Below are 72,089 nucleotides of genomic sequence, written 5' to 3'. Positions count from 1 at the left end.
TATGAATAAATGTGTACGACCCAAAAGAAAAAGCTAGAATTCAATATCATCAAGACACCCTCATTTTTTTTTTTATCCTCAAAAATATCAGCCCACTAATATCAGATGAATAAGTCTCTACTCTCCATGAGGGTAAGTTAGCATTCAAAACATCAAATCATTATTTATCCACATAGTTCAATATCAGATGAAACAAATATCAATTTTATCATCCTGTTAACTAACCACAATTAACCAGATTTATTAAAATCAAAAATCTCATAGGCACATAAACTCTCTAGCTTCCAATTTATAATCTGATCACCAACTATAAACATCAACCTGTGAACACTATACATGATACTCACTATATCACCATCAATGACAACCCAAATAAAAGATCATCAAAATAGTTATCCACTAAAAGATCATCAACAACCACATAACATTTACTCTCTTAAATCATTAGAAATCAACACATCAAAATATCTGATCTCACAATATCCCTCAACCTCAAACCATTCTCAACAATGATCAAACATGGTAACTCCCCTAATGAACAATTTTTCATCATATCGGGTATCCTAATATCCAAAAGATATGAGTATAAAACCTCCACTGGCTAAAACAACATAAATATGTAGGTATCATCCACTACCCAGCTAACAATAGCAGAGGCTGGTATGTGCCTCCATCTCCTACTAATAGTAACAGAAGCTAAAATCTACTGATGGTATGATGTGAAAAATCACCAGAGACTATAATCCTTGATCTCTATTAAGGTCAACCATGTAATATGTGCTACAGCAACCAGACAGGTACTAAATAAAGAATGCTAATACCTGTCATAAACTATAAAATTAAACATCATACCTATATGCCGTCTGGAGATGTTCCGTCGCTGTCCAGTCCCCAAATTGACCTCAAAATTTCCGATCGAGAACAACAACGGAAATCCATATAAATCCGAAACGGAAATCCAAACCCAATCGTAATGGAAAAATTCATGTCACTCAAACAACTACCCAGTTTGACTCGCAAACTTGGGCTAAATCCAAAAATCCAGAATACCCAAAAACAGGTATCCGATAAATCACCAGAACACCGAAAGCAGGTATCATAACCCGCTCTGATACCAAATAAATTGGTATCAGATAAATCTCAAAAATCCAACACACGAAAATCCAACAAGTATCGCCAAACTTTGGCGCTCTGATACCATATCAATTGGTATCGGGTTATACCAACTATGCAAAATACGAAAACAAAGATCGTAAAAATCCAAAACACACAGCAAGTATCGTATACCTGCTCTGATACCACTAAATTGTCACGCCCCAGAGGAGTCTCTGTCCGAAGAAATTTCGGCAGCATCTCCCCTGTACGGCGGACAATATGAAACTTTCTACATATCACATATACATCAGCCACAAGCGGCTGGAATGATAACAAAAATAAAGACAAACACCACGCAGTTAATAAAGATATCCACCTCGCTGTCACAACCACGCAGTTAATAATAGTAAACAACAACAATAGGACTCTGACTCGAAATCCACCCTACTCCACTACACTCGTAAAGCTCAAATCCAACGAACTCACCTCTTCTGCCGTCCAGGCAGGCATATAGTAGAATAAAATCCAAAATCACATCAAACGGTAACAATCCATACAATATCCATAGATAAAATCCAAAACAAAACTAAAACATAGTCTGATGGAAGAAAAACCAAAATAAAGCAAATAACAACCTAGTAGAGAACTAGCTCGCGATGGCGACTGTTGGGCACCTTTTCAACCAAAATATATCAACAATGGGCGGGGTGAGTCCACTCGGTACAAGCGATATGCATAATAAAACAAATAACGGACAACACTAATCATGCGTACAGTCTCCCGAATATGAGGAGGATAAATGCATGAAATGAAATCGAAGATAGCGTCTTGGGATCAAAGTATAAAGGTAACAGTGCGTCGGTGAGTCATAATCCATGCATGTCAATCAATGCATCCAAACAAATGCAGATATAAGTGCAGAATCACAAGCAAATAAAATGCAATAAATGCATATGTCAACCCATACTCAAATCAATGCTCCGAGCAATGACAGAGTAAGGATGTTGGAGTACTCCCGTGTGACCCCAAATCATAAATGGGGAGCTCAATGCTCTTCTCCTTCCGTATGATGGAGGGAGGTTTGGCTATCTACTATGAGTCCGACCAACGGAGCCAACAAAGTCCACCATCTGCTTGCTACCCTAAATGCCAGCCAAGCGGAGCCAATGGATATCCGGAGGTGGATATCTTTATTAACTGCGTGGTGTTTGTCTTTATTTTTTTTTTTTTGTTATCATTCCAGCCGCCTGTGGCTGATGTATATGTGATATGTAGAAAGTTTCATATTGTCCGCCGTACAGGGGAGATGCTGCCGAAATTTCTTCGGACAGAGACTCCTCTGGGCGTGACAATTTAGTGTATCGAGGCGTTACGATGCTTTCGTGTTTTGGTTTTTGATCTTTGTTTTCGTATTTTGCATAGTTGGTATAACCTGATACCAATTGATATGGTATCAGAGCGCCAAAGTTTGGCGATACTTGTTGGATTTTCGTGTGTTGGATTTTTGAGATTTATCTGATACCAATTTATTTGGTATCAGAGCGGGTTATGATACCTGCTTTCGGTGTTCTGGTGATTTATCGGATACCTGTTTTTGGGTATTATGGATTTTTGGATTTAGCCCAAGTTTGCGAGTCAAACTGGGTAGTTGTTTGAGTGACATGAATTTTTCCATTACGATTGGGTTTGGATTTCCGTTTCGGATTTATATGGATTTCCGTTGTTGTTCTCGATCGGAAATTTTGAGGACTGGACAGCGACGGAACATCTCCAGACGGCATATAGGTATGATGTTTAATTTTATAGTTTATGACAGGTATTAGCATTCTTTATTTAGTACCTGTCTGGTTGCTGTAGCACATATTTTTTGTGATGAGTTAGCCATTAAGCATGGTTGACCTTAATAGAGATCAAGGATTATAGTCTCTGGTGATTTTTCACATCATACCATCAGTAGATTTTAGCTTCTGTTACTATTAGTAGGAGATGGAGGCACATACCAGCCTCTGCTATTGTTAGCTGGGTAGTGGATGATACCTACATATTTATGTTGTTTTAGCCAGTGGAGGTTTTATACTCATATCTTTTGGATATTAGGATACCGATATGATGAAAAATTGTTCATTAGGGGAGTTACCATGTTTGATCATTGTTGAGAATGGTTTGAGGTTGAGGGATATTGTGAGATAAGATATTTTGATGTGTTGATTTCTAATGATTTAAGAGAGTAAATGTTATGTGGTTGTTGATGATCTTTTAGTGGATAACTATTTTGATGATCTTTTATTTGGGTTGTCATTGATGGTGATATAGTGAGTATCATGTATAGTGTTCACAGGTTGATGTTTATAGTTGGTGATCAGATTATAAATTGGAAGCTAGAGAGTTTATGTGCCTATGAGATTTTTGATTTTAATAAATCTGGTTAATTGTGGTTAGTTAACAGGATGATAAAATTGATATTTGTTTCATCTGATATTGAACTATGTGGATAAATAATGATTTGATGTTTTGAATGCTAACTTACCCTCATGGAGAGTAGAGACTTATTCATCTGATATTAGTGGGCTGATATTTTTGAGGATAAAAAAAAAAAAAATGAGGGTGTCTTGATGATATTGAATTCTAGCTTTTTCTTTTGGGTCGTACACATTTATTCATATAATATTATGTGGATTGACATTCTCTAGTTTGAGATGATGTATTAGTGTTGAATTGACCCATGAACTGATTTAGTTATTTGATAATGTAGTATACCATTTGATCGTAGTTTGATATACCTTAGTTGCTTGTGGAGGATTAAGGTATTCTTGATTAGTTAGTAGATGAATGATTTAGTTTTGTTGGTTGATCAGTAGAGGATTGTCATACTCTATTCTTAGAGGTTTGAACCTTTAGGTTGTTTGTGCTTAATTATGTATCTAGAGCACATTTGAGTACATGCTTTGTACTGACGTGGAAAGGACGGATTCAGCCGTATATCATTGTCGGCTTGGATAGGTTATAGAGGATCGATGTATCCTATTCCATGAAAACTTTGACCATGGACTGTATATATCTGGTGGGATAACTTAGAGGGTGCATTGGGATATATGACCCCGCTGATGTAAGGAAGTGTAGAGCTAATTGCTTAACACTTATGGGATACAATTGTTACTAGTGTATACTGGAAGAGTACATTTGGATTTATGATGATAAAATTTTTCCCATTTGATATAGTCTTGGGTAGTGTATAACATTGACTGGCAATGTTATACCATGGTGTGTATATCTTTCTTGTCCAATACTAGTTCCTTTGAACCTATAGCAAGGTTGTTACTGGATGATTAGACTACTCTATTTTGGGTTGCTTTTGATTGATGTATTCATGCTTGATCATATGCATGAATTTTGTTTAGATATACCGTTAACCCATGAGTGTTGGTAGCATAAGGTTGGTCTCTTTGATTGAGCTGGTATGCTGATTTTGCATGTCTATGTTGCATGTATATCATGATTGTTTTGGGTTGTAGGAGTCCTGTGGTAGACTGTCCATTTGCAAGTAGTATATGTATCCATGTTCTGATATGGTTTGAAGGCTCCTTGTGGATTATAGATATGTAGTTCGGAGTATGTATCCGGAGGTATTATTGAAGATAGCTTGTTGATTAAATCCGAGATGTAGTATAAGTACATCGGTGGTGTTTTGTTGGAGGCATTTTGTCGATTTAATCTGAGTTGTGATATGTACATATGTGTTTGGTGTGGTATCTGAGGTATCTTTTGATTATGTTTGATTTTATGAGTGCACCTGGGTTTAGTAGGTTTTATTGGAAGTATATGTTGGTTATACTATATGTTATGTGAGTGTTGTTTGAGGTGTATTGTTGATTTTACCTACATTGATTTTGCACACGTGTTCGGTATGTATTGTTGGAGGTATCATACTGAATATACCTGAGTTGTGAATATGATTGGTGTATAATAATTGGAGGATTTTGTTGATCATACATATGTTGTGTGAGCATGAGTGCTAGGTGTATACATTGGTAGCAGTATGATGATTCTACTTATACTGAATGCAGAATGTGGAGTGACTGCATTATGTCATTTGTTGAATTAACCCATCAACTAATTTTCCTATCAGTGGATGACTCACTAGGATGCTGATAGAGTTGATGATGAATTTGATTAGTTACTAGGTTGTTATATCCTAGGATAACCACAGCGAATTGTGGTAGAGAGATCTTGTACAGTCTCTAGCTGGATAGTTAGGTGCCTTGGGGTACTTATGTATTATTTTGTGGTGAGCGTTGCTCCCACATATCACGGATTGCTGGTAGTGGAGCATTGCTCCTATATTTATTACAGATACATATTTCAGATTATTTGTGGTGGAATGTTGCTCCCACATATTGAGGATTTCTTGTGGTAGAGCGTTGCTCCCACATATGTGGTGTTTCCTGTGATGGAGCGTTGCTCTCACCCTGGAGGATTTATTCTTTGGTGATTTATGTTATTGATGATCAGATTTTTCGATTTATTATTGGAGATCTTATGGATAGGAATGTCTGTGATACGGACATTATGTGTATTGGTTTTTGCCATATAGGCTTACAGTGCCTTAGATGTTTTCAGGGACTCGATGATCCTGGTATGTCGAGGATGTTTGGATAGGTTTCCATTATCTTTGTGGACGATGTTGTGATCTATTACGGATCCGAGGTGAGTCACGTGCACTACCTTTGCATAGATCTAGAGTTGATTCGACGAGAACATCTATATGTGATTATCAGTAGTGCTGGTTTGGATTGTCTTATGTGAGATGTTTGAGCCACACGGTCACCAATAGAGGTATACCGTGGTTCCACATGAGATCGAGATTGTTACCGTCGGGAGTAGACGGAGTCAATAGAAGAGGCTTGCAACCTCCTTTGTTTGGCCGATATTTCCGGAGATACGTTGAGGGTTTCTCACGGATTGCTATGTCACTTACACGCCTGACCATGAAAGGCGGGAAGTTTATTTAGACTGAGGATTTCAAGATCAGCTTCTAGGAGCTGAAGCGGAGACTAGTGTCGGCTTCGATTTTTGGTTTTTACTTTCTGGAGAGGACGGATTTGTCCTCTACACCGACGCGTTTCTACAGGGTATGAGTGCTGTTCTGATGCAGCACGGTTGAGTATTCTTATATGCTTCTCGATAGTTGAGGGAGCCTGAGAAGAAAACACTCAGTTCTTGATCTGGAGTTGGCTGTTATTATTTTTACCCTGAAGATTTGGCGGCAGTACCTGTATGATATTACATTGAGATTCTCACTGACCATCGGAGTCTCAAATATCTGTTCACTCAGAAGGAACTTAATCTTCGACCGAGGAGATAGATGGAGTTCCTGAAGGATTATGATTGTACCATTAGCTATCACTTGGGAAAAACTAATGTGGTTACCGATGCACTTAGCTAGAGGTCCAGAGGGACTTTAGCTTGCCACCGAGTTGTGGTCACGGACTTGATTCAGGGTTTCTCCGAGTTAGACCTTGAGGAGCAGGGATAGACCGAGCAGGGTATTCTTGTTACCATAGATGCTCAGTCGTCGATCGGGACGAGAATCGGTGAGGTCGATTGTTGGGACCTCATAGAGCTCAGCATGAGGCGGAGTTGATCCGTATTATCAGACGGAGGATGTTAGAGGCATAAGACTGCCAGTAGAGTTATGCTGACCGGAGTCGGAGACTCTTAGAGTTCTTTGTTGGCGACCATGTATTTTTGCGAGTTTCACCCAGGAAAGGGGTGAAGAGATTTGACCTCAGATGTAAGCTAGCTCCGCGATACATTGACCCTTTCGAGATCTTGGAGAGGATCGGAGCAGTAGCTTACCGACTGACACTACCACCGTCTCTGTCAAGCGTGCACGATGTATTCCACGTATCTATGTTGCGGAGATACATTCCTGACCGACACATGTGTTGGCTGATATTCCAGTTCCAGTTCAGCCGGACATTTCTTATGAGGAGGTTCCGGTACAGATTCTCGACCGGAAGGAGCGTCAGTTGCGGAACAAGACTATCCGGCTGGTTAAAGTCGGATGGCAGCATCATTCAGACGAGGAGGCTACTTGGGAGCTCGAAGATACGATCCGAGCTCGATATCCCCACCTTTTCACATGAGGTATGTGATTTATTTACCGTTCAGCATTTATACTATATATCTGTTGTTAGTACTTGCTGATGGTAGATAACGAAATTTGGGGACCAAATTTTTATTAGTGGAGGAGAATGTAAAATACCGAAAATGATAAGGGATTTTTCCGGAATTTTTGGACATTTTTCAGGAATTTTTCGGAGCTCGTACGGACGAGTTGATGGGGATAGAAATGGGGTCCGGAAAAGCCTGTTTGGGTTACCCTGTTTTAATGAGGAAAAGATTTATTTTTCTTTTCCTTTTCCTTTTCTTTTTCTTATTATTTTCTTTATTTTCGCCGTTTTTTTTCTTCTTTGCCGAGCCGTGCCCGCGCACCCTCTTTTCTCCCCGACGCCGCCGATCTCGTCCGAGCCCTAACCGCCGGGCCGGCGGTTTTCCTCCTCTCCTCCTACTTCATCCTCAAGAAGGGTTACCAAAATTCTCGTCGAGCGACGACGTTAAACCCATGACTCCACCGACTGTCGAGCGGCGACCTTAAACCCCGGTCTTCACCAAATCATCGAGCGGCGACATTAAATCCATGTTTCCACTGACGATCGAGCGGCGACCTTAAACCCTGGTCTTCACCAAATCGTTGAGCGGCGATGTTAAACCCATGTCTCCACCGACGGTCGAGCGGCGACCTTAAACCCCGGTCTTCACCAAATCGTCGAGCGGTGACGTTAAACTCATGTCTCCACCGACGGTCGAGCAACGATCTTAAACCCCGGTCTTCACTAAATCGTCGAGTGGCGATGTTAAACCCATGTCTCCACCGACGATCGAGCGACGACCTTAAACCCCAGTCTTCACCAAATCATCTAGCGGAGACGTTAAAAGTTAGAGTCGAGCGGCGACTATAAACTCCGGAGGTATGATCCCAATGAATCTTTCAATAATGAAAGTGTGGTCGTAACAACCGATCGGAACTATACAACCAAATACTAGCAAAAAGATAGCATATGAGGAAAGAGCACCAAAATATTTCATTGATAGGTTAAACACTGTCGAACGGCAGGAGTACATTCAAAGCTTACAAAAAATATGCTCTCTACAAGCCCCTCGCTCACTCAATATAATCAAATGCTTCGTCGGGAATGGACTCGAGGAGTTGGACGCGATCGACATCCTTGTCGGACAGAGCTTCAGAAATATGCCCGTTCGTCTTAAGCTGGAGGAGCGTAGCGTCGATTGCCAGCTCAAACGAGTGGACAATTCGGTTGGTCGCCTTCTCCAAGAATTGGTCCGAGCGGAGGTATTGTTGCTTCAAGACCGCGAAGCGACCCGGTTCGGCCTCTTGATAGGCAGTCAGAGCAGCATGGGAGGCCGCTAGCTCCTCTTCGAGGTGCTTCACTTGGTCTTTAAGTTCAGCCTCTTTAGCCGAGCGGCTCTCTCGCTCGGCAGTCAGCAGGCCCTCCGTGTTCTTCAGCTTCTCGGCCAACTGCCGAGCATCCTGATTTTTCTGCTCTAGATCAGCGATGGCTCGTTGTTTCCTTTTGGAAGCCAACTCGAGTTTATGATCGTAGGTCTTCAATTGCGCCTCGATCTGGCCCATCCTATTGGCCTGTTCGGCCGACTTCTGCTGCTCCTCTGCAAGAAGTTGTTGGCCTTTTTTAGGTCGGTCTGCAGGTTGGCGGCCGGTGGCCCCTAAGAGGAGGAAGCTTCTCTGGAAAGCTTGAGCTTCTTCAGCTCATGCTCCACCTGAGCTAATCGCTGGCACATGGCGATATTCTCCACCCAGAACTGCAAGCAAGCATTAGTGTTGATCAGAGGTAAATCAGGAGTTGACAGTTGAAAATACTAACCCCGGTGGACATCTCCAGGTGACTATCGGCCAGCGCGCCAGGGGGCTTCACCGCTGCTCGTGCCCTTGCTTCCTCCCAGACTCGGGCGAGCTGACCATGGATGTAGACTTGATGCTGAGGAGAGCTGGGTTGATCACCCGGCGCCAGAAGGTCCTCCGTCGGAAGGCGGAGCGTGGCAATAATGGATCGTCTCTCGCTCGGCGCCGATTGAGCGGAGGCCGACGAGCCAGAGGCTTGAGCAGGAAGGACCGGCAGGATAGCGGACCGTGTCACCTTCCGCCTAGTTGGCAGCAAAGATGTGATCGGCTGAATGGTGAGCGGCTCCGATAGCTCAGCCAAGGATGGAGTCCGCTTGGAGGAAGTGGCCTCTACCGTTACGGGAGCAGCTGGAGACTGGGTGCCTCCCCCTGCAGAGGCTTGGACGGCTGAGGTGGCAGAACGGGAAGACGCGTCCGTTCGGCGTCTCTTGCGGGAGAGCGATACTTCATTGCCCGAGGACCTCGAACCTTCAGCAGGGATGATGAGTGGCGATTCTCGGACCGATCCTAGGTCGGTCACCCCTCCTGCGCTGGGCGTCCGCTCGGCGGCCCCGTCACCTGCAGTTGCTGTTTCCCCTGTTGGTTAATCCTAGGAAAATGTATCGATCCCACTGTACAAAAATTTTTTGTACAAGTGTCGAACCTTTCCTTAAATAACCTATTGTATTCTTTAGAAGTTAAATTAGGAATCGCAGACGGAACTTAACATCATTGATTCCAAATTTAACTTATCTGTTCTTAATGGTTTAGATTTGAATCGCAAGCGGAACTTAACACTATTGATTCAAATCTACCTAAGTTATTAATTACATTAAATATTAATTTCCAAAATTGGCTTACAGGACTGCATGGCGAGGCACATGACCTTCTTGGATATGGGAGCAACCACCACCGTCTAGACAAAGCCTTTTAAGGAAAGCTAATATTTAATTTCCTTAAATAACTCTAGGTTAACCAAAAAGAACAATCGAATCACAAATTCGAAAAAGAAGAAAACACAAACTCGAAAAATAAATTCGAAAAACTAGATCTAATTGCCTCTTGTATTTAGAATTCTTACAAAGAAAATAACTAATATGATGCAGAAGAAAACTACTAGTTATACCTTCTCTTTGTAAGCTAATGACCTCGAGATCTTCTGCCGTATTCCTCGCCTCACCTTGGACGTCGTGTGAGCGATGATCCTCCAAGATGAACACCACCCAAAAGCTTCCTCCTCTTCTTCTAAAATCTGGCCACCAACACCACCAAGGAGAAGAGAGCAAAAGGGAAAAGAGAGAAGAGAGGGAGGGTCGGCCACTTGATGATCTCCAAGCAAGAGAATAAGAATTGTATCTCATGAAGCCCCCCTCACCGTATTACTTCCCCAAGGCAAATAAGGAAATTTTTTTTACAAAAAATAAAATCATCCAAGAGTTTTTCCTTTTCCCTTTTAATTTTTCCTTTTCTTTCCTCTTGATTAAATCAATCACCAATTTTGATTGATGATGATTTTAATTTATTTTATTATGGTCGGCCCCTTGCTTGGCCACCAAGCAAGGTGGTCGGCCACCTCATCAAGGGAATAAAGGAAATATAATTTTTAAAAATTTTACAAGAAGAAATTCTCTTATAAAATTTACAAGCTCTCTTTCCTAAAGTAAGAGTTAAAAAAGGAAAGTTTTAAAAATTAAAACTATGTTTTAAAATTTAAAACTTCTCTAACAAAATTTCCTTTTTTAACATGATGATAGAAAATTTTAATTTTAAAACTTATCTCCCTTTTTTTTCTTAAACCATGAGGATGGTTAAAAAAAGAAAGTTTTAAAACTTTTAAAACTCTCTATTAAAACATGTGACCTAATTCAAATAAGGAAAGTTTTAAAAATTAAAATATCTCTTTTAAAACTTATAATTTTCTACAAAGAGAAGATTTTAAAAATTCAAAACACCCCTCCTATTTGAAATAATTGTGGCCAGCCCCTACATGCTTGGTCACCAAGCAATAAGGCCGACCCTATTAAAAGGAGATGTGGCCGGCCATTGCTTGGTCACCAAGCAATGGGTCGGCCCCCTTCTTGGACATCAAGACGGGCCTTTCTTTGAATGGACTTGAGGCTTTAATGAGGCTACGACAGGGACCTAAAGGAGAAATTAGTTTTGGCCTTCCGATGAGCTTGAGTATCCCGTGTTCGCCCCGAACATACAACTCAAGTTCATCGATAATAACTCATTCCACTAGAGAGTTATTACTGCACTACCGCACCAATCCCAAATTACATTATGGGCTCCTTCTTATCATGAGTGTGTTAGTCTCCCTGTGTTTAAGATTACGAATGTCCACTAATTAAGTAAGTTACTGACAACTCACTTAATTAATATCTAGCTCCAAGAGTAGTACCACTCAACTTCATTGTCATGTCGGACTAGGTCCACCTGTAGAGTTTAACATGACAATCCTTATAAGCTTCTCTTGGGGACATTCTCAACCTAGATAACTAGGACACAGATTCCTTCTACAATCAACAACACACACTATAAGTAATATCATTTCCCAACTTATCGGGCATATTGATTTATCGAGCTAAACCTCACCCTTTGATAAGTCAAAGAAATAAATATTAAATATATGTGCTTGTTATTATATTAGAATTAAGAGCACACACTTCCATAATAACTAAGGTCTAGTTCTTTTACTAAGTCAGTACAAAAAGAACTTACCTAAATGGTCCTACTCAATACACTTAAAGTGTATCAGTGTAATTTATTAGTCAAGATAAACTAATACTTGATTACACTACGACTATTCTAATGATTTGTTCCTTTCCATTTTAGTCGTGAGCAACTTGTTTATAATTTATAGAGAATCGACAACATGATCTTCTGAGTGTGACACCACACTCCATGTTATCTACTATATAAATTAATTGAACAATTACATTTAACAAATAAATGCAGATATTGACCAATGTGATTCTTTTATTTCAAATAAATATTTACAAAAGCTAGGCTTTTAGTATACACTCTAACATCCCCAGCTATGCCCTCCTGTGAGTCGACCGGGATCAGACCGAGCCGCTCCATCTCCTTGGTCGCAGCTGCTTCAATCTCGACCTACTTGGCCTTCATTATCCCAGCTGCCCGAGCGCGCATCATGATGTCGGCTGTAAAAGAAGAAGGAATCAGTTAGACTTAAGGGAAGAGGATTGAGAAATTTCATACCTAGGCTGCTCGGAAGCTTCGTTCGGATCGGACTTAGCCTGAACGCATACATCACACCATCTGGCAACAGCTTGTGAATGTCGAACTTCAGGTCGGCGAGCATATTAGCAGCGTGGAGGTAATCCGGTCAGGTCTTGTATTTCTTCAGATCAGGTTGAGTAGGGAGCCCGACCTACCACTTGGTCCGGAAGCAGGGCCACTCGGGAAGTCTCAAGTAGAAGAAGTACTCCTTCCAGTGCTTGTTGGAGGTGGGCATTTTGTCGAAGAAGACTAGGCTGATCCGAGATTGGAAAAGGTACATACCCAACTCAGACTGTTTGGGATAGTAGAAGTAGTGGAAGACCTGAGGGGTCAGTGGGATGTTGTGCACTTGGAACAACACTACCACGCCACACAGTAGGCGGAAAGAGTTAGGGACGAACTGGACGAGTGGGACGCGGAAGTAGTTACAGACCTCGGTTATGAAGGGGTGAATGGGAAACTGAAGACCGACCACGAATTGGTCTCGGAAGAAGCAAACTGTGTTGTTCAGCGGGTCGTTGGGTCGGTCGGACGGGGAGGCTAAAACTATTTCATGGTCGGGCGAGAGGTCGAAAGCATTTATCAGATGAGCAGCGTCGCTCGCATCGAACCGAGTCTCCATGGTGGTATACCAGAGACCGGAAATGGGGTCGGACGGCTACGATGAGCTCGCCATTACCGAGAAACGAAAGACAGGAAAGTGAGAAGGGAAAGATGGTCGGAAAACACAAAAAGCTGGAAAACACGGTGGCAGAAAAGAAGCAGCGGGAAAGCAACAATGGAGAGGGAAAGCTTACGAGAGGGAAAGAACCACTGTAGAGAGCAAGGAATCACCGCAGCAGAAAGCCGAGGATCGCCAAAGCACTGGACACAGAAGAGCCACCGGAGCAGAATCGTTGGAAAGCACGGAGAAAGCGCAGAAGAAGAAATGGCGACGCTGAGGATTTATAAAGATGGGCGCGGTCGCTCGGAGCCATCCGATCTAGGGCACGGGAATCAGAACACATATCTAGTCGTTGAATTCGAACAGCCAAACGTCACATCAGCAGCTGTCACCTCAGATGTGCGGCGGCTGTGCCAGCGACACATGATGTCCTCCCACAGGGCAACATTTAATGGGTGTGGTTGTGTGCTCGACCTTAATGGGGATGATTTGCACGTGTTCCGAGGAGATTTGGGCGGCGTCAACATTGATCGCCCAACTCGCACCCCTCCAAGAATGATAGGGAAAAAAAATCCAAGTACAAAGGCTCAAAGCACCGATCAGCAGAGAAAGATCAGTCCCACATGGGCTGATCGAAATCCAACCAACCCATTGGTTGATCGGCCAATTGGTCACCAGACTACTTGTCCAGTCAGTCGGACTTGCAACCTCCTTCAACTAGACTTGAGGGGAAGACACGTGATCCGGTGGTAAGATAGGGCCCAACCAGCAGGAGGTCAGAGTGGTCAACGCTAGGTGGGCGTTCGATCGGGCGAATTACCTCCGTGGTCAGCAGGAAGAATAGCCGGTCAGACACTTTGACAGCTCGATCAGACACTGAGCTTCCGACGCTCATGAAGCTCAAGCAGGGAAAGACGGAGGCCGAGCAACCGCCCCACTCGGATGAACAGTGGACACCGCCCCAACCTGGCAGGCAGGGCTCCCTCACCCGATAGGGCGGAGCCGGATTGTAGATCACTGGCCGAGCGGACGCTCGGCTCGACCATTGCATCACCCTGGCGGCAGACTGGTCGAGCGACTCTCCTGCTCGGCCTAATAGCAGACAAAGGGAGCGGTTAGCAATATATTCCTAGGGATCAGTGTCATCGACAGGCGGCATGATCAGCGGCATGGCCAGGTAGAGGATCGTACGGTGAAAGCTTTCATTGTCACGTCAGAGATATGCTCGGTCAGTTAAGGTATGACGTCAGGCACGCTTTTCTGACACGATCCTTCCAGATATACTTTGCGAAGCGTGCATGCCTCGAGAAGTGTGCACGTGCCTCCTAGGAGCTCTATATAAGAAGCCCCAATGCTTCATCGGAGGTATGCTTTGACTTTTCATATATGTTAACATGTAAAAATAAAAAATCAGTAAAAAACTCCACGTTGAGCCTGATATGAACTCATATCAGGCCCAACGTGGGCCTGATATGGAATCATATCAGGCCCAACATGAACCTGATATGATTCCATATCAAGTCCTATTTTCATCAACACCACGATAATTTTGTTAATATTACTTCCAAAATGATATGATTCCAAAATCATTTAGAGAATCAAAGTGTCGCAGCGTCATGCCCTTAAACAAGGATCTGATCGTTTTGTTAATATTGCTGGCTAAGTCATTGACCACCGAAAATGGATCACTGCAGTTCTAGATAGTAATTTCATCTTTGTGTTGCTTCCTCTGTAAATAAGGGCATAATTTTTCTCATGTCTTAATTGCCAAAAAGGTCGGGTTGAATTTTTGTACTCTGAATGATATCAGGCCCAACGTGGGTGTTTTTGCAGATTCTTTGATTTTGCATGTTAACATCTATGAAATGTTGAAATAAATAATGAACACCATATTGAACTCCATGCAACATCAGAAATCCATAGGAACTGAAATGAGTTCAATCGGAGCTCTCTAGGTCCATCAGTGGATTTTGACCGAAACCCATTGATCGACCTAGAGAGCTCTGATTACACTCATTTTAGTTCCAGTGGATTTCTGAAATTGCAAGGAGTTTAAATATGCTATTCATTGTTTATTTTTTGCTTCTTCGAATGCATTAAAATGTTGTTAAAAAATTGACTAATGTTATTCATATGTTCTGCCCATAAAAAAAAAAGAGAGAGAGAAATATAGTGAAGAAAAGAAAACGATAGAAAAAGTCAAATTGTCAGAAAGGTAAAATAGGAAATGCATTTAAAAAAGTACATTTTTTTGTAAATACCAAAATAACGTACGCCTTTTAGTAAATTTAAATCTTTACGTGCGCCCTTTGGTAAATTGCCGAATAAAATTTGATTAATATAATTTTTAAGTTAAATCGTAATATGACATGATATGATTTACAGACAGTAACACCCCCCACTCCTTCTCCTCCACCACCCCCTATCTCTAGGATAACTGATCGAACTAATCCTTCCATGTGTTGGTGCAATATTCCCTAAGTCAAGGTTGACCTGGTTGACTGAGCTTGAATTGGTTCAAGCTCGAGTCTTGATGTTTGGGTTTCGATGTTTGACAATTCATGTAGACAACACATGGAGATTGCAGGTGCGATTGTTCATGTGGGGAGATTGTGAAGGAAAGTCAAGTAGGTCAAGGTTGACTGGATACTTGACTGGAAAGTCCTAGTGAGTTAAGCCAGACAGTTATGAAAAGTCCTAGTGAGTGAAACTAGGCAGAAGGAAAGTCCCGTGAGTGAAGCCAGGCAGTTATGGAAAGTCCCGATGAGTGAAGTCGGGCAGCTGGAAAGTCCTGGTTAGTGAAGTCAGGTAGATGGGAAATCCTAGTGAGTGAAGCTAGGTGAAAGTCCTGGTGAGTGAAGCCGGGCAGCTGGAAAATCCTAGTGAGTGAAGCTAGGTGAAAGTCCTGGTGAGTAAAGCCAGGCACAGGAAATTCAGATGGATCAAGTTTAATTAGACATCTGGCGTTACGAATCCCAAGTAGGTCAAAGGGATTGACCAGATACTTGGCACGGGAAATCCAGGTGGATCAAGGTTGATCGGACACCTGGTGGAGATAAGTCCAAGTGGGTCAAGAATGATCGAACACTTGGCACGAGGAGAAAAGTCCAAGTGGGTCAAAAGGATTGACCGGACACTTGGTGAGGGAGTCATAGCAGGTCAAGGGTGATCGGATGCTAGGCATGATGTACCAACAGGTCATGGTTGACTGGATGTTGGTATCGAGGACTTTGGACTTGTTTTTGGGCAAAAACAGGAGCTGAATCGATCAGCCGATCGATTGGTTCATGCCCAATTGATCGGTTGATCGATTGGGTAAGTCCCCGCGACAAGCCTCCTCCCAATCAATCAGTGGATTGATTGGGAGAAGTGTTGTGCGAACAGAAAGCCTCCCAATCGATCGGTCGATCGATTGGGAGCCTCCAATCGATCGAGCGATCCCTCCAATCGATCGGGCGATCGATTGGGAGTTGCGACTTCACGCGATAAGCCCTGGATCAATCGACCGATCGATCCAGGCTATTCCCAGGAGCACAGAGGCGCTCTGGATCGATCGGTCGATCGATCCAAAAGCCTCCCCAATCGATTGGGAACAATCTGATCGATTGGTATTCGACCGTTGGCGTCGTATTTAGCTGTTGGCGAGCATTTCTCTCGCCAGAACTCCCACGGCTTCAATTCTTCTCTTTAGCGATCTTCACAGCGACTCCACAAAGTTCTCAACGCCAGATCTTGAAGGTTCTTGGAGGTTTGTGCTGGTGCACGTCCAAGTCAAGAGGTGAGGAAGAAGCTAGGGTTAGGGTTTCTTGTGCATATCTTGTAAGCTTTTGCTTGTATTGTATTTTCCTTCCCTTTCTTCTTGTATTGAGAGCTTGTAGGGCTTCTCCGCCTTCAGTAGTTACTAAAAAGGAGTGTTTTCATAGTGGAGGGTGCGTGAGTGTGTGGATCCTTGGATTAGTCACCTCTTCTTGAGGTGGATACCAAGTAAATCCCTAGTGTTAGCGTTGTGTATTTGTTTCTTTGTATTTTTCGCTGCACATCATCACAAGAAGCAAGCAATGACGAGCACGAGATTGCACCGAGCTATTCACCCCCGCCTCTAGCTACATTTCGGTCCCAACAAACGGTATCAGAGCGAGGCCGCTCTTCACCGGAATCATCGCCGGAAGGGGTAACAAGGCTAGAGGGTGTAGAAGTTGGAGCAAATTTTATCAAGTCAAAGACTTCATCATCAAGCTCAACTTCAAATGGAATTCCAAGACGGACTTGGATTCGATACAAGGGTGCCTCCACCATTCACAATGATGACTTTCCTATTTATAGATTAAAAGAAGATTTTAATTTTTAGAGATAACTTTCCTTTTTGGAAATCATCCACATGTTTAAAAGAAATATTTTAATTTATAAAATTTCCTTTTTACAAATCACCATGAAGGAAAAAATTATTGGAGAAATTTTTTATAAATTTTCGAAAACAAATTAGGAAGTTTTAATTCTTGTGTGAATTAAAATTTCCTTGATTGGGATTAGAATAGTGGCCGACCATATGATTTGGTGGCCAGATCAAGCAAGGAGAAGAAGGAGAGAAAGGAAGCCTAGTCTCTAGAATCCCTTGGAGCATTGGTGGTGGCCGTACTTCTCCATCAAGAAGGACTCTTGGTGGCCAAAACCTAGAAGGAAGAAGAAGGTGTTTGGTGGTTCTCATCTCGGAAGATCGTTGCCTACACAACGTCCGAGGTTAGAAGAGGAATATGGTAGAAGGTCAAGAGGTCATTAAAGTTCACAAAGAAAGGTATTACTAGTATTTATTTTCCGCATCATGCTAGTTTATTTCTTTGTAAGAATTCTAAACACAAGAGGCAATTAGATCTAGTTTTCGAATTTGTTTTCAAGTTTATGTTTTTTTTTACTTTGTCGAATTTGTGATTCGATTGTTCTTTTCGGTCAACCTAGAGTTATTTAAGGAAATTAAATATTAGCTTTCCTTAAAAGGCTTTGTCTAGGCGGTGGTAGTTGCTTCCATATCCAAGAAGGTCATGTGTCTCACCATGCAGTCCTGGAAGCTAATTTTAGAAATTAATATTTAATGAAATTAATAACATAGGTGGATTTGAATCAATAGTGTTAAGTTCCGCTTGCGATTCAAATCTAAATCATTAAGAACAGATAAGTTAAATTTGGAATCAATGATGTTAAGTTCCGTCTGTGATTCATAATTTAACTTCTAAAGAACACAATAGGTTATTTAAGGAAAGGTTCAACACTTGTACAGAATTTTGTATAGTGGAGCCGGTATGGTTTTCCTAGAACTAACCAACAGTGAGATGTCAATGAAAGTTTTGATACTCTCACTGTGAGTTAGGGTCTGCTTCATGGTCTCCCAAGAATCTAGAAGTGAACGAATAACTGCTTGAACCTGTTGTTCATCAGTCAACTCATGATCAACAGTTTTAAGCTCCCGAATCATGTTCGACATCTCCCTGAGGTGTTGAACCATTAATATATTCAGACATATTTTGTAATTGTCAAACTTGATTGTCAGCTGTCGAAGCTTGATCAAACTTACTTCACTGTATTTTTCTTTAAGGACTGCCCAGACTACATGAGTCGTAAGATATGACTCATACTCAAAAGCTAGGTCATCTACCATTGAACTAATCAATATGTCCTTTGCAGTGGAGTCCTTTTTCTTCCATGCCTTATAGGCATCAAGATCTCGTCTGTGTTGTGCAGTAGGACCATCTACAGGTTCTTCCATAACCTGATTTATAATTTCTAGAATTTCTTGTTCCTCAAGTATATATTGTATCCTGAGGTGCCAGATCTTATAGTTATCACCATTAAGTTTTTCACCTTTGTTGAGTTCAACTATTATATTTTTGGTTGTCATAATCTATCATAAATAAACAAATTATTTAGTATTTAGGGTAAATCATATGCATACAATTTATGATTGACTCAATATTACTTTGAGTTGGTTTACAAAATCAAGTGACAACTCTATTTTCACTCATCATTCGTATGACCAATCAAATTGATATTAATCAATTCTATTACATATATACATCCCAACAAATGATCTGATCATTTTTAATATCATGAATTCTTTAATTAAATGAACTAATCATTTAATATATCATGATTTCTTTAATTAAATGAACTAATCATTTAATACATCATGAACTAATCATGCATCATGTCAAGTAAACAGCATAAATAAATGATCATATCATTAACATAAAATTATGCTGCATAATGTTAACATATAACTAACTGACATGAATGAAAATGGACTAAATATTGTTCATACATAACGACAATAATAATAACAGAACTCTAGTAAACTAGATAGGCTACTACCACCCCACTAGGACAGACACTAGTGCAGTGACCAATATTATCCCTTTCAGCCTAGACTCATTTGAGATAATCTCAGGCAGGACAACTTCAAGATTCTCTATAGGATCCTCAATTAGATCCTCTTCTGGTTCCTCCTTGATCATTTTCGAGTCCTCTTCGAACTTTTCAGGATCCTCTTCAGTCATATGGTGAAGCAGTTCCTCATATAATACAGAATATGTGACGCGTCCTTGATGACGCCCCCAAATATAGTCTGATATCATCCTTGAATTTTCTGGCAATGAATGCATCAAAGACCAAATCCTATAACTGTCCAAGACTGGAAACTTTTCTTGCTCAAGTTTCCAAAACAGATCATCAAGCCGTCTAATGTGCCCGTCGACTCCATAAGTAGAGTTATACTCTATCTCCTGAATCTCCTCCTTAAGCTGATTTCGTCGCACTTCATGACGAGTCAATGTGGTAATCGTCCATGCCATCTGAAAAATTTAAATTAAAATAAGTCAGTATAAAACCGACTAACCAGTACAAAACCGACTTATTTCAATTTATACAGGCATAGTATCAACATAATAAATCAAGAAAAATAAATCTTCTCAATTTTCAGAAGTCTAAGTCGACTGACCCGTTGGATCAGTTAATTAGGAATCCAGATCCTAAGCTTGGTCCATTGTCCTTAATTAGAACTAATCAATTGAACAGGGATTTTTGTATCTATGTTCTGTTACTGTTTGATCTAAGTCCATTTCTACCAATTTCAGACTTCTTGATCAAACTCAGGTCCGTTTGATCAAGTCAAGATCCATTGGTTTAAGTCTGATCGATTAGAACAAATCTAATCATTTGATCAAATCTGATCCAATAGAATAAATTTGGTCATTTGATTATATTTGGTCCAAGTCCAATTAATCAACCTAAATTGATTCAGGTTTAGATCAAATTGATTTGATTAAACCAACTAATGATTTAATCTAAATTAAGTCTAATTGGACCAATCATTTATCATAAATGGCAAATTAATTGAACCCTGTATTCAATTAATTACCGTGTACATATTACAATGCTTACCACATGCAATTAATGCATGAATTTAAAAAAATACAGGTAAGCATGTATTTGGAAAAATTATACTGGCAAACATGAATTTGAAATTTTCAAATTTTACAGTAAGCATGCATGGGTTATCTTCAGTGCATATTCCAAATAAATTTTTTAAATGGAACTTTATCCCAAAAAAAACACGAAGCACATAAACCCACGAAGCATTGTTGCTACGTCTTCAACAATTTTCTTCGCCGTGCATGCTGCACACGTCGCGCACACTACGTGTTGCACGCCGCACGCCGCGCGGACCGAGTATCCATGGTGGTATACCAGAGACCAGAAACGGGATCGGACGGCTACGATGAGCTCGCCATTACCGAGAAACGAAAAGACAGGAAAGTGCGAAGGGAAAGATGGTCGGAAAATACAAAAAGTTGGAAAACACGGTGGCAAAAAAGAAGCAGCGGGAAAGCAGCAATGGAGAGGGAAAGCTTACGAGAGGGAAAGAACCACTGTAGAGAGCAAGGAATCACCGCAGCAGAAAGCCGAGGATCGCCAAAGCACTGGACACAGAAGAGCCACCGGAGCAGAATCGTTGGAAAGCACGGAGAAAGCGCAGAAGAAGAAATGGCGACGCTGAGGCTTTATAAAGATGGGTGCGGTCGTCCGGAGCCATCCGATCTAGGGCACGGGAATCGGAACACACATCTAGTCGTTGAATTCGAACCACCAAATGTCACATCAGCAGCTGTCACCTCAGACGTGAGGCGGCTGTGCCAGCGACACATGATGTCCTCCCATAGGGCAACATTTAATGGGTGTGGTCGTGTGCTCGACCTTAATGGGGATGATTTGCACGTGTTCTGAGGAGATTTGGGCGGCGTCAACATTGACCGCCCGACTCGCACCCCTCCAAGAATGATAGGGAAAAAAATCCAAGTACAAAGGCTCAAAGCGCCGATCGGCAGAGAAAGATCAGTCCCACATGGGCTGATCGAAATCCAACCAACCCATTGGTTGATCGGCCAATTGGTCACCAGACTACTTGTCCAGTCAGTCGGACTTGCAACTTCCTTCAACTAGACTTGAGGGGAAGATACGTGATCCGGTGGTAAGATAGGGCCCGACCAGCAGGAGGTCAGAGTGGTCAATGCTAGGTGTGCGTTCGATCGGGCGAATTACCTCCGTGGTCAGCAGGAAGAGTAGCCGGTTAGACACTTCGACAGCTCGATCAGACACTGAGCTTCCGACGCTCATGAAGCTCAAGCAGGGAAAGACGGAGGCCGAGCGACCGCCCCACTCGGATGAACAGTGGACACCGCCCCAACCTGGCAGGCAGGGCTCCCTCACCCGATAGGGCGGAGCCGGATTGTAGATCACTGGTCGAGCGGACACTCGGCCCGACCATTGCATCACCCTGGCGGCAGACTGGTCGAGCGACTCTCCTGCTCGGCCTAATAGCAGACAAAGGGAGCAGTTAGCAATATCTTCCTAGGGATCAATGTCATCGACAAGCGGTATGATCAGCGGCATGGCCAGGCAGAGGATCGTACGGTGAAAGCTTTCATTGTCACGTCAGGGATATGCTCGGTCAGTTAAGGTATGACGTCAGACACGCTTTTCTGACACGATCCTTCCAGGTATACTTTGCGAAGCGTGCACGTCTCGAGAAGTGTGCACATGCCTCCTAGGAGCTCTATATAAGAAGCCCCAATGCTTCATCGGAGGTATGTTTTGACTACTGTAGCTATAGCCACGCTGCTGCTCCTTTCTTCTTTACTTCATTCGCTTGCCGCCGGTAGCTGACTTGAGCATCGGTGGGTCATCGTCGGGGAACCCCTCCCTGGCTCGGCACTAATGACTCTGTGGTTGCAGGCTTAGCTCATCGAAGGTCCGCATCACCTTCAGTCAACATCCAGTCAACGTGAGCGCCATCTTCCCAGCGTCCGTCTACTCACACTCGGACAGGATCAATAGTCATGGACCCTAAGAAACAGTGACCTGAAGTTAATCACTACAGGTGGTCTCTCCTCCCCTAAAAGATATATATAAATAGTATTTAGGGTGATTTGGGAGTAGGGCTCATCAAATGGCAAGTCCCTACTAGGGTAGCACAAAAAGGAACATGTAGATGACCTAAGTCCTAGACTAGTGTATAAAAGGGTGGGAGAAAACTGAATGTCCCTTCCATCAACTCTGGTGGAGTATGTCAAATCATCGACTTTATCTAGATTATTATAAAATTGTGCACATAGGTCATCATTAACTGCATTTTTGCAGTAAACCAGCATATCTAGCTAGTAGTGCTCAAACATCTAGATGATAGACGGACGATATTTGGTAAAAAAAGATCTGCTAAAATAATGACATTTTAAAGCAGTAAATTTATGCCTAAGGAACTCTATCCTATACCGCTCAGAGGGAAACCTAGGATCCTTGGATGGTGTGCTACTAGAAGCAGCGTCTACATTCCTTCTCTTCCTATTTTTAATACAAGCAAACATATAAAAAATACAAAGGAAATACATATTACTGTAACAAGTGAAGTAGGGTATACCTAAGAGGTATTTTTGGGTTGAAAGGGAGAAGATCAGGTTGAGGAGGGTGCCTTGGTGTGAGTTGTGTCGTGGTTGGGGCGTGAAAAATACGAACAAAAATGTTTCTGTTCACTGGAAAAAACAACGTTGAGGGTGCCCTCAACAGGTTATGGGGGGCGTCTCCAACTGGTGGGAGGCGCCCTCCAAGGGTTCGACGGGAGTTTTTCCCACCATTCACGAGGGCACCTCCTTTTGTTTTGGAGGCGCCTTCGTGAGGCGCCCTAAGTGGGTTAAACACAATTTTTTTATTTATTAATTAAGTTTTAATTTAAATTAAGTAATTAAGTTGTTTGTTAAGTTGAGATTGATTAATTGATTTTATTTAAAAATTGTTAATATTGATTAATTAATTAAGTTAGGATTATTTATTAATTAAGTTTGGATTATTTATTAATTAAGTTAGTTGATTTATTAATTAAGTTAAACTTATTTATAAATTAAGTTAAAATTATTTAATTGATTTTATTAAGTTAAAATTGAGTTAAAATTGATTAATTGATTTTATTTAAAATTTATTAATATTGATAAGGTGAAATTGATTAAACTTGATTAATTGATTTTATTTAAAATTTAATTCTAAATTATACCTAGGTCCATCTTACCCATTTCTAAATTATCAATCAGGGAGCCTTATGAATTTTGTGAGATACTTAATTTTATCTTTTGATTTAAATTTTGTCTAAGGATTAATTTACATTTGAATTAGACTCAGGTTTTTCAATTGGTCAATTAAATACACATTTCAAAGATTAGCTTCCAGGCTGTGGCGAAACACTAGGCCTTCTTGGATATAGGATCATCCACCACTTCTAAACAAAGCCTCTCAAAGAAATTGGATATTTAATTTTCCTTTTGAAATCCCTAGGTCTAATAGTCAAGTGTAAATTATGTCTAGGTCCTTATCTAGCCTAATCTAAGCAAGTATAAGAAAAGCAGTAAGAACAATCATCAAACAATTCTAAAAATGGTCTTCTTAGTGGCTCCCCCTGGATCATAGCCTCGATATAGTCTATCAAGGTAATGGATTTGATCCTAATTGGGGACCCAATATTGTCCAAGTCCAACTTGATTAATCAAGTTCGACTTGGGGACCCATGCTTGTACTAATTTGCTATTATTTCTATTAACCAGGGATAAATACGACTTGTATTTTCTTTTAGCCTTGAATCCAAGTCCGAATCGGTTGTAAACGGCTTGTTGTTTTTCAAGAATCAAATCAAGATTCTTAGAACCCAGAATAAACCGTTCCAATGTGTCCTTTATTTCCTTGACTTGATTTTTCATACTAGAATTCTCTTCCTCAAGCTTTTGGACTTGAGTTGAGATTCCAGTCTGATCAAGATCAGTCAAGAAGCTAGGGTTAGTCACTTCTTTAATGAATGTTACTTCCTTTTCAAGTGACTTGACCTAGACATTCGATTTAGCTAGCTTATGCAACAAATAATTATCTGAACTGTATAATTAACTTACAGTGGGTTTAAGCCATTCGAAAACGGATACGGATTCGTGGCTTTGCTCGAACTCAGCTTCCGATTTGCTCTCGGTCTCTGATTCGTCGATATGTTCTCGGACCGTCAGTGTAAGGAAGCTCATCTGCTCGAGCTCTTCGTCGAAATCTTTTGAAGAGGACTCGCCCCATGTAGCTTGTAGTGTTTTCTTCTTCCTCTGCTTCTTTGCTTCTTTTTTGTCCGGACAATTGGCCTTGACGTGCCCCTTTTGATTGGACCCATAGCAAGTTACTTCGAATTTTACCTTTGGACTTGTCTGTACCTTTTTGGACTGAACCACCTTCTTGCATCTTTTGTCTTGCTTGTACCTGCAAACTAGGGGTGTCAATTCGGATGAGTCGGGTCGGGTTGGGTCGGGTTGAATTTTTTTTTTAACCCAACCCGAACCTGACCCGAACCCGAGTTCAACCCAAAACACCTAAACCCGAACCCGACCAACCCGATCAACCCGAACCTAATCCATATAACCCGAAAATTCGATTCAAAACGACTTTTTTGGGCTATTTTCTCTATAATTCTTCACTTTTATCTCAATACTCTATCATTATCATACAAACATGATATTAATATACATAAAAATATCTAAATTTTTAAAATAAAATTTAATTTAATCTCAAAAAACCCACAAAACCATATATTTAAGTCAACCCGGGTTAACCCGAACCCGACCCGACCCAACCCGAAAATTTTTAACTCTCCAACCCTCCAACCCGAACCCGACCCGAACCCGAACCCGAAAATACCCAACCCGAACCTGATTTTTTTCGGGTCAACTCGGGTTGGGTCGTCGGGTCGGGTTCATTTTTGACACCCCTACTGCAAACAATGCAACACCTTTCGATCGGTCGAGCATTAATCTATTCATATAATTCGAATTCAGAAAATAACTCATCTAATTTAATTAAAGACAAATCCTTAGAAACTTTGTAGGCATCAACCATGGGCGCCCACAAAGTATTCCTCGGAAAGACATTAAGCGCGTACCTTATAACGTCGCGGTTCTCCACTTTCTGTCCGATCGCGTGAAGTCCGTTCAGTAGATCTTGAATTCGCGCATGAAGTTGGCTAGTTGTCTTCCTGCATTTTTATGTTATACAATTTATTAAAAAGTAAGTTACGCTTACTTACCTTTGTGTCAGACATGCCTTCGTGCAGCTCGATCAGTTTCTCCCATAGCTCTTTCGCGCTTGAGAATAGGCCGACTCGGTTCAGCTCCTCCTTTGTTAGTCCACATTGGAGGGTGCAGGTTGCCTTGGCGTTGGCCTCGACTTTCTTGATTATGCTTGCATCCCAAATCTCGCATGCTACCGGTTTTCCCTAGCCGTCGAATGGAAGTGTGATCCCAGTCTTGATGATCATCCACATCTCGAACTGAGTTTGGACGTATGACTCTGTTCGACCCTTCTAGTAGCCGAAGTCCTTACCGGTGAAGAGTGGAGGGTGGGTTGTACTGTAGTCTTCTTGATGGGCCATTATAGCAAAGGGAGATCTCGCACACAAGGAAAAATAAAAACTCGTTCCAAGACTTAGTCTTGGATTAGTAGCTAGTGCGGGATAAAGAAAAATAAAATACAAACTCGAGTGGTGTTGCACTAGCTTCGAGCAAAATTTGAAGCAACCCCGCTCTAATACCAGTTGTTGGATCGAAAAGTGCTAGAGGAAGGGAGGGGGGGGGGGTGAACAGCGCTCATGGATTTCATTTGCGTTTCAGAAAACTAAGAGTAAAATGCAGCGGAAATAAGAACAAACAACGCAAACACCAAAATTTACTTGGTTTGGAGCCTTGGGCGACTCCTACTCCAAGGTCCGCGATCATTGATCGCTTTCAGTGGGCAATCACTATTAATTTGTAAATCTTTATAACTTTGAAGTACAATTAAATGCAGTAAAATATACCAACGACAAAAGAAAACAGTGAACTTGAAGTTTCTAGTCGTCGGAGTCAAGTTGCGACTTTGTTGGAACGTTCTTTAAGCAGCATACGGAAGATGAATCGTGTTTCTAATGATGTTACTTGTCGTTGCTCGAAACCTACTTATTTAGCTCGTGGAGGGCACCTCCAACACCATGGAGGGCGCCCTCATCCACGCCAAATCCACGGCGTGGATGAGCTCCGACTCGGTCACAGTCTATCCGCTTGAGGGCACCCTCAACCTCCATGAGGGCGCCCTCGCGCCAGTGTCTAGGGTGCCCTTAAGCTCCATGAGGGCACCCTCTGCTCAGCATCTAGGGCGCCCTCAAGCTCCATGAGGGTGCCCTCGTGCCTTACTGCGAAAGGGTCTATTCCTGTAAAATAATTTAGTCCAACAAACCAACATACCTTGCAAAACAAAGTTAACATATAGATATGCAATATTAAAGTATTTGACAGTCTCCGGACTATCCGATTCTGGCTTCGAATTCTTGATCGGAAACCCTAGGTCGAACCGACGCCTACTGTTTCCTCACCGGGGAACGCGTCATCACCTACTCCACTTATAAGAGTTTACCTATTGTCAATTGATCCTCCAGACCAACTGGACTTTTGCTCAGCGCCCAAGGCTCCAGGACTTTCCTCTGGACGCCCGCTCCACGACCCGCCCAGTCTTTCACCTGGTTCGCGACACTAAGACTTTCCACCTAGAGTCCTCGACTCTAGGACTTTTGCCCCAAGCTCTCGATCATCCAAGACTTCCCACCTAAGGTTACCACCCCCTAGGACCTAGGGTTACCTCCCCCTAGGGTTTTCCACCTGCCTAGTCGTAGCTAAGACTTTTGCCTAAGTACACTTAGGACTTTCCTGCAAACTCATCGACACATATTAGATAACAAATGACCTTAACTTTGAACCATTTGCTATTATCAAAACTTAGGTTCGATCGTCGGATGCTTTCTGCACCAATAATGATAAGATAATTAAATCCACTAAAAATATGTTGAACTCAAGATTTGACATGAAATGCATGAGTTTAGCTAATGTGATTCTAGGAATCAAAATTCTTAGAACGACAGAAGTAGGGGTGTCAATTCGGGTGGGTTGGGTCAGGTTGGGTCGTGTTGAGTTTTTTTTTTAACCCAACCCAAACCCAAGTTCAACCCAAAACACCTCAACCCGAACCCAAACCCGACCAACCCGATCAACCCGACCCCGACCCGTATAACCTGAAAATCCGATTCAAAATGACTTTTTTGGACTATTTTCCCTATAATTCTTCACTTTTATCTCAATACTCCATCATTATCATACAAACATGATATTAATATACATAAAAACATCTAAATTTTTAAAATAAAATTTGATTTAACCCTAAAAAAACTCACAAACCCCTATATTTAAATCAACCCGAGTCAACCCGAACCCAACTCGACCCAACCCGAAACTTTTTTACTCTCCAACCCTCCAACTCGAACCCGAACCCGAACCCGAACTCGACCCGAACCCGAAAATGCCCAACCCGAACCCGATTTTTTTCGGATCGACTCGGGTTGGGTCGTCTGGTCGAGTTCATTTTTGACACCCCTAGACAGAATGACTTATTCTTAGTTAGTCTCATTACGTGGATGAGATTCTTGAAAAATTCACCAAGCGTGATGCTGCGTTAGTATGAACGTCAATAGATACGAATCAACATCTATCGAAAAATTGAGGTGAAAATATCCCTCAGATAGAGTACTCTCAAGTGATTGGGAGTTTGATGTACCTGATGAGTTGTACACGATCAGACTTAGCCTATGTAGTAAGTAAACTGAGATACATAAGTAATTCCTGTGTTGAACACTGGAAAGAGATAACAAAAGTATTGAGATGCTTAAGGTATACTCGTGAATATAGACTGCACTATACGAGATATCATAATGTGATCGAAGGATACAACGATGCTAATTGGATATATGATATAAAAGACTCTAAGTCTACAAGTAGATATGTATTCACTTTGGGAGGTGCAATCATTTCCTGAAAATCTTCTAAGCAAATGGTAATAACCAGATCCACGATGAAATATGAGTTTGCAGCTCTTGACAAATGTGGTGAAGAGGTTGAATTACTACGATAATTCTTAGAAGATATTCTGAGATGGTCAAAACTTGTGATGGTTATTTGTATACATTGCGATAGTCAATCAGTAATTGGTCGGGCATAGAGTCATCTGTATAATGATAAGTCTAGACATATACGTCGTAGACATAATATCATTAAACAACTACTCTCAACGGGAGTTATTACTGTTGACTATGTAAAGTCAAAGGATAATCTAGTGGATCCGCTAACCAAAGGGTTAAACAGAGAGTTAGTTGCAAGCTCATTACGAGGAATAAGCTTGATACCATTGTCGGCGATTAGTGTAGATGACACCCAACCTATGATGTCTGGAGATTCCAAGAACTAGGTTCAAGGGGACAACTAATTTGCACTGACTAGACACACTGTAGGGATAGTCCAATAAAACAGTGACTGGACCAGGGTAAGCCGATGGACTTTTAATGATCAAGAAGAGTAGATGGCTACTCTTAGGGGATCACCTACGTGAGAAAGAAGTGAGACCGCTTCGAAGAGAATTAGAGGTATAATCCTTAGAGCTTCTCATAAAACCAGACGTGTTTATGGCCAAGAACGAACACACTAATGATAACTGAGTTGTATCAGGAAGAGTCTTGAGTAAGATGTTTCAATGTTTTCACAGACGACTGAATAGTTCAAGGACATCATATCTACTATCAGCCAGTAAGCAAACAGATCTTCATAAGGGAAGGTTCAAAGGGTAAAACCTACCTGTCCTATACTAGACTCAACTGTTAAATACGCATATCCTATCTCTATTCATGTGGGGGATTGTTAAATATGTGTGAATAGAGAAGAGGTGGGAGAGGATATAATCTCCATTGTGAATGAGACTTTAGTTTCACATTGGAAGTTTCATGGCATGTTGGTTGGTTTATATTAATTCGCATGCATTGATGATGTGAACAAATGTATAAGGAGAGGCTCTCTCTCTCACGCGTGGGTGCACAAGGGGGGTGCAAATCCAGGGTCCGAATTGCACTGAACTATATTGACTCGTGTGTGAGCATGACTTGCACGCGCCGAATGCCGGATCGATCGGGGTAAACTTTACCCAAGTAGAACAACCAACGTTTTACCACATATATCTTTTGCTGCTTATTTAAGTGTGTAACGAATGCATTAAATTGAGGATTAATGCAAGATGTAAACAACCAAGTGAAACATGAGTGTTTCAATGCTCGGCAAATAATGATCATTGACGTTGCCATTAGTTAGAGCTCATATATAAGGAGGCTACGATCATAGGCAACAACTTTTGCTCGACAGAATGTCTGTGATAGCAGTCGGGTACCACTCAGTTCGTCGTGACCACCAGTGTTTGGTGGAAATCATAGTTAACCGTTGTATCTTGGGAAACAGATGACCCGCGAAAATCTCGAAGCACAACCAGAGGTAGGGTGAATCTGTTTCAAGGAAACTGCGACTCTCGCAAGGCTCGGTCTATTCACCCGGTCGGGTGCTTTATCCACTCGGTTGTAAGCCCACTCGTCCCGTCACAGCTCGCTCAGCTTCTACATTCATTCGATCGTACGCCTATCCGTTCATCCAGTCGGCCGCTCGCTCAGTTCACTCGGCCTCTTCGTTCGTTCGGCCGCTCATTCGCTCGGCCTCTCTACCCGCCCATTTGTACTGCCGGTCGGCCTCTCTGCCTGCCCAGTCGTACTGCTCAGTCGACCTCTCTGCCCACCCGATCGTACTACCCAGGCGGCCTCTCTGCCCTTCTGATCAACTTCTTTCCGACCAAACACTTGACTATCCGCTCGCACGACTCGATCAACTGCTCTACCCGCTCAGATTTTCCTGTTCGACCGATCTACTCGCTCGGCCTCTCAGCCTCCTGGGTTGCCCCTGTGCAATTTGCCTTCAGCACTTGATAAAAAATTCACCCCTACTGATAACATGAGATTATCTGTTCAGATGATCTTGACATAAAAATGAATTTAATTTAGTATAGGTTATATCTGAAAAGAATTTGATGCTCGTCAGCCACTTCCAAGTTCATGGCCCCTCAAGTACATAATGATTAATTATTAGCTTAGTAATTAAACAATATATTGTTTAGTAGATTAATAGTGAGTTTGGAAGAATTTGCTAGAGAAATCAAAAACATGCATGTCAAACCTAAAATGAACCATCCCAACCTTTCTGAAGTCCTGACTGCTCAATTTCCTTCAATCAAACGTAGCCCGTAATTCAACCAAGCAGTAGGTGAAAACAGAAACTAAACTACGTACAATTTTGGTTTTTATTTCCTCATCACCGCATCCTTAGTTTAGAATCTACTCTCACGCTAAAGCAATCGACCTTCCCCCCATTTTCTTCACAAAAATTCTAGTGACACCGAAGCAGTAGCTAGGTGAATTGACATTCCATTCCATTCCTTTGTTTAGAACTATCTAAAGCTGGCTGTAAAACGAGCGAACCGCACGTCTCCATGCGGCCACCGACTCATCATTCCTTTCATTGCTACTTCTTCTATTTAAACACCCTCCCTTTCTTTCCTCCTCCATCCACATACCAACACGATCCCTCCCTCCTCTGCCTCAGCAATATAATAATCATGGAAGCTGCTCTCAAGCACAGGCTCTTCGCCATTGTCGTGATCGCTGTTGTCGTGGCCTCCTCGTTCGTCGAGAAGGCTGCCGCTGCGGAAGCTCCTGCACCTGGTCCTGCCTCCGGCGCTGGTCCCATGGACTATGTCTCTGTGCCCGCTGTTGCGCTGGCCGCCTTCTTCGCCCTCCGCTTTGGTTACTTCGTCTTCTAACAAGTAATTAATCTCCTCTGCCACGTCGCGCGCATGCATCTGCATGGTCACCGCATGCGTTCGTTCGTTGACGAAAGAGAGATGAGCGTCATTGTAAGCATAAGATTGTTATGTATTAATCTGGTCTCGGTGATTTGATTTGTAAGAATATTGTTTACTGTAATCTAGAAAGTTTTAAAATATAATAATTGTCTTCCATATTTGATCACTTTTGCATCATGTAATTTTAATAGTTGTAATTTTGTTTAAAACTGGTTTATCAAATTTTGTTCTTTTACATGATCAATAGCGTTCCCAGTTGCATGAAATAAGAAATGCAAAGCGCAAGAGTTACAAGGATAAGAGGAACAGACAGAAGTTATTACAATTCTTGCACTCTTCTATACGAAAGGAAAAATAATGTATTCGGCATAGAACAGATTCCAAATAAACCGATAGAACTGCGATATTGCCTCCTGCAAGGAAAAAGGACATCTCAGGGGAAAATAGAAAATAGGTTAACATCAAAAGTCACGGATGGCAGCACAACTAAATCTGATAGTGTTATAGCATGTGGGAAAACTAAGAATTATTCAATATTCATACCTTTGTGTATTTTGCTTTTTCCAAAATCCATGTCTGAAAAGCATATGTACTCAATTAGATCATGTCTTAAAGTCAAAAGGAAAAAAAAAACACAATTCCGATGCATATAAGCAATTTTGTTCAGGTGGAGCAAAGCTAATGGGAGTCTCATGAATATCCACCAAATTCCATCTGGTCATTAAAGTTCAACGAAATGTTTTATCTTTTTGCAGTTCATCCATGTAAAAGAATATATAACTATAACAAAGACGTGTATTTCCATAGCTTTACTAAGTTGCTTCTGCAAAGACAAAGCTTACTCAACTTTTCCATGAGAAATCTAAACAAAAACAAAAAATGCTAAAACTTGCCCAAATTTTAAGCAGGAAAATCATAACAAATCAAGGATAAGGAGTTTTGTAAAAGTGGTCAGATCAACTGAATCACAATCTAATCAAGTCTCTTTACAATTTACAGTACTCACTAAAAATCAGAAATTGCTGCGGAATTTGGCCAAATATAAATGAAATGGAAATTTCACAACACTGCCATCTACTTTTTCAGTGCTAATTACGCCTGGATATCTCTAAGAAAAAAAGATGGAGAAGATCCTGGAATCTCCATGGCTAAGATGCAAATACGATTACGTGGCAAGCTGAATCTGAGAAGTTTCATTTTCATGTCTATTAGATTAACCTTTTACTTAGCTTGCTAACAACTTCAAATGCTCTTTCCAACAGCATGAAATAGATGCAAAGGATTTATCCAAGCTATGGATCCAGAATCCAGAATAGCCACAAGGATGACATGCTCTATCCAGGAACGATAGTTTGGATGTGTAAGAATAGATGCTGGACAGGGAGTGGGAGATGTCAGAGGAGAGTGGGAGAGCTAGCAAATTTAAATTGACAACCACTTAGACTAATTTGACATCATGTATATGAATTCGAGAAATAAACATTCTATAAAACAGATAAATGATGCAACTATCCTACACTACATTAAATACTATAAAATCCTAATAATTAATTAAATCACTACTGCATCAAGGGAAATACAAACTAAGAGAATGCATTGAGGATCACCTGGAAAATCAATCCCAATGCAAGCAGAGCATGTGTTGGCACCATTACGTTCCTTCTAAAGACCTTTAGAGAAGAGGAAGATTTCAAAGAAATAAAATGAATATAAAATCAAGAAAAGGTTGGCAGAAAGTTTGTGTGGTGCTCACACTGACTCCAATTCCAAAATATAAGCATCTTACACATGGCATACAAAAAAAACAAATAATTTTTGTCTAATGGCTAGTTAAGAAGTTGGTTTTTAGATTTTGATTACCTGTGGCATATAAATTGCTGCAGCAATAGCGCCAAGGTAATTCACCAATAGAAGTCCTGAACCAAGGAATGTGATGTTCCTAACACCAAGCTTTGTTGCCAAGGTTGAAATCTGAAACCTAAAAGATAATTTTAATCAGGAGCAGGATGGCAAATTATGGAATGTGTGTAATAGTACATTTTTGAAACTTAAAAGGAATTAAAATATGCCTCAATTCTTGTAAGTAAAAAATTAAAATAGAAAGTACCATCAGATTTATTTACGATGTTGTCTTAAAAATTATAACATGGACTACCCTGCAGGTAACTAGAACACTGGTTATCATGAAAGTTGAATACTGTGAAACATTGAAAATCCTTATACCAAAGGAAATAGTGATTAAGCTACTGGGTATTATCAAATAGCTGTTTCAGCCATTCATTGTAATTATTTGAGGGATTACATAAAATCTCAAACACCTGCCATTTCTCACACAATGAGTTTGAAACAGCCCTCCTCTCAAACTATCAAGATTTCTGTAAAACTTTCTCAAACACACTTTTGCCTCTTTCTCTACATATGTTGATTCTGTCACACAGCACCAAGCCTTAGAATTTTAAATATATGAAACAAGCAACCTGCTGAGAGAAGTTAGCCAACTCATTAATGATTTCTCACCATTAAAATATTGTGTTGGCTTGAAGGGGACAATATAGGCAAATGAAACAATTATCAACTAATAATACAAGCACTGTTTTGTTTTATTCATATAATATTCAAATTTCTAATTGAACTTGTGGCTAATTGTTTTGTTATTTATACCAATAAAATAAGAGAATACCATTGAATCAATTAAGTCATGGTATTATCATTCCTATAATGATCATGGGTTGAGAAATTAGTTCTAACATTTGGCGATGGAATTCTTAAGAGTTGAGGGAAGAAATAAAGTGGGGCTCCATGACTCTTGTTGAGGAAAGGAGAAGAGCACAAGTTGAGGTTCACAGAAGGTGGGCTTGCAAAAGGGGTTGAAACACATACCAGGCAGAGAATTCTAGTTAGTTCTGATATCAACTGATGCAACACAAAAAAAAAAACTATATTCTTGAAAAAAATATATCAATAAGAAGAAGATGATTAACATGGGAGGAATTGAGTCTTTTAAAAGAATCCAACCCAAACAAACTAAGAAATAAACTAAAATAATACCCAAAATAAACTTGCATAAAAAAATTACCCTATAATCCTAAAGTTTAGAGGACTACCTTAAAAGGCCTGTTAACTAAATAAGACTATAGGGGGATCTACCAAAACAACTCATACCAAGTTTTAAAAATAAATATTTTTTTTCCAATCTGTCTCAATTATATAAGGGAATTAATATTTTAAGTATAGAACAGAAGAATCATAGACGGATAAGATATATTTCTAATGTAAACTTTATGTATGTTATCTATGAAATATATCAAATATGAACCTTCAAAAGTACAATATCTTAATCTAGGCATTGAAGGTAATTTGGCACTTACTTGCGGTCTCCCTCAACATCTGGAAGATCTTTAGTTATAGCAATGACCAAAGCAAATACTGTCACGAATATTGTGATGAAAGTTACAGGTGAACTGCACATGGGAAGATGTTACATATCATTAAGCACCACAATCATCTCTTAATCTCTCTGAATGAGATGCACAAACAACATTTATTGAGGAAAAAATTTATCGTTAGGTGCCTAAATTTGGCAAAATATTTTTTTTTCCTTTTTAGGAATTAAACCCTAGTTACCTGGCAACTAACCAGTGCTCTACAATGTGAGAGATAGTGGACTTTGCACAAACAAAATTTACCTGTTTTCTCAAACAAATGTATTTAACATGAACATACAGTGTACATTCATTTGGTTTCACAAAAAACCTCTGCTCAGAGTACCAGATGTATCTTTTACCTCCACTTGAAAGTTAGGCCCAATGCAGCTCGAGTAGCATAATATACACCAAAATTGAGAAGAAACCCACGTACCTATTAATAAATTTTATTTTAAAAAGTAACACAATCAGTAAAAATTCCATTCCAGACTTTTAAAAAACATAAAATAATTGAAACATCACAAACAAATATCTCCCTCAAAATTAAGAGAGAGATATACTAAATCATTTTTATTGTAAAAAACATGAGTATTTGTGGATACAAACTTATAACTGGTATTGGCTACACCTGGCAAAAGTTATATTACAATGTAAAGGTACACAACATCGATCCCTCTGGACTGGAATTGCCTGAGTCGAGAGGATACAGTATTCCATTGTGTAATATAAACTTTAGCAGAAGTGGTAACTCACAACAAAAACAATGTACTTACAAACTGCAGTGTAATCAAGTAACTATGAAAACCTAGGAGAACCAAGGAAACCAAATACTACAACAACAACAACAACAACCAAGCCTTTTCCCACTAGGTGGGGTCGGCTGTATGAATCCTTTTACGTCATTGAGCTCTATCTCCTATTATATCATCATCTATATTTAAATAAATTTTATCTTGTTTTATTGTTGCTAACCAAGTCTTTTTTGGTCTTCCTCTTCCTTGTTTTATATGCATGTTTATCATAGTTTCACATCGCCTAACTGGAGCATTTATTGGTCGTCTAAGTACATGTTCGTACCATCTTAAACGTGTCTATCGGAGTTTTTCCTCAATAGATGTAACTCCGACTTTCTCTCTAATTCTTTCATTTTTTATTTTGTACATACTCGTATGTCCACACATCCACCTTAACATCCTCATCTCTGGAACTCTCATCTTCTGCTCATGTGCTCGAGTCATAGCCCAACATTCAGCTCCATATAACATAACAGGTCTAACTACAGTTTTATAGAACTTACCTTTAAGTTTAAGAGGTATTTTACGGTCACATAAAACACTCGGCGCTCCCCTCCATTTCACCCATCATGCTTATATTCTATGTAAGACATCTCTCGCAATCCCTCCATCATTTTGCAAAAATGATCCTAAATATTTAAATCTCTCGATTCCGGACAACTCGTCCTCTCCTATCTTAACAATTGTTTCATTACTTTTAATATTGCTAAACTTAAATTCCATATATTCTGTCTTTAATCTACTAATCTTAAAACCTTTCTCTTCTAGTGTTTCCCTCAAGATTCTAACTTAGCATTTACTCCTTCACGTGTCTCATCTACCAAAATAATATCATCTGCAAACATCTTGAAATGTGTGCATGAGTTCGTCCATAATTAGTGTAAAAAGATAGAGACTTAGAACTAATCCTTAATGTAACTCTATCTTTATTAGAAATGCTTCAGTTACTCCGTCTCAAGTCTTTACTCTAGTCATTACATTCTAGTACATATCCTTAATTAGTTCAATATATGTTATGCTAATACCCCTCTTTTCTAAAATTCTCCATATAATTTCTCTAGAGACTCTATCATAAAATTTTTCTAAATGATCTTGTTTTTGTTCCCGATATTTTTCAATTAATTATCTAAGAAAATGTATAGCTTCTATTGTCGACCTTCCAAAGATGAACCCAAATTGATTTTCAATCACATTAGTCTCCTTCCTTAATCTTTTTTCTATTACTTTTTTCCAAAGTTCCATGGTATGACACATTAGTTTAATACCCCTATTGTTTGCACAATTTTATACGTCTCCCTTGTTCTTATATAAAGGAACTAGAGTACTTATCCTCCATTGATCAGACATTTTTTTATTTTTAATATCAAGTTAAATAATTTTGTAAATCATTCAATACCTTGTTTCCCTAGGCACTTCCATACCTCTATCGGAATATCATCCGGTCCAACGGCTTTTTCATTGTGCATCCCATTTAAAATTTGTTCTACTTCTGAAATTTGAATTCTATAATAAAAATTTAAATTTCTATACTCATTTAACCTACTTAAATAACCTAAGTTAAGTTGGTCTCTTAAACCTTCATTAAAAAGTTGATGAAAATACCTCTTCCACCGCTCTTTTATTTCTCCATCGCTTACTAATACCCTATTACATTCATCTTTAATACATTTTATTTGGCTAAGATCTCTTGTTTTTCTTTCTCTCACTTTAGCTATTCTATAGATGTCTTTTCCCCCTTCTTTTGTATCCAATTTTTTATATAACCGTTCAAAAGTTTCATTTTTTGCTTCACTCACTACTTTCTTAGCTTCTTTCTTGGCTATTGTATATTTTTTTAAATTTTCCTCGTTCTTACAAATATATAATTCCTTATAAGTTATTCGTTTTTCTTTCACTTTCTCTTGTACTTTCTCATTCCACCACCAAGATTCTTTACTTAGCGGTGCATGCTCCTTTGCCTCACCGAGGACACTCTTAGCTACTATTTTCAACTTTGATACCATCTTATCCCATGTTGTATTAGAGTCATCGTATATTTCACCTAATGTTTGTACTTCTACCTTCTCTTTAAATATATGTTGCTTCCCATCCTTTAACTTCCACCACTTAATTCTAGAAATTGTATATATTTTCTTTCTATTGATACTATGTTTGAGGCGTATATCCAACACTACTACCCTATGTTGGGTAGTTAAGCTTTCTCTAGGATGACTTTGCAATCTTTACAAATCTTTCTATCCTTCTTCCTAACCATAAGAAAGTCAATTTGCGATTTATTATTCCCACTTTTGAATGTGACTAAGTGTTCTTCTCTTTTCTTAAAAAACGTATTAGCTAATATAAGGCCATATGCTATCGCAAAATCTAATATAGTTTTCCCTTCCTCATTCCTCGTTCCAAACCCATAACTCCCATGTACTCTCTCATATTCCTCATTTTTCACTCCGACATGCCCATTTAGATCACCTCCTATTAAAATCCTTTCATTTGGTGGAATATTTTGTAATATTTCATCTAAGTCCTCCCAAAACCTTAATTTGGTAGCTTCATCTAATCCTACTTGTGGTGCATATACGCTAATTATGTTCATAGTTTCTTTCGCCACTATTATCTTAAGGGTTATAATTCTATCCCATTTTCTAACTACTCCTACAACTTCATCCTTTAACAAACTATCTACAATAATACTCACTCCATTTCTTGCTTTACTCTTTCCAGTGTACCATAACTTAAAACCCGAGTTCTCTATCATCTTTGCCTTCTCACCTGTCCATTTTATCTCTTGTACACATAAAATATTAATTTTTCTCCTAATCATCATATCTACTACCTCCATTGATTTACCAGTGAGAGTTCCTATGTTTCATGTTCCAAATCTTAGATTATTAGTTTTCCTATCATATTTGTTCTTATCTAACCTATGGTGTGAGAACTCTTGCCTATTTAACACTACATCCAAGTTCTCATGGAGATGTAGCGGTCCTTGCTGAGACGTTGCAGTCGGACCCTGCAACGCGAACTCTTGCATATTTATCACTACACCCGAGTTCTGGAGATGTAGCGGTCCTTGCCGAGACGTTACAGTCGGACCCTGCAACGCGTTCCTTCCGGGGAACAATCTAGCATTAGCACAATAGTTTAATGGATTCATTCATGAAATATTTGCCATAGTTTGACGCTGGCTGACAACCTAACGCAATCCTCCTCCTTTATCCGGGCTTGGGACCGGTCATGACCGGTCATCATGGGTGGAGTTAAGGAAACCAAATAGTAAAATAATAAAAATTGTTAACATAAATATCCATCATAGAAAGACAACCCAGCATGCATACGGTATGGTCTAACAGGTGGAAGTCACAAAGTATTATAGAACTATAAATAATAAAAATAGATTATAATAATAATAAAATAGTACTCATTAATATTGAATTACCAAATAATTTAAATTAATAACATATTATTAAAAAAAACATATTATTGTTTGATATTCCACGCTGTAGTATCTAATTGAGTTATCAATTACATCTACTCTCACTTACAAATAGTGGTGGGGCCACTTTTGATTAAGAGAGGTTACTTTGTACTCTCATTGTACAATAACCTTTTTTCATCAATAATGTTCAAACGAGAGGGTTGAGACATTTAATCAAACTAGCTCAGATGAGATCAGATACTCAAGGTTGCGGCAAATCACAAGTGGTGAGATTGAGCAATTCCAAATAACATTTAAGTGAACAAACACGAAGCACACACCCTCTCACTCTCCCTTGTGCATGTTCATTAGGGTACAAGTTGGGATCAGTCATTGGTGCTAAATTAGTTGAGCTGTGAGAAGTGTCTAAGAGGTGTTTTCTTTATGAGTGACTCGAGTTATTGCAAAATGAGCAAGTGTCATCCTTACATGTTTAATATGAAATATTGAGTATTTATTCCATGTATTATGAATAGTCTAGATAGTGTTTATGGGGTGAAACGTGTGTTTTACTATGTTTATTAACCTCTGCATGCATATTAGTGTTTGATTTCCAGTGGACTTGTACTTGCTATAGTTTTTACAGATTGTACTGCTAGACTCATAGATGACTCAACTGTTAAATTTTGACAATTTTCTCATAAATATATAAAAAATTCTACAAAGTGACATTTTTTGCAAGTCTTCCACCTGTATGCCTCTTGTATATAGAGATGTATGGTTTAGAGACTATACATTATTTTGATATATGTGTGGTATCTCTTGTGAACATTGCATGAGGATGTTATACTAGTAGTGTATATTGAGAGAGCTTGCTTCCTTCTTGGAATAATGACCATCTGGAGAATGATACATGTAGTCCGTACCACTGTTGAGAGAGAGAGAGAGAGAAGATGATAGAAAAGAGAGTGAAAGAGAGAGAGTGGTGGAAGCAAGAGGAGAAAGGGTTGGACGGTGTTGACACAATTAGCAAGTACTTTATGTAAGTACCTGAGTTAGTTTTGATGTAGATCAACTGAGTTAAGTTAGACCCTGTATGTTTGATGCCTGGTGTCTAAGTATGCAGGGACTTAGGAACATAAAAAGTCGAGTGAAAGACGTAGCAAGCGAGAAGGATGACACAGAAAGGGAACCAACGGGAAGCAAGAAAGATGCACGTGGTGCATCCGAGGGATGAGAAGTCGGGAGGAAGTCTGCTCGAGGAGAAGGTCGGAGTTGTGTTTAGGTGAGCTCAACTCTGGACAACTGGAATATCACCCAAGCAAACGGATCAAAGAATGGTCAACAGGTTGACCAGGTGCCCTAAAGACTCGAGGCGCCTCAGTTGGCTTGAGGCAGTTGGATGAAAAAAAAACTTAGGCACCTCAGATGGTTCTCAGGTGCCTCACATGCAGGAAGCAATCGTTACAGCATGGATAAGTAGTGACTACCACGACAGCCGACTCGAGGCGCCTCAGCTGAAACTGAGGCGCCTCAGATGAACTAAGGCACCTCAAGTCCGATAGATCAGCAAATCATTGAGCGTGGATCAAATTTCAGCCACATGGAGGCACCCTCAAAGCCAACCAAGGCGCCTGGAATTGCCACATTAACAAAACAGTTATTTCAACCAGTAGGCTATAAATAGAGATCTTATCCTCTAAGTTAAAAAGACACTCGTTTTTAACTTTTGTATTTCAATTTTCAATTTTCAATTCTGTACTTTCAACTGTGTAAGGGGCTTCTTCGCCTCCGATCTTTGTCGAAGAAGGAGATATTTAGTGAGTCGTCATTGCCTTTGATTAGCAACCTTTCTAGTTGTAAACCAAGCAAATCCGGAGCTCCTACTTTCTTTTATGTTATTTTTATCTAACTTATAGTGTGTCCTTGCTAAATAGAAAGCAAGAGATTTGGGTATTTAATTTGCAAGCTAACCTCCACTAGTCGGTCCACCGATTCTAACACTTTAGCTACTATATCTAACAGATAGATGTGCTACTGTAGGAATAATCAGCCGTCTACAGTTGACAGAAAGAAGGAGATGCAAATTTGGGTTTAGCCAACTCTGATACTATGTTGAATGAAATCAATGATTCAAGTCTTATCGAATAGTCTCAATCTCAACCCTAGCAAGAGAACGACATAAAAAAATAATCTAATATGGGAGAAACATGAAAAATGTCTAGCTTACCATTGCAATTATAAGAAATGCTGGAACAGGGTATCTCTTCAATCTAAATGGAGGAACAGAATATATAGTGCCTAAAAATAGTCCCAAACAATAAAGACAAGTAATGAATGGACCAAAGTTCCATGCAACAATCATGAGGCCAGCTGCTGCAAAAGATATCACTAAAATCCATGCTGACTGAACAGATAGATCTCCAGCAGCTATAGGCAAATATGGCTTGTTCACTCTGAAAGATACCAGGAAGTACAAATTACAAAAAATGAAACCTCAATTTAGCTGCTAATGTCATAAGAATGGTCAAGTAATCTCCAGGATCCAGGATCAGTAGGAGTATGAGACATGTTATGCGTACAGAAGTAAATTGTGTAATTAACAAAAACATATTGCAAGTATAATATAACATACTTGTCAATACCGATGTCATAAATCTGATTGATTCCAACTATGTACCCATTGCCACAGATAAGAGCTACAAGCCCATATAATGCCTTGAATGTCAACCGCCAATTTATAAGATTTGGATTCTCTATCAAAGCTTTTGAAACTAAAGCTCTGCCACAAAAAAAGATACACAAAGGAGAAACAGCAGAAAGTTAAAAGTTATTGTGTGGAAAACCATGTTTGATATTCAATATCACACCATTGTTTCTCTGTATTTATCTGTATTTTCTTCAATAAATTTTTAAAAGTTTACATGGAACCCAATGTAGTTCCTCGGATTGTGTGTGGTCTTAGGAATCTCCAGCATGAATCTCTGAACTCTGATAATTTTGAGGTTAATGGACTGGGACCAACAGCATCAGACTTAGAACATGCCTGCCTAGGATTCAAATTAAATTCACTTAATATGCTTAAATGTGTACTGTATCACTATTGTACACAAAGAAACATTATGTAATTTTGCATTACAAACAGGTAAAAATGCAGAAGACCGTATATCTATGCAAATAATATTGTCCAGTGCATCTTCTTACAAAAGGATGAAACAAGTTTATGCCAAAATGACCAGTGTACAATCGTTACATTCAGAAAAAGACGATTATAAAAATGAAACATAACTTTAAACTGCTCTTACATGAGTGCAAGAAATATAAATGGAGACAATTTTCAAGGTGCAGAAAAATAAATGAATGCATAATAAAATACATTAATACACACAATTTGTCCTAAAAAGGCATTGTAAACTTTACTTATACTAGTACAGACTGAAGCTGACCCTCAACAATTTAAAAGCTGCACAATAATTAAAGTCACCAAACTCCTTGAACAAACTTTAGACCGAATAAGATTGAAAACTAATCACAACTTTTGCATGACATTGCGACTGTAAACTAGATACACACCCACAATTTCTAATCTTTTAAGGATGAGAGGCTGTTAGGCATACATATCCTGTAGATTTTACCAGGGGTAAAGTATTTTCTCAGACCGTTTGGATATTAAGCCTCTATTTCAAAAACGTTGATCCAAATATAGCGCTTACAGCAACAACTTAACCAAGAAAGCATTAAAACGCTAAAATTTCATTATAAAAAATACAAGAATAAACCGAATCTCATAAATTTCCCCTTTGTATATGCTAAAACGTCCTCAAGTAATAAAATTGTGTAATTTCCATGGCGACGCGGGCGACAAGCATACCGAGATGAACAAACGCGAGGATCTTCCTCGGAAACGTCCATGAGAGCGAGAAATGGAGAGTAGCCGATAAATTGGCGGCGAGGAGGCTCGGAGGATGGAGAGAGGGAGGGTAGGGTTCGCATGGCAGTCGAGACAAAAACGGGAGCCAATGGAAATGGCAAGGCCGGTGGTGGCAGCAAATTGAGGGCAGGAAGGAGAGAGAGAAGCTTGGTGAGAAGGACGGAGAGCCATCGGAGAGAGCGAGAGCTTACTGAGGCCAACTCTACGCTCGCCCCTCCGCCACGACTAGGTGGACCAGAAGCGCCGCACCTTGATAAATGGAAAGGTTGTATATAATTAAATAGAAATAAAATAAGTAAAAAACGAAGCAAACAATAGATAATAAAAGTTGGGAAAAAATTAGAAGCCTTAAAAAAATTATTTCAACATTATTATGATAAATTTTTTTTAATTATTATAAAATAATTTAGTAAAATTACTTTTGACTAAAATAAAATTATTATGGTAATTATTACAGTAGTCATCGCTAAAATAACTACAATAGCAATAAAAAAAATATATCTTACAAATATAATACGACACCAATACGTTTTTTTTAAATCTAACAACATTTTTAGGTCAACCACATGTCGCGCTCAAAATGAGATGGAGAGGTTGATTATCAAAACTCTCAATTTAGATTTTAAAAAAATTGTTTAATTTCGATTTAGCTATTTATGTTATTGATTAGCTATTTAAATAAAACGTGATATAAATAATTTGCTTGGTTTCCAAAGAATAATAAAAAAAATACAAAGATGGTTGATTGAAAGCATGTTAACTAATATAAATTGATAATATGAATTAGACCCATATATAAAATCAATTTAAAAATAAATAATTTTTTATACAATTTGTTAATTATGAAATTAATTATAACTGGGATACAATAAGAAATATTTAGATATTTTTTAAAAATAAATAAATTTTATATATCAACATTAGACTGACGACCAACCTAAGTGAAAATATATAATAGCCTTTAGATATTATTCAAAATAATAGGTAAATAATTAATAAAATAAATGCACGTGAAGTAAAAGAGTCAATTTCTTATTTTGCCACAAAAGTATCGAAATCTTTCACCAGTTCAAAATTTGACCGATGTCGAAGTAAAAGAGCTTTAATACTTCATCGTTTCTATAATAGTATCGAAGTAGTTAATCGTATATGACTTTATAAGTTACATTAATTAACAAAGTAAAATATATGTACAACCTTATATTTTTTATATTCTGATATAGTAAATATTTAATTTTACTTCTGCATAATTTACTTTGGTCAAATTATTTTTTATTATATTACTTCATCGTAGTGTAGACATAATAAAATATATTTTACTACAACAAAAATTTTAATTTAATGAAGTAATTTATACGAACGCCTTCACAAATTTGATCGATGGTGAAGTAAATAGTTTCTTTAACTATACCGCTATTTAAATTTGTCAAAATCTTTTGTGTTGTACTACTCCACTATTTATTTATAATGTCAAAATAATTGATCATATTTTACTACAATATAATTTTAATTAAGAAAAGTGTATATAATAATATTTTATGTACTACAATACAATATTTTTCACTATTAAAATTGAACAAATATATCACAAATATTTATTAAATACAACCGAAAAATGTATTCACAAAAGACATGTTTAACCAACTTCACTCAATAACTTTTGTATCCATAAATCTCTAAATATAACCCAAAAGTATATTCACAAAAAAATAAGTTTGACCAACTTTATCCAAAAGCTTATATATCCATAAATCTCTAAACACAAACCATAATTTATATCACAACTTATCCTTAGGCACCCACGTAGAAGTAGACGAATTCGCTCCGTTCACTTCTGACTTTATCTTACTAAGATTGATTGTAATATTGTTTATTTGTTATGCTACAAACTGAAACATTAATAGATATTTGAGGGTTAATAAAAAATGATTCAATATTTCATTAAAAAAAAAATCATCTTCCTGTCCAATTGAGGATCTTCATTCAAGACTATCTTTTTCATGTACCGTATTATACAATATCCACATTCAACACGATAATTTTATTTTAGATTACTGATCCGGCGGTAAGGACAGGGGACCCCCTTGGAGGGGAGTCAACGTCATGTGGAGGTCAAAAGTCAAACGGCCGATCGGAGAGAAGTAGGGTCAACCGGCCGAACGGGTCCAAACGGAATCAAAGACAACCCGACGGGGAGTCGGGTTTCCGACGCTCATGGTGAACAGGGTCGACGGGCTGAGCGGGCAGACCGCTCGGCCGAGGCGTAAAACATCAAGACAGTGAAGGAACAGTCTCAGCCGAGCACGCGATGGAGTGAATGGACGATCGGACCACTGACGGCCGAGCGGATGGACGGTCGGCTCGAGAAAAGAAGAGACAAGGACAAGGGGACATTGGGGAACATCTTCTGACAACAGGCATGTTCGACAACCAAGCCATACACAGAATCCCATGACGGAAGGTTCTGCTGTCCTATCAAAGATGTACTCGGACTGTAGCAGTATAGTGTCAGGCATGCTCCTCTGGTAAGCTCATACTAAGGTATGGTAAAGGACACGTGTACACCTCGGTAAGTGTGCATAAGCTTCCCTACAGCTCTATATAAGAGCCCTCAGACTTCACCGGAGGGACGCGATAACGCAAACACGCGAATTCTCATCTTTGGAGCCACTTCACCATTTTCCTCTTGCCTGACTTGAGCGTTGGAGGGTCGTCGCTGGGAACCCCTTCCCGGCCCGACTTCTTTGCAGGTTCGCCGGAGATCCATACGATCGGTCAGAGCTCCACGTCACCAGTTTGGAGAGCGCCCGTGCCCAGCGTCCATCGACTCAGCGTTCGGACAGGATCAAATTGGCGTCGTCTGTGGGAACGCACCTGCATCCGAGCGGAAGAGATGGACGAAGCTGGACGACCGCACACGGTGATGCTCTCCCAGGAGGAGCTTGACGCTCTAATCGAGGCAAGAGCAGCTAAGCTCGTGGAGCAACAGAAACAAAAGGCGCAAGCCGAGCGACTGGAGCAACAAGCGACGTCAGCGTCAGGTGGCCGAGCGGAAGCTCCGCCTGCCACAGTTCCATTTCATCGGGCCCTATTCCGTACGCCTCCTGAAGTCGCAACAGTTAACCGTGATCGAGGATCTTCATCCGACGAGGCGCCCAGGCGAGATAATAGAAAAGGCAAGCCTCCCCGAACGGACGCCTCCCCCGAGCAGATCAACCGGTAGTTTACATAGGCCATCCTGCGGGACCCTCTGCCAAAGCACTATGTGCCCCCGGCGATCAGTGAATACAATGGAACCACCGACCCGGACAACCATCTAGGTAAGTTTGACAACACAGCTACACTGCATCAATACACAGATGGAGTGAAATGTCGGGTGTTCCTTACCACCCTATCGGGATCGACGCAACGATAGTTCCAGAGGCTGCCGGACGGATCCATCACCAGCTTTAAAGAGTTTTGCGTCATTTTTCTCCATCATTTTGCGAGCAGTCGGCGTTACCAGAAGACCAGTGTCAGTCTATTTGCCATCAAGCAAGAGCTCAGGGAGCCGCTCAGAGCTTACATCCAACGATTCAACCGAGTGGCCATGGATATTCCAACGGCCACCTCAGAAACAATGATGAATGCGTTCACACAAGGCCTCGTGGACGGTGATTTCTTCCGTTCACTTATTCGGAAGCCGCCCCGAGACTACGATCATATGTTACACCGGGCCAATGAGTATATTAATGTGGAGGAAGCCCAAGCGGCCCGAAGAAAAGATGTTTCAACTGAGCGGCTAGCCCCTGCCGAGCGGAAGGCTATCACTCGCCAGGAGCCGCCCAGAGGACCACGAGCCGAAGCAGTCTGCTCTCACCACGCGAGGTCCCATGCCGTCCAAGAGGTAGCTGCCGAGCGGCCCAAACCAAAGAAGAAGGTATGGACCCCCCATGTTTTGCTCGTTCCACCGGACCGACACGCATAACACATGCGATTGTCGAAGCCTTCCCCTGATCGCCCACCCCGCTCCTCGAAGTAGCCGTCGTCGATCGCCATCATCCGACAGGCGACAACGACACCATGAGGCCGATCGACGGATATCCGACAAGCGACAGCGACAGTCTCCCGAGCGGCATCATCCCCAGAGGCACGAGGACAATCCCCGGATGTCTAAGGAGCGGCCTAGGCCGTCCGCACGTGAGGAAGAAAATAGAAGCAATACGTCCCGAGGCGAAATCAACATCATCGCTGGCGGACCGACCGGAGGTGACTCCAACAGAGCAAGGAAGACGAGTGTCAAGCAGCTCCAGATCCATGCGGTCGGCTGCAGTCAAGAACGGGCGAGCGGGCCCGAAATCAGTTTCGGGCCCAGGGACCTTGATGGAGTCGAAGTGCCACATGACGACGCCCTCCTCATCAAAGCGGTAATAGCTAACTATACTATTCATCACATTTTCATCGATACAGGCAGCTCGGTCAACGTCATATTTAAAAAGGCTTTCAACCAACTGTAAATTGATCGAGCTGAGCTGTTGCCCATAACAACCCCCTTTACGGGCAATGAAGTTCTGCCGGTCGGACAGGTCCGACTAGCTATTTCGCTGGGAGAAGAGCCGCTCAGAAGGACGCGGACTACCAACTTCGTCGTAGTCGACTCTCCCTCAGCATACAATGTCATCCTGGGGTGACCAGCGCTCAGTGAGTTTCGAGCGGTCGTCTCCACCTTCTACCAGAAAATTAAGTTCCCAGTTGAAGATAAAGTTGGAGAAGTACGAGGAGACCAACTGGCGGCTCGGTGATGTTACGTCGAAATGGTCCGAGCCGAAGCTAATTTCGCGCGGAAGACGTCACGGATTGAGGTGAATGCCATAACCGAAAAACCACCCTCCTTGGTTTATGAAGAAAAAGAGGAGGTGCAGATCCACCTGACCCGATCGGAAGCCACCACATTCATTACGGCCGATCTGGAGGCAAGCCAGAAAAAGGAGGTGATCAAATGTCTCTAGAGAAACTGCGACTTCTTTGTTTGGTCGACGCATGAGCTGCCGGGAATTTCGCTAAGTATAGCACATCATGAGCTTCACGTCCGACCGGACGCTCGGCTGGTGAAGCAAAGGAAGAGGGACTTTAGCGTCGAACAAAACGCCATCATCCGAGCGGAGGTCAAGAAACTCCTAGAGGTCGGCCACATACGCAAAGTGCAGTTTTCGAGCTGGCTGGCGAACGTGGTGCTAGTCTCCAAGCCGGGCAACAAATGGAGGGTTTACATCGATTTTCGGGATCTCAACAAAGCATGCCCAAAGGATTTCTACCCTCTGCCCCGGATTGATCAACTGGTGGACTCCACAGTTGGGTGCGAGCTGATATGCATGCTAGACGCCTATCAGGGCTACCATCAGGTGTCGCTCGCCCGAGAAGATCAAGAGAAGGTCAGCTTCGTCACAGCCAACGACACTTACTGTTACAATGTAATGTCGTTCGGACTGAAGAATGCGGGAGCAACCTACCAGCGCTTGATGAACAAGGTATTCAAGGAGCAGATCGGACGCAATTTAAAAGTGTACGTGGATGATATTCTCATCAAGTCTGTCCGAGCGGCTGATCTTTTTACAGACATGGAGGAGACCTTCCGAACGCTGAGGAAGTATGGAGTCAAACTGAACCCTCAGAAATGTTTGTTCGGAGCAAAAGGCGAGCGTTTCTTGGGCTATATAGTGACCGAGCGGGGCATAGAGGCAAATCCCAGCAAGGTAAAAGCGTTGCAAGATATGCCACCCCCAAGAAATCTGAGGGAAGTACAGCGCCTAACCGGGTGAATAACTGCATTGTCCAGATTCATCTCTAAGGCTGCCGACCGGAGTCTCCCTTTTTTCAAGATTCTGCGCAAGGCTACTAAGTTTCATTGGGACGAGGAATGCGATCGGGCGTTTGAGGAGCTGAAGACATACCTGAACTCTTTGCCCGTGTTACCCAAGCCTGCAGTAGGTGAGCCGCTTTGTATTTATTTATCCTCAACCGAGCGGGCAGTAGGCTCGGCATTAGTGAGGACGAGCGGTGAAGAATAACCCGTGTACTTCTTGAGCCATATTCTAAAAAATGTTGAATCTCGCTACACTGGGCTCGAGAAGCTGGCTTTTGCTTTGGTCCTCGGTGCTCGATGACTTTGTCCTTATTTCCTGGCACATACAATCGTCGTCCGGACAAATAGCCCATTGGGAAGAGTGCTGCTGAATCCAAAAGCGTCCGGACGGCTCATCAAATGGACAACGGAGTTAAGTGAATTTGACATTCAGTATCAACCCCGTTCGGCGATAAAGGCACAGTCCTTAGCAGATTTTGTTACCGAAGTGCAAAATCCCGAGCCTGAAGCAATGTGAAAAATATTTGTGGATGGATCGTCCACTCGGCTCGGGAGCGGGATTGGTGTGCTATTACTCTCTCCCCAAAAAGAACGGATGCACCTATCCGTCCAGCTGGACTACAAGGCCACAAATAATGAAGCGGAGTATGAGGCCCTCATAGCCGGCTTGCAGGCAGCCCGACATGTAGGAGTCGGTCGGGTGACAATCCACTCAGACTCTCAGTTGGCCGCCCAGCAGCTCTTGGGCACTTTCGAGATTAACAACGCTCGGCTCAAGCTCTACGCGGAGGCCTTCGAAAAACTCAAAGCCCACTTCAGAGAAGTCATTATCCAGAAGATACCCCGAGCAGAGAACCAGGCGGCAGATGAGTTAGCCAAGCTCGCAAGTTCAATATCACCGGTCATCATCCAGCAGCCAATTGAGCAAGTATCCTTGGTGGCGCACATTGACCGGATGGAGGGCCTCGCGTTCCCGAGCGATTGGAGGACAGACATCATGGAGTTTCTGCGCTCGGGTGCGACACCGGCCGATCGGGAGGATAGTTTCATAAAGACGCCGCTCGGCGTAACTGGCAGTCCAGTCAGTCGGACTAACCGCCTCCTTCGACTAGACTTGAAGGGGAGGCAAGTGATCCGGCGGTAAGGACAGGGGACCCCCTTGGAGGGGAGTCAACGCCACGTGGAGGTCAAAAGTCAAATGGTCGATCGGAGAGAAGTAGGGTCAACCGGCCGAACGGGTCCAAACGGAATCAAAGACAACCCGACGAGGAGTCCGATTTCCGATGCTCATGGTGAACAGGGTGGACGGGTCGAGCAGGCAGACCGCTCGGCCGAGGCGTAAAACATCAAGACAATGAAGGAACAATCTCAGCCGAGCACGCGATGGAGTGAATGGACGGTCGGACCACTGACGACCGAGCGGATGGACGGTCGGCTCGAGAAAAGAAGAGACAAGGACAAGGGGACATTGGGGAACATCTTCTGACAACAGGCATGTTCGACGACCAAGCCATACATAGAATCCCATGACGGAAGGTTCTGCTGTCCCATCAAAGATGTGCTCGGACTGTAGCAGTATGGTGTCAAACATGCTCCTCTGGTAAGCCCATACTAAGGTATGATAAAAGACACGTGTACACCTCGGTAAGTGTGCATAAGCTTCCCTACAGCTCTATATAAGAGCCCTCAGACTTCACCGGAGGGACGCGATAACGCAAACACGCGATTTCTCATCTTTGGAGCCACTTCACCATTTTCCTCTTGCCTGACTTGAGCGTCGGAGGGTCGTCGCCGGGAACCCCTTCCCGACCCGACTTCTTTGCAGGTTCGTCGGAGATCCATACGGCCGGTCAGAGCTCCACGTCACCAGTTTGGAGAGCGCCATGTGCCCAGCGTCCATCAACTCAGCGTTCGGACAGGATCAATTACCTTGATGAAATTGAAAATGTAATGCAATTAGTCACAATTCAAATAATAAGAACTATCAATTAATGTCTAAATACATAATCCAATAAATATATCATATTATTATCTTCATTACTTATAGTTAGGATCCAATAGCACTTGCACAAATAACTATATAGTATTGACTAGTATATTAGGAATTGATAAATAATAAAAATTTACTCAGTATTATATGGAATGAAGTAGATGCTATTTCTGTTTGATGCTTCCAATTGAGTAGCAAACATAAATAAATAACAACACAAACATAAATATAAGATTGCATAACATAATTTTTTAAAATGCATAAAACATCCTTTCTGGTTAATAACATAAACATGACATAAAATACATAGAAGTCAAGTAGTTCAATTATTTCAATGTAAAATGATGGTTCAATTAATTGATACATGAACAGCTAAACTTATGAACTTGGAGTTGGAGACCTCAAAATTTTTTCCATGTAAATCCAGAAACCTTGGGAATTGGCTCTATGCATTGCATATGATGGAACTCATCGAGTAGTATGAAACTACAGAAACAAAACTAAGTGGCTCAAGAGTGTCGGGAGGAGATAAAGCGTAAAGGGTAGCTTGAAATAGCTGAGTTAAGCCTGTGCCCACGATCACGAAGTGGTTATCAACTATAGCATTTCCTACCTCGAGCTCCCATCCTTGGACGGAGCAACGCCCCCTTATTCCTGTTGAAGAACCGTCGGGCTTGACCTCCTCTGATGTGCCACTGACCAGACGTAAGAGACGCCGAGTGGAACCGTCTTCGCGCTCCGCTACCTCGGGCACGCAATCGGTCGAGAGGGTCGAGACTTCGACTCCGGCTATGCCTTCAGCGAATCTGGAAGCATCATCGTCCGATCGGACGCCTTCCTTGGCCGAGCTGCCACTAGAGGCCATGGCCAAAGCGCCCGTGGCCTTCCTACTGCCACCACGAAAGCCTGTAGCAGTCCAACGGTCCAAGATCTTACCGACTTCTGGTCCAGTGACCTCCTCCCACTCGGCTCTGGGTGGCCGCCGATCTATCACGACGATCCTCCATCTGCCAATAGAGGACTACAGCGAGCCGAGAGCCCAGTCCCGGGCCCTCGAGTACCAGATCCTCATCCGGGGGCAGCTCGCTGAAGTCTGGGAAGACGTCCGGGCCCGAGCAGCGATGCTCCCTCTAGGCGCCTTGGCCAACAGTCATATCCAAATGGTCACCGGGGTAAGTTCTTTATCGCAAATCAATGGATTGCCTCCATTCGACCCCGACTTTTTGTTTACCTATAGTACTGGATGGAGAGTCTGACCATGTGTCATAGGCTGACTCATTTGGAGGATGAGTTCAGGAAGCTTAAAGTCTCGAGCGGCTCCTCTTCCTCCTAGGGGGGTCATCTCTTTCCGAGGTCAAGAAGCTGAAGACCGACCTAGAGAAGAGCAATAAGCTTTTGGAGGCCGAGCGCAAGAGATCCGCTGATCAGGAGGTGATGCTGGCTCGGTTCAAAAAATAGGTCAACACCTTCGATAAGAAGATTGAGTCGTCCACCGTTCGGAAGCAATGGGCCATTGACGACCTCGAGTTGAAGAACCAGGAGGCCCGGAAGCTCTCCCAGAAGCTAAAGGAGCTTGAAGACTTCTTGGTTGCCGAGCGGAGTAGCCGCTCGGTCGAGGAAAAGTCCCTCCGCGACCAGCTGGCCTCCAAAGATGCAGCGCTGGCCACTGCCAAGGACGAGCTGGAGAGCTCCCGCGCGACACTACGGATTTATCATGATGCCGAGGAGAGTAGGTTTGAAACCATGAAGAAAGCCTACCTTCGCTCGGATGCGTTCTATGACAGGTTCACCGATCGGCCCCTTCGCCTGTTTGACTTGGCGATCTAATGAACGATCTGTCAGCTTCACGAGGGGGGTCACTTGCTGGCCGCTGTGACGAGCAAAGTCATAAGCCGGGATAAGTTCACAGTCGCTTTGCCCGACGATGTGTTAGACTACTTAGAGTGAGGCTGAGAGCTTAATCTTTAGTAATCCCTTTTGTAAACTTTTGATGTGTTAATGCATATCAAGTCGTTCGGCCACACCCTCTCTTTCATACTATTTTTCTGGTCCCCTCTTGTTAGTACTATGGCCTTATAATTTTTTCGATCGGTCGTAGTTTATGTGCATGTCTACTCGATTCATCTCTTTCCCCGATCGCGTAGCTCGAAGTATTTTAGTACGTTCCCCTGAATGGACCGTTCATCCGCGCATTCACGGGTTTTTGAGCAACCCTTATCCGCAATCCGTCGTTCGTCCACCCACTAGGACTCGAGTCCATCGATGTCGCCTGCTTATTTTATGTGATCCCGAATTTAGCTTCGTCGCTCGACGATTTTAGTGAAGACTTGATTTTAACGTCACCGCTCGACAGTTGATGGAGACGAGAGTTTAACGCCGCCGCTCAACAATTGATGGAGACGAGAGTTTAACGTCGCCGCTCGACGGTTGATGGAGACGAGGGTTTAAGGTCGCCACTCAACCGTTGGTGGAGACTCGCGTTTAACGTCGCCACTTGACGGTTGGTGGAGACGAGGGTTTAAGGTCGTCGCTCGACCTCGATGGAGACGAGGGTTTAAGGTCGCGGCTCGACTGTTGGTGGAAACTCACGTTTAACGTCGCCGCTCAACGTTTGGTGGAGACGAGGGTTTAAGGTTGTTGCTTGACCGTCGATGCAGACGAGGGTTTAAGGTCGCTGCTCGACCGTTGGTGGAGACTCGTGTTTAATGTCGCCGCTCAACAATTAGTGGAGATGAGAGTTTAATGTTGCCGCTCGACCGTTGGTGGAGACTTGTGTTTAACGTTGCCGTTCAACGGTTGGTGGAGACGAGGGTTTAAAGTCATCGCTCGACCATTGGTGGAGACTTGCGTTTAACATCGTCGCTCGATGATTTTGTATATACTCGCACTCGGGTTTAAGGTCGCCGCTCGACCGTCGATGAAGATGAGGGTTTAAAGTCGTTGCTCGACCGTTGGTGGAGACTCGCGTTTAAAGTTGTCGCTCGACAGTTGGTGGAGACGAGGGTTTAATGTCGTCGCTCGACCGTCGATGGAGACGAGGGTTTTCGCCGCTCGACCATGAGTGGAGACTCGCATTTAATGTCACTGCTCGACGGTTGGTGTAGACGAGGGTTTAAAGTCGCCACTAGACCGTTGATGGAGACTCACATTTAACGTCGTCGCTCGACGGTTTTGTATATACTCACACCCGGGTTTAAGGTCGCCGTTCGACCGTTGATGGAGATGCACATGAAAATTCTTTTATTTAAGCTTTGCCCTGCACTTGGCCAATACACAACAACTACGAAATACAATATTCACCTGCGCACCTCCCATCCTGCCCTGTAGGGTTGAAGATGGTTCATGTTCTAGGGTCTCTCGAGCTGCCTCCCTCCTTCGTCCTCCAAATAGTAAGCGCCCGAACAGAGATTCCGCACAACCTTGAACGGTCCCGCCCATGGTGCCTCGAATTTGGTAACGTCACCGACTGGCTTCACCTTCTTCCATAATAGGTCGCCGACCTGGAAGGACCTCAGGATTACTCGTTGGTTGTAATTCTGCATCATTCGCTACCGGTAAGCCGTTATTCGGGTGGCAACTTTTGCCCTTACTTCGTTCACCAGGTCGAGCTCTATTAACATCCGTTCGACATTCCCTTCGTTGTAATGTTGCACCCAATTGGATTCCTGTTTCATTATTGGTGACTCTATAATCCAACCGAACGGACAGTTGCATCGGAATCCGAGCCAAGGAAGGTCACATGAATCCGAGTCAAATTTAGATGTGTGTATATATGAAATATTTAGGATAAAAAGGAGTTAACATGATTAAAATTGGAACTAAATGAATTTATTTAGGAAAATTAAAAATAAAATATATAATAATTAATGAGGAAATGAATTTATAGAATTTTATGAAATTTTTAGGAAGTTTTTTAAATTTTATTTTAATCATTTAATATTTTATGGAGATAAACAGGTAGAATATAAAGCATGTTTTGATTACCAATTAAAGTAAGAATTGATAATATTAATTAACCTAGATTTATATTACAAAAACCTAAGTTTTGTAATCATCATTGTCTCTCTGCCTCGCGCGACTGTGACTGCGGTGGCGTACACCCCAGCTGGCTGATCACCAGCACCGCCTCCGTCCACACGAGACACTGGCACCCCATCCCTCAACTTCGCATCTCCGAGTCGAAGCCAACAACCACTGTCTTGCTCAAAGAAGCCCCCACTATCATCCCAAGAGGCCAGCCATTGTCGCGCGTCGCCTCTTCGCGTCTAACCACGGCATCTCCGCATGTGAGCAGCCGACACCAAGTCCCTCTCCTCAGTCTCCATCATCGGCCGTTGTGCTATTACTTATCTGCTAGAGCCGAAACACCGAGGGCACATCGTAGTCGCTTCATGGTAGTGAAGTCGTGGTTGTCCACTGATGCGGAGGTAGTTTGTGGTATAGGAGCAATTAGAGAAGGAAGGGAGGGAAGTTTTGTCATTTCATTGATGGAGGGTTTTGTGCTCATAAAGAGCGCTGTTCATAATGGGAAAATGGGGGGCCGCCGCTAAGAAGGACAGGAGCAGCCTGTTCTTCAAGGGGGGAGGCCGCCTCCAAGGATGGCGGCCAAAAAGTCACTCCTTCCCACCTCTTCTCCTCCGCTGGCACGCCACCGACGTTGCTTGCCTTGGATCTGCCTCGTCCTCCTCCTGCTCACCCGCCGGCAGCCAGCTTGGACGTTGTCTTTGGAGCGAGGATCACCACCATAGACCTCTGACGCCTCCTTTCTCCGCCGTACGCCAGTCGCCTGGGCTGTGAACAGCAGCGGCTAGATCTTGCTGCTACCTTAGGCCATCGGCTCGCTACTGCCATGGATCTCTGTGATGCTCTGTGCCAGCTTTGTCCCCTCACTCCGTCGCCCATCTACCGACTCACCACTTCCGCCGGCCTCACAACGCCATTGTCACTGCCCCTCGATCGGCTCGTACTGTTTGTCTATTGTTTGTCTTTACAGATTCGCTACAGCCGACTCCGGTGGCGCTACATCCATGGTCTCCGTCTATAGTTACCAGGGTTGTGAGTTATTGCTCTTATCCGGCTCGTGAGCCGTTGTCGTATTCTGGCCCATGTGCCGGTGTCATAGTTCGTCTTGTATGCCACATCTTTTGGATCCATGTCGCATCGGAATCCGTGTCGTCACCCTCAGATCCGGTTCCTTGGCTTACAGTCATCTGCCTTTCTGGATCACGACGACTAGAGCAGTATCGCGATCAGCTCATCACTCCATCCGAGGGCGCCCCCCTAGGCCAGGGTACGTTCTCGTACCTTTTCTGCATTTCGTTAACTATTCTGTCATTAGTATTCGATTGCTCATATATCTGTGTGATTCGCCTCGAGCACCGAGGTACCAGAGGCCGGGGCGACCCGGTCGCTGGATGCAGGTACAGTTGACCGGAGGAGGACTTCTGACGATCTGGTCAACGCAGCGGACACATCATCAACCGGGTCATGGGGATGCGGTCAACCTTCCAGACACGTCATACCGGCAGGTTCGTCTTCTCAGCTTCTAGACAGGAACATCCACTATGAGCACGAGGGCCACAATCGAGTTTCCCCTCAGTTGGCGCACGTTACCCACCATGCTAGGAGTCTTGTACACTGCCTAGACGTCAACCACCCTCCTCCCTTCTGTTATGCGCAACTATTGCAGACAGTAGCTAATCTCCCTTTTCAAATCATCAACGCATCATGCCACCATGAGCCGCTTGCTCGAATCCTTCGACCCCCAGCCTCGGCGTCTCCACTGGTCACCCGTCGCAGAAAACTCTTCGTCGAAGAGGGAGCTAAAAACCAAGGATAACCTTAATTATTTACATTGATTAATTATTGAGTAGATAATAATTGCTAAATCTAATTGATTAATTAATGATAAGTTTAATTATTTGATTTCTTAAATTTAGTGATTAATTAGTGATAAGTAGGATTGATAATTAATTGAATTATTAAAGGGATAAATGAGTTAATATCAGTTAAGAACTAATCGAGTTATTGATTTACTTAAGTAACTTCATATTTAGTGAAATTGTTGATTGACTAATAGATTAACATATGAACTAATCAATAAAGTTGATAAACCAATTAGACATTATAATTAGGATTACACTAGTGCTTAGATTTGCCTTCGTATCTTATTGTGGAACCACCACATCAGCAGCCCCCCTAGACCCAGTCCCACGGATATGGAGGGAGGTAAATACAGGTACACAGGTGGAAAGTGCATGGCGGAGACGTTAACCCCAGACAGTGACACCCCGAGGATCGACCCCTGGACCTTTCGGCCACAGAACCATGCACTCTCCATCTGTGCTACGCCTTGGGGGCTGCCTTCGTATCTTATACTTGTAGGATTCGTGTTCGAGGCAGACCTTTTGACTCGAGGATGGATAGGATACTCTACATTTGAGGTGGGTAGTTCCTGCTTTGAATTTTTTAGATCTTTGATCTTAGTACTGTCGGTGCAGGAAGCATCCGACGATCGAACCTTAGTTTTGATAATGGCAAAGGATTCAAAGTTAAGTTAGTGTGTGATCTAACATGTTTGAATGAGTGTTTCAGGAAAGTCCTAGCTGCGGTTAGGCAGGTGAAAAACCCTAAGGGGTGGTAACCTTAGGTCCTAGGGGGCGGTAACCCTAGGTGGAGGAAAACCCTAAGGGGCGGTAACCTTAGGTCCTAGGGGGCGGTAACCCTAGGTGGAGAAAAACCCTAGGGGGCGGTAACCCTAGGTCCTAGGGGGTGGTAACCCTAGGCAAAATGTCCAGTCGGTCTGGAGGACCGGACTGACATCAGGTAAATCTCCTGAGTGGAGTAGGTGAGGACGCATTCCCCGTAGAGGGAACAGTAGGCGTCGGGTCGACCTAGGGTTTCCGGTTGGAAATCCGAAGTCAGACTCGGACAGTTCGAAGACTGTCAGCTCTTTTTCACTTATGAATTATCAGATTCTAACATTGTCTTGCAGGGTATGCAATTGCTCGGACTAACCTTGTTTTGCAGGAGAAGCAGCTCCTGGAAAAAGGAGGTCCGGGCGCCCGGGACCAACTTTTATCCCCTGTGCGAGTTCGCGACATGGAGTAACCTGGTTGGCTGGCCACGTCACACTCCAGGCGCCCGGAAAGGTCCCAGGCGTCCGGAACCTCATATAAAAGGAGGGTTGAGGTGCAGCTTTAAACACAACAATCTTCTAAGCATTCTCCGTGCGACAAGCTGCTAACGTCTCGACTCAGAAGTGTTGCAACGACAATCCGGAGCTTCAGTTTTATTCCTTTTATTGTCAGTACAATATTCTTTTCTGCTTAAAATTATACTTAGCGTGTAATAGCTTTTACGAATTATAGTTGTTGCCCACCGGAAGCGATCAAGGATCGCGGGCCTTCGAGTAGGAGTCATCACAGGCTCCGAATGAAGTAAATCCTTCGTGTCCACTTTATTTACTTTCCGCTGCGTTATTTCTGAACAAGCTTTTACGATTTCGAAAAACGAAATAGCCACGAGCGCTATTCACCCCCCTTCTAGCGCTTTCGATCCATCAATTGGTATCAGAGCGGGGTCATTTTGAATCGGTGCAACCACCATTCAAAATATTTTTTCGTGGTTTTTTTTTTATTTTCGGAGTCGATTAGAATTTAGGCTCATAGCTATATTCTAATTCTTTTTCCCTCGAATCGGTTTTTCTCGAAATTGGTGCAACACCACCCGAGTTCGTGATCCATTTTTTCCTTCCGCACTACTAAGCCAGGACCAAGTCCCGGGACATTTTGTTGGTTGTTTTTCGTTTTAGGTAAAACTGAAATGGCCCTTCAAGAAGGCTATAGTACAGCCCGCCCTCCGCTATTCACCGGAGACGACTTCGGGTACTGGAAGGGTCGGATGGAGGCATATCTCCAGACTCACTTTGAAGTTTGGATGATTGTCAAAACCAGATTCCAACTACCATCTGACAGCGCCGGCAAACCACTACCGTACGAGGACTGGGATGCATCTTTGATCAAGAAGGTGGAAGCTAATGCCAAGGCAACTTGCACCCTCCAGTGTGGCCTATCAAAAGAAGAACTCAACCGCGTCGGCCCCTTCAATAGTGCCAAAGAGTTGTGGGAGAAACTAATTGAACTTCACGAAGGGACATCCGATATCAAAGTAAGTAAAAGAGACCTAATTTTTAATAAATTATTTAACATCAAATTGCAGGAAGGTGAAACAGCTGTCCAACTCCATGCCCGGATTCAAGATCTGCTCAATGGTCTTCATGCAATTGGACAGAAGGTAGACAACCGGGACATCATAAGGTATTCTCTAAACGTCTTTCCAAGGAACACCTTGTGGGCATCCATGGTAGATGCCTACAAGGTCTCCAAGGACTTATCTACCATTAAACTAGATGAACTTTTTGCAGAACTCGCACTTCATGAACAGATTAATGCACGCCCGACCGAGAAAGGGTTGGCTTTGGTTGTAGGAACAGGGAGATCGCGTGAGTCAAAAATCAAACGGAGAACCGAACCTGAGTCAGAAAAAGAATCAAATTCGGAAGACGACGATGAACTTACCACCGAGATAGTCAACTTAGTAAAGAAGCTCTGCAAAAAAGAAGGGCTTCAACAAAAGGGATCTCAGAAACGCCATCCAGTCTAAAGATGCCCAACCAAGCTCGAAGGTTAAATTCGAAGTGACCTGCTACAGATGCAATCAGAAGGGTCACATCAAGGCAAATTGCCCGAACCAGAAGGATCCAAAGAAACCCAAAAGAAAGAAGGCATTGAAGGCAACATGGGATGAGTCTTCTTCCGAGGAATCCGACGACGAAGAACTAGAACAGATGAACTTTCTCGCCTTGACAGCCCGGGACTACACCAACGGATCCGGAAGTGAGGACGAATCAGAAACCGAGTCTGAGAGAAGCCACGGATCCGTATTCGTTTCCGAAGGACCGAACCCCTCTGTAAGTAAAAATCGTTTATATAGCTTAATTAATTATTTAATGCATAAAGTAGCTAAGTCCAAGATTCAAATCAAAACACTTCTAAAGGAGGTAACACTCCTTAAAGAAACGCCTAACAACGAATCCTTAACTGATCAAGTTCAGACTGGAACCTCAACTCAAGTTCAAAAACTTGAGGAAGAGAATTCCAATCTGAAAAGTCAGGTAAAGGATTTGAAAACAACTCTAGAACGATTTTCTTTGGGATCCAAGAATCTTGACTTGATTCTTGGAACACAAAGGGCAATCTACAATCGAACTGGACTAGGATATAAAAAGAAATATAAATCTTACCTATCCTTAATAAACAAACCAAATAGAAAAATGGTCCAAGCATAGGTTGCCAAGTCCAACCTGATCAATCAAGTTAGACTTGGACATTATTGGATTCCTAAGGATCAAATACATTACCTCGATAAACCTTATCGAGGCTATGATCCAGGGGGAGTTAAAACAATAAAAATTCAAAATTAATCTAAAACTCAAAATTTGAAATTTGAAATTAATCTAAAACTCAAAATTTAAAATTCGAGATTAATCTAAAACTCAAAACTCAAAATTCAAAATTCGAAATTAATCTAAAACTCAAAATTCAAAATTCTAAATTAATTTAAAATTTAAAATTCAAAATTAATCTAAAACTCAAAATTCAAAATTCGAAATTAATTTAAAACTCAAAATTCAAAATTTGAAATAAATTTAAAACTCAAAATTCAAAATTCGAAATTAATTTAAAATTCAAAATTCGAAATTAATCTAAAACTCAAAATTCAAAATTCGAAATTAATTTAAAACTCAAAATTCAAAATTCGAAATTAATTTAAAACTCAATTCGAAATTAATCTAAAACTCAAAATTCAAAATTCGAAATTAATTTAAAATTCAATTCGAAATTAATTCAAAATTCAAAATCAATTATTCAAAATTAATTCAAAATAGAAGGAGGGACCAGAATAGCTGGCAACTCCGAAACCTATCTACCCAAAATGGGTAAACAAGAGTAAATTACCCGACAGGGTAAGTTAGGATAGATTAAAAGGGTAAGGTTTAACTTGACCCACAGTACTGCTGAAGTTTTTGGATGATAGTACGTTACGGAAGCTTGGGCATCGCATGTCTAGGAAGATATGGCTTCAACCTGGTGCATTTGGCCAAGTGGAACTGACCGAAGCTACCCTTAAATGGATCCTAACTAGTTAGACCAAGGTTTAGTATTAAACTCAATGGGTAGGACTATTTGGGAAACCTCGAAGGCATGGTTACTTTAATGAGCTCCTTGTGACTCACCATAGCCCAGAAGTTTATCCAAAGAACGCTTACTTGTTGAATCCAAAGCTAAACCCGAATCTAACATAAAGTTAAACAAAACCCTATAAATTGAATTAATTCATCTCACAAAATAATAGGATCTCCTGATTGAAAACATACATCGGGTGAGATGACTAAGCAAATTAAAATTTAAATATTCTTCCAAATTACTTAACTTAAATATTTTCAAAATTAAATTAACTTGAACATTTTTTTAAATTAACTTAAACATTTTTAAAATCAAATTAACTTAAACGTTTTAAAGTTAATAAATTAACTTAAAACATTAAAACAAAAAAAAACGAACAAACAAGGGTCAGAAACCGGGGGTGGGCGCCCCCGGTATTCGGACCCAGGGCACCCGCAGAGAACCCGAGCGCCCCGCCTCACACGACCCCGGGCGCCCGGAACAGGTCCGGGCGCCCGGACTCCCTTATATATAGGGGGCAGGGGGCGCCCCCTACCCTTGCACCTCCAAGTCTTCCTTAAGCTTTTTAGCTTCCCTGCGAAGATTTTCAAAATTAAAATTTTCCGTGATTAATACGGAGTCTCGAATCAACCGAGGTCATCAGTTCTAAAATTTCTTACGATGGCTCCTCGGTAAAATTTCTATCCCTTCCTAAACTTTATTCCAATTTATGATGCTTGTTTATTTCTTAGTGTAATATTAGTTTGAAATTTAGGAAGCATTCTAAATCTGGTGCTGGGCCCTCTACACCTAGCATTGACCCTAGGTTTCCCACCGACGAACTTAGGATTAAGTTTATGTCAACAAATTACATGGCCATTAGAACCAAGTGTATAGATAGAGCGTTCTTTCTACGCTCTTGTATTCCAGTCTCCGAGGCTATAAACCACTATAGGTTGCGAAACCTTGTTGAGTGCACCAGCCCAATAAACATAAGTTTATGTGTCGAATTTTACAACAACCTAGTAAAAATAGACGACTTCTCCTATACCACTAGGGCAGCTGGCACGGATATCACATTATCTCCCACTACCATTCGTGAGTTTCTAGGGTTACGAGAGTCACCCTGCACCTTTTTATGCTATCCTCCCAGGGAGCTACCTTTTGGAGATCCCTACTCACATATTACCCTCGATACGATCTATTCGTATTTCTTTGAGGACCAGCGTGATCCCACTGAGACCCAGTTTAGGTCAGTTACCCTTAGAGTTCAGGACTACGCCCTTTATAGGGTTCTAGTGCTTTGTATTCTACCGCTGACCACTCACGACATTGCGATGATGCGTCCATTTCACTCCTTTCTTCTCTATGCCCTGTGTCATAGGTTAGACATAGACATCAGCCTACACATCTTTTCAACTATTATTTACGCAGCTGGATACGTGACCAGCAGACGAGTACATATGCCTTACTGTCACATTCTGACAGCTTACATGTCCTCCTTGCACATTGATGTCACCAGAGGTGACATCCGCCACATGACTGAGTTTGACATCATAGGAGCCAAGAACTTTTCCCTAGCAAATATCCATATAGACGATGAGGGTACCATGTCCTGGCGAAGGGGGGCACAGCACCAGCAGGCGGGGGAGGCAGAGCAAGATGAGTTCATGTTGGCACTATTTCCTGAGGAGGCTGCTCCTGCCCCACCACCACCTCGAGCACCACACCCAGCTCCCCGCACTCTAGCTGATCGAGTTTCCGGACTAGAGAGGGCTATGTCGAGTCTCCAGAACGAGAGCTCCGAGTTTCATCAGGCCATGCGGCGAGAGGTCTCCGATCTTCGACGAGAGGTCCGACAGGAGGTCTCCGACTTACGACGAGACGTACGGCAAGAGCTTTCCGACCTGCGCCGAGATCTACGAGAGGACGATCGGGCTCATCACACTGAGCTCCTGACACTACTCCGGTCGCTGGGTTCCGGACCACCTCCCTCATCATCTCAGTAGCTCGACTGTAGCTCTATTATGACTCTAGTACAGCATGTAGCAGCATGTAGCAGCTCTAATATGACTCTTTTATCTATGTCGACTTTTTACTTCAGACTTGATTGATCATACCTTAATCTAATAGATTAGTCTTTTAATCACATTTTTGAAATTCTAGGCAAAACTTTGATTTTTCAAAATCACTACTTTACTAGACTTTCAAAAGTTGGATTTAGCCTAGGATTTCCCCTAGAAATCATGTTCCCCCAGGACTCAGCCAGAGCATCTCACAAACACCTAGGTATACCTTGATTGTGTTTGTAAAACATAGAACGGAGTGAGATGCATAGGGTACAGCCTGGACTCAAGAATGCTTATCTTGGTGCATCAATATGAGTCTGGGCGTTAAATACGTGATTAACAGTAATCAAATCAAGTCTTCCAGCCTTAGTCAACTCTAACTGGATCATTTGACTTGACTTGACTAACCAAGTGAACACTGTTGCTCTCTAGGTAATTAGCAAGTAGCTAAACGGTTAGACGTTGGTGAAGGAAATAATAACTTTAAGCATGTCTGTACTTAAGGGATCTGACACCTGATCAAAACAAATCATGACTCATGCTTGGTCTTTAGGGCTCTGATACCTTACTAAAACAAAATGACAAGCTATTAAACATTAAGGTTATCGCTTCTCCTTTGCCTTAAGTATTCTTGAAATTCATTTCAAAAACATGCCTTAAGCAGCTTTTCAAAAACTTTCTCCAAATTTAAAACTTTCAAGTGTCCTCTATTTTGAAATTTTTTTTGGAATTTTAGTTAAGCTAAAACTTTTCGAAGATTCGTTAAGTTAAAAATTGTTTTTCTTAGAAAAATCCTTAAAATTTGAAAAAAAAATTTTAAGCTGCAATTAACTTCTTTAAGTTGAATATTTTCCTTGGAAATTTTCTTTAAAAACCTGAATATTTTTTTTTCCGAAAATTTCTGAAATTGAAAATTGTGTTTTGAAAATTTGTTTGTGAAAATTTTGGAAACTCCTCAAAATACACTAAGTTAAAAAGAGCTCCTTTTTGCTATATCACAAAATCTCTTCGAGCAAAATCAATTTTAAAAAATGTTGCTATTCTAAGGTGTTGCCTTTCACTTACTCCTTGCCTAAGTTAAAATGTTTTCTGCTAAATTCTGTCTTGAAAAGTTAAGTTTTTCAAAACTAGCTCATTTTTGATATATGGCAAAGGGGAAGAGTAGAGAAATTCAAAGAAAATATTTTAAAGGGAGCTTGTATTAAGGGGGAGCTACGGCTATTAGTAAAAAATTCAAAGAGAATAACTTATATTAAGGGGGAGCTATGTTTATGCTTATCTTGCTTATCTTGTTTCTTGTGCTTATACATAACTGCATATTTTTTACTTAACATTAAATTTCGATTGCCATTATCAAAAAGGGGGAGATTGTTGGTGCAGGAAGCATCCGACGATCGAACCTTAGTTTTGATAATGGCAAAGGATTCAAAGTTAAGTTAGTGTGTGATCTAACATGTTTGAATGAATGTTTCAGGGAAGTCCTAGCTGCGATTAGGCAGGTGAAAAACCCTAAGGGGTGGTAACCTTAGGTCCTAGGGGACGGTAACCCTAGGTGGAGGAAAACCCTAAGGGGCGGTAACCTTAGGTCCTAGGGGGCGGTAACCCTAGGTGGAGAAAACCCCTAGGGGGCGGTAACCCTAGGTCCTAGGGGGTGGTAACCCTAGGCAAAAAGTCCAGTCGGTCTGGAGGACCGGACTGGCATCAGGTAAATCTCCTGAGTGGACTAGGTGAGGACGCGTTCCCCGTAGAGGGAACAGTAGGCGTCGGGTCGACCTAGGATTTCCGGTTGGAAATCCGAAGTCAGACTCGGACAGTCCGAAGACTGTCAACTCTTTTTCACTTATGAATTATCAGATTCTAACATTGTCTTGCAGGGTATGCAATTGCTCAGACTAACCTTGTTTTGCAGAAGAAGCGGCTCCTAGAAAAAGGAGGTCCGGGCGCCCGGGATGGATCCGGGCGCCCGGAGGTCTGGGCGCCCGGGACCAACTTTTATCCCCTGCGCGACTTCGCGACGTGGAGCAACCTGGTTTGCTGGCCACGTCACGCTCCAGGCGCCCGGAACCTCATATAAAAGGAGGGTTGAGGTGCAGCTTTAAACACAACAATCTTCTAAGCATTCTCCGTGCGACAAGCTGCTAACGTCTCGACTCAGAAGTGTTGCAACGACAATCCGAAGCTTCAGTTTTATTCCTTTTATTGTCGGTACAATATTCTTTTCTGCTTAAAATTATACTTAGCGTGTAATAACTTTTACGAATTATAGTTGTTGCCCACCGGAAGCGATCAAGGATCGCGGGCCTTCGAGTATGAGTCGTCACAGGCTCCGAACGAAGTAAATCCTTCGTGTCCACTTTATTTACTTTCCGCTGCGTTATTTCTGAACAAGCTTTTACGATTTCGAAAAACGAAATAGCCACGAGCGCTATTCACCCCCCGTCTAGCGCTTTCGATCCATCAAGTACATGATTATATCTGTTTATATATTGATTAGATAGTATTTAGTTGCTTATCTTAAATCTATTTATATTATCTCTTGAGCTTAACCTTGTATTGCTTGACCTTAGAGATGATCCATTTTATATCTATGTAGTCTCATGATTCTACATGCTTTATTTTTTATATATGTATGATTTCACCATAGCATAATGTAGGATATTAAGTATCCTGCTAGACCCCCCGTTAATGATTTGAGCTTGTACTTATTGTTAGTCAAATCATACTGTAGTGTAGAATAACAAGTATCATACTAGACACTTGTTTGTTATTTAGACTCATGACTATATGCTAGTGAGGTTAGAACGAGGTGTTGTTATAGAGTGTTATATTGGATATGATTATTCATTTTCTGATTATCATTACCTTATTATATTCTGACAACAATTTTCTCCTATTTATAGTTGAGAGAGTCGTCAGCGATCATGATACATATGACTGACCACATGACCATCCATGGTAGAATGTTTCTCCCGCAATCCTTAGCTAGATAGCTACACGTCCTATTTTCCCACTAGACAAGATAGTGATAGTGTGAGTTCTCCCATAGATAGTGACATTTATACTCTCTGATTATCCACTAGACTAGATAGTGGTAACATAATTTTACCCATAGTTAGTAGCTAAGGAGCTAGATAGCTATGTTATCCTGTCTACCCACTAGACCAAATAGTGGTAGCATGAGTTTGCTCGTAGACAGTGACTTTGACTGTTCACTAGACCAGATAGTGGTAGCATGAGTTTGCGAGCAGTCAGGACTTGATATATATATTTGTTATGTGTTTGCTTTGTACAGGTGATTTATTGGTTATACCTAGTGGAGCGGGTTAGTCATGGGTTACGCTGTTGGTTAGGATTTATTAATGTCTTCTAATGTTCATCATTTGAATTGCTTATAAATTTGCTTAATTTGTTGACCGCATAGGTAATATCTAGATATGTGCAGTTAGTGGTATATTTTAAACTATCAATTATCCTCGAATATGCCAATTGGGATACGAGTTCACCATGGTTCTTAGCCAAATGTAAGCTTAAGTCCATCAATGTTTTTGCAGAAGAAAGATCATATGCATTAAATTTTCTTAGCACTATCTTAATATAATGAGATTGCCAAAAGACAATTTCTTCTAATGTCTTAGTGATATTAATCCCGAGTATAACATTCGTTATACTATCTTTCATATCAAAGTTTTGGTCAACATCTTCTTAGTAATTATGATTATATCATGATGAGTATATCGTCTACATATAAACAGATGGTGATAAATGAGTCAAACGTACCTTTGATATATATGCATTTGTCGCACTCGTTTATTTTAAATCCATTTGACATCATAGTTTTCTCAAATTTCTCATGTCAATGTTTTATGTTTGTTTTAGTCCATATAGTGACTTTATGAGTCTGCACACCTTATTTTCTTATCTTGGAGCCACAAATCCTTTAAGTTGCTCCATATATATTTTTTCCTCTAATTCACCATTTAGAAAGATTATTTTCATATCATTTGAAGTATCTCATGGTTATATATTGCAACAAGAATAATGAGTATTCAAATTGATGTGATCCTTGTTACTGGTGAATATGCATCAAAGAAGTTAAGACCTCTTTTGTTTGAATCTTTTTGTCATTAGTCTTACCTTGTACTTATCAATAGTATCATCAGCCTTATATTTCTTCTTTAGGATCTATTTACATCCTAAATGCTTGGTTCCTAGTGAAATATCCATCAATTCCCAAGTATATTTTTACATGATTAAATTTATTTCACTATTGATATTTTTTTCTAAAAAGGAGCCTCGGAATTTGATAAGACTTTACTTATTACCATTGGTTCATTTTCCAACACATAATCAAAAAATTAGGACTAAATAATTTTACTATTTTAGCTCTCTTACAACATCTTGGTTCTTCATTGTTTCTAAGATTATCTATATTTGCAGTTTTAGGAGTTCTTTTATTTGAACTTTCTTTTTTCCTCTCTTTATAAGGAAAGATATCTTCACAAAATATAATATTCCTTGATTCCATTGTTGTACCAACATGTACATCAAGATTTGTTGATTTATGCACTAAAAATCAATATGCCCTAATATTATTAGCATATCTAATAAAAATATAATTGATTATCTTTGGTCCTATCTTTGATTACTTTATCTTAAATACTTCTACTTTAGCTGAACACCCTCATACTTTCAGATATTTATAGGAAGACTTATAACCCTTCCATAACTCATAAAGAGCTTTTTGTGTGATATTTAATTAAGAATTTGATTTGCCAATAAAAGCCTCCCCCTATAAATTCTGAGGTATGCCCGAGCTTATCAACATAAAATTTATCATTTCTTTAAGAGTTTGATTATAATGCTCAACAATCTCATTTGACTGAGGAGAGTAAGGAGCTATTGTTTGATGAATAATGTCAAATTCTACACAAAATTTATCAAATGGATCATCATATTTTCCTCTTCGATCACTTCAAATTTTTTTAATTCATTGACCAATTTGATTTTCAACTTCATTCTTATACTTTTTGAATGCTTCCAAGACTTCATCTTTGTCTTTCAATAGATACACATAACAATATTTAATATAGTCATCAATAAAAGTAATAAAGTATTTTTTTCCTTCTCTAGTTTATATAAATTTTAAATCACATATGTTATTAACTCTAGAGGGGTCATGTTTCTTTTCATTGAATGAAAAGTTAACTTTATCATTTTAGCTTTAACACATATTTCATATTTACTTATTGGATCAATATTAAATATTGACAATAAATTTAAATTTACAAGTCATCGTAAAGTGTTATAATTTATATGTCGAAATCTAACATGTCATAAAGTAGAACACTTGATCAAATAAGTAGAATTTATAATTTTATTTCCATTGAAGTCACGGTATACAACTATTACATTCATTTTGAATAGATCATTTTTCATGTACCCTCTGCTTATGAATTAATCATTTTTTATCAATACATATTTATTGGACTCAAATACTAGCCTGAAACCAACTTTAACAAGAGCCAACCCTGACACTAGATTCTTTCAGATGTTGGGAACATGAAACACATTAATTAATGTCACTTCTTTGCCTGACATCATACTCAATACCACCTTGCCAATACCAATAATGTTGGAAGTTATATAATTGCCCATGATTAATTTTCTTCCATTGATAGGAATATAAGTTGAAAACTTAGTCTTGTCAAAGTAAATGTGGCATGTAACACCACTATCAACCCACCACTGTCTTGGATTGTCCACCAAGTTGGCTTCAAATACAATAACAGTCAAGTCTAATTCTAACATATCTATTGACACAGACTTATCTTCGATCTCATGTATACTTGAATGACTTTCTTTGGACATCAGTGGTTTTTGACCTTGTGATTCAGTTTGCAACAGTTGTAGTATGTTCCTTGAAACTTCTTGGTCTTCCCTTGGCTTTGCCTTTTGCTGAGATACTTTCTCTTCTTGTTAATATTTGGTTCTATCAGATTTTCCTTTGCAAATATAAACATTTTTGTTGATTTTGATTGCTTGTGATTATTTTCTTTAATCCATAGTCATATAATCAGATCCTAAAATCCTATTTCCTTTAGCTTGTACTTTAGATAATTTTTAAACTCCCTCTATAAAGGTAGGAGATTCTTGCTTATCGTGACTGTTACGCTTCCGCAAGTGCACGAATTCGTCGTCAGTAATAAGATTATCGATCCCACGAAGAGTGGCTATAAACACTAGCAATGGTTCACCTAAGATTAGCTAAACTATCTATGGTTGTGAGTTATCTAAAGAAAAGAGAATAAAAAGCAGAAACGAGGACTAGTGAAGAGAGAGAGAGTAATTTACTTAGTTATGACGAGTTCTAAGAGTTCAGTTTCATCGTGGTGGTATTGATGTATCACATTCTTTCCTTTACTCATTGTCTATTAACATGCATTCGCCGGAAGCTAAAGTATCAATTCTTAGGTACCAAATAAAGAAGATCCCTATGAAATCCTGTTACGGTTAACCCCTATCACTAGGGCGCCTCGGTAGATCACAAGGACACTACTATAATTGGTGTCACTAAGGATAGAGATAAGGAGCTTAGTTTGGTCTCTTATTTCCTTGTGGAGGAGTTGTCTCTCCTTTCAAGGAAGTACCCTAGATGTCCGTGAACGGGTTATCCCTGTCACTATGACCCCACGGGTGTACGATCTAGGATATTCTCTCTACGAGATAGGTAATTCCTACACAATCAATTAACATGATATAGAGATCGAGTAGTCGAAACAAAGCAAGCGAAATCATCCAATGAAATAGAGGCAAAAGTATGAGTCTTACATCAAACCAATCCACAACTACTCCCTCATCCTAGAACAAAGATTCTACTCCATAGACACTAGAGAAAACCCCAAAGATATAATATTAAGCATACAATTCTCAAACAAAAAGAGAGAAAGAGAAAAGATGCTTATCCAACGACGACGTGTGATCTTCGGATCCAATCTTTTGCTTCTAGAGTTGATGTGGTGATAAAGGATCATTGGACGGATGTCCTGGACAGCGTAGAACAACACCAAGTCGATTCTCTTCCTGACGGCTCGCTTCCCGGCTCTCCCCCCTTGAGGAAAAGGGTTAAAACCCTTTTATAGGCTAGGGCGCGGCTACGGCGGCACGACCGTGCCTTTTCTTGTCTCTGGCTGCGCTGCACGGTCATGCCAATTGGCACGGCCGTGTGAACCTGGGGCTCGGCTCTGGGGACACGGTCGTGCAAGATTGCACGGTCGTGTACTACTTAGCTTCGGTCATGAGGGGCACGACCGTGCAAGTATGCATAGCGATGTACTGATCTACCTCTGGGTTGGTCGCATGGCCATGCAAGGTTGCACAGCCGTGCACTTTCCTTCTCCTGTTTGGCCGCACAGTCGTGCGAGGTTGCACGATCGTATTCTTTGGCTCGTTCCGGTGCGTTGACAATCGCTGTTTTTGCTCTGAAAGTTGTCCCTGTCAACATAAAACTAAAAAAAGAGTAGATATCCGAATAAAAAAATATATATGATGAATACATGATAAAAGAGGTGATCATACGAAGAATATGTACGTATAAAGCAAGTGAGTGTGTGTTAAAAACGTGCATAAACTATCATAATATTTACGCACATCATACCTCCAGACTTGAACCTTTGCTTGTCCTCAAGCAAAACGCTACAAACTATGTTCATGAGCGCCTGACAATGTTTCATAATCCCTAGTGCATTAGCTTAACTCTATCAACTAGTTTCATTAATAAGCATGATTGTGGAATTAACTAAGTATGACCTAAGCATAAGTTCTTTGTACTCGGTGCAATAAGTAGCTCAAACTCTTCAAGTTTTAATTTTCTGTCCTAGTTAAGTCGTCATACAATTGAGTTCCTAATGTTCCCGGTGATAGGCACTTACCTACCACATACTTGGTTCGTTTTCCTTAATTTACACAAGGTCTCAAAGGATACTACTCGGAATCAAGAGAAACATAACATTCATTTCTCTAGTATTCTAACTCAGTTTCAAAGGGGTGAATTGTTAGTTTCCACTCACGATAATTATTTTTTTATTCCTTATTCATTTATTATTATTATTATTATTATTATATATATATATATATATCTAATTTGGGATTTAGATTTTTCTAAATGAGCTTCCATGAACCGAGGTCATCCAGTAACCAAAATATAAATAAGAAATCACCATGGGAACAAAAGTACTAAACAATTTGGATGAATCATAACTATTCCAAAAATATTTCTACTATTCAAGGTTAAGTACTTAAGTGTAGTGAAAATAAGATTCTTAAGGTTAGGCCAAAACTTATACCAAACTCCATACAATACTTAGCTTATTTCATGCTACTAAAGATAGAGAAAGGAGATACACCAAACATACTAACACACAACACATGAACTAAGAAGATACTAGTCATTTTACTGTCGGACAAGTAGCAGAAAAAGTAGAAAGTTTGATGTTCTTAAATATGCCTCAAAATTAGAAATATGAAACTCATAAAATGCGAATAAACAAAGCAAACTAATAAAATATGCAAAACAAAATAAAATGCAGAAAGAAAAGAAAACTCGACTTGACTCAGGTTGTGCAAACAGACACAACACCCCCCCTCTCCCGACTTAAACATTTCATCGTCCCGATGAAATCAATACGGTGGCGGGGTGGGGGATAAGGGGGTCCTCGATGTGTGCCAGGGGAAAATCTTGGCATACCAGGAAGATGACCAAGGTGTTGATGATATTAATAAAGGGCATCTACTTGTTGTCTAGTGATATTCATATCATCCATAAAATTTCTCATTATTTCCTGGTCAACCTCATAATCCTAAACGAACCCTGTCACCTGACTATGGAAGTCCCTAGTAAACTAAAAATGGTCCAGTACCTCCTTAAACTGGTCGTCAGATAACTTGAAATGACCAACAATTATTGTTGGGTATTTTGCTTCTCATGAAGGGAGTCTAAGGAGGCACGGAAGTCAGAAAAATCAAACCTAGAGGGTCTCGTGCCATAGGTAAAAGAGTGCCTAG

General features: G+C 41.1%; 2 protein-coding genes across 3 annotated transcripts; one reads left to right on the top strand and one right to left on the bottom strand.

Annotated features, from left to right (window-relative positions):
* Positions 1-30,981: 30,981 nt before the first annotated feature.
* LOC121982552 (arabinogalactan protein 13-like) lies at positions 30,982-31,500 on the top strand. The gene has a single exon (XM_042535701.1). The coding sequence runs from the start codon at positions 31,095-31,097 to the stop codon at positions 31,296-31,298; it is 204 nt and encodes a 67-aa protein (XP_042391635.1). The 5' UTR covers positions 30,982-31,094; the 3' UTR covers positions 31,299-31,500.
* A 19-nt stretch (positions 31,501-31,519) lies between these two features.
* LOC121982551 (probable homogentisate phytyltransferase 2, chloroplastic) lies at positions 31,520-43,166 on the bottom strand. 2 transcript variants are annotated; one of them, XM_042535699.1, is made up of 10 exons: positions 42,843-43,166; positions 41,896-42,017; positions 41,607-41,753; positions 41,202-41,427; positions 35,125-35,198; positions 34,709-34,801; positions 33,201-33,318; positions 32,948-33,010; positions 31,884-31,916; positions 31,520-31,753 (listed from the first exon to the last, which is right to left on the bottom strand). In XM_042535699.1, exons 1-10 carry the CDS (start codon positions 43,071-43,073, stop codon positions 31,679-31,681), a joined length of 1,182 nt encoding a protein of 393 aa, XP_042391633.1. In that variant the 5' UTR covers positions 43,074-43,166; the 3' UTR covers positions 31,520-31,678. The 2 variants fall into 2 exon arrangements, with proteins under 2 accessions (XP_042391633.1, XP_042391634.1); XM_042535700.1 differs by having other exon boundaries at positions 41,896-42,021; positions 42,843-43,114.
* Positions 43,167-72,089: the final 28,923 nt, after the last annotated feature.

The sequence above is a fragment of the Zingiber officinale genome, chromosome 5A (assembly GCF_018446385.1).
Source record: "Zingiber officinale cultivar Zhangliang chromosome 5A, Zo_v1.1, whole genome shotgun sequence".
Lineage (NCBI taxonomy): Eukaryota > Viridiplantae > Streptophyta > Magnoliopsida > Zingiberales > Zingiberaceae > Zingiber > Zingiber officinale.
This window is presented reverse-complemented; position numbering and strand designations above follow the sequence as displayed.

Bases quoted from the DNA above. Each gene is read 5' to 3' on its own strand.
- LOC121982551 (XM_042535699.1), bottom strand. From the start codon at position 43,073: ATGGCTCTCCGTCCTTCTCACCAAGCTTCTCTCTCTCCTTCCTGCCCT. The intron at 33,319-34,708 runs GTAAGTGCCAAA...ATTATCTTTTAG, and splicing joins GATGTTGAGGGAGACCGCAA to GTTTCAGATTTCAACCTTGG. The intron at 31,917-32,947 runs GTGATCCTCAAT...TATGCTTTTCAG, and splicing joins CATTGGGATTGATTTTCCAG to ACATGGATTTTGGAAAAAGC.
- LOC121982552 (XM_042535701.1), top strand. From the start codon at position 31,095: ATGGAAGCTGCTCTCAAGCACAGGCTCTTCGCCATTGTCGTGATCGCT.